The sequence below is a fragment of the Lutra lutra genome, chromosome 12 (assembly GCF_902655055.1).
Source record: "Lutra lutra chromosome 12, mLutLut1.2, whole genome shotgun sequence".
NCBI lineage: Eukaryota > Metazoa > Chordata > Mammalia > Carnivora > Mustelidae > Lutra > Lutra lutra.
In genome coordinates this window covers 68,319,885-68,391,973 of record NC_062289.1, presented here as the reverse complement: position 1 = coordinate 68,391,973, position 72,089 = coordinate 68,319,885, and the positions used below count along the sequence as shown (strand labels likewise).

At 38.9% G+C, this 72,089-nt stretch overlaps 1 protein-coding gene and 1 pseudogene across 1 annotated transcript; both read right to left on the bottom strand.

Moving 5' to 3' along the window:
* Nucleotides 1–31,072: 31,072 nt before the first annotated feature.
* On the bottom strand, nt 31,073–57,881 carry LOC125082609 (zinc finger protein 280B-like). The gene is made up of 3 exons (XM_047698401.1): nt 57,758–57,881; nt 56,888–56,948; nt 31,073–32,883 (listed from the first exon to the last, which is right to left on the bottom strand). Exon 3 carries the CDS (start codon nt 32,810–32,812, stop codon nt 31,142–31,144), a length of 1,671 nt encoding a protein of 556 aa, XP_047554357.1. The 5' UTR covers nt 32,813–32,883; nt 56,888–56,948; nt 57,758–57,881; the 3' UTR covers nt 31,073–31,141.
* A 5,157-nt stretch (nt 57,882–63,038) lies between these two features.
* On the bottom strand, nt 63,039–63,815 carry LOC125081776 (zinc finger protein 280A-like; annotated as a pseudogene).
* Between the last annotated feature and the right edge of the window lie 8,274 nt (nt 63,816–72,089).

The window sequence follows — 72,089 nt, the reverse complement described above, 5'->3', positions numbered from 1 at the left end:
ATGTCTATACTGCCCAGAGCAATCTATGCTTCCAATGCAATCCTGATCAAAATTCCACTGGCAATTTTCAAAGTGCTGGAACAAACAATCCTGAAATTGGTATGGAACCAGAAGAGACCCTGAATTGCTAGAAAATGTTGAAAAAGAAAAACAAAACTGGGGGCATCATGTTGCCTGATTTTAAGCTTTACTACAAAGCTGTGATCCACCAAGACAGTATGGTACTGGCACAAAAACCAAAACATAGACCAGTGGAACACAGTAGAGAGCCAAGATATGGACCTGCAACTCTATGGTCAAATGCTCTTCGACAAAGCAGGAAAAAATATCCAGTGGAAAAAAAAACAGTTTCTTCAATAAATGGTGCTAGGGAAATTGGACAGCTATATGTAGAAGAATGAAACTTGACCATTCTCTTACACCATACACAAAGATAGACTTGAAATGTATAAAAGACCTCAGTGTGAGGGAGGTATCTATCAAAATCCTAGAGGAGAACATAGGCAGTAACCTCTTCAACATCAGCCACAGCAACTTCATTCAAGACATGTCTCCAAAGTCAAAGGAAACAAAAATGGAAATGAACTTTTGGGACTTCATCAAGATCAATAGTTTCTGCACAGCAAAGGAAACAGTCAACAAATCATCAAGACAACACCAAGAATTGGAAAAGATATTTGCAAATGACACTAAAGACCAAGGGCTGATATCCAAGATCTGTAAAGAACTCCTCAAATTCAACACTCAAAAAACAGATAATCAGGTCAAAAAATGGGCAGAAGACATGAACACATACTTCTCCAAAGAAGACATACAAATGGCTAATAAACACATGAAAAATTGTTCATCATCACTAGCCATCAGGGAGATTCAAATCAAAACCACTTGAGATACCACCTTACACCAGTTAGAAGGGCCAAAATTAACATGACAGTAAACAACAAGTGTTGGAGAGGATGTGGAGAAAGGGGTACCCTCTTATACTGTTGTTGGGAATGCAAGGTGGCACAGCCACTTTGGAAAACAGTGTGGAGATTCCTTAAAAAATGAAAAATAGAGCTACCCTATGACCCTGAAATTGCACTACTGGGTATTACCTCAAAGATACAGATGTAGTTAAAAGAATGGACATATATAACCTAATGTTCATAGCAGCAACGGCCACAGTCATCAAACTGTGCCCTTCAACAGACAAATGGATAAAGAAGATATGGCACATATATACAATGGAATATTATGCCCCCACCAGAAAGGATGAATACCAAATTGTTGTATCAACATGGATAGGACAGGAGGAGATTATTCTGAGTGAGATAAGTCAAGCAGAGAGAGTCAATTATCATATGGTTTCACTTACTTGTGGCGAATAAGGAATAACATGGAGGACATTAGGAGAAAGAAAGGAAAAGTGAATTGGAAGAAATAGAAAGGGAGAGATGAACCATGAAAGACTGTGAACTCTGGGGCACCTGGGTGGCTCAGTGGGTTAAAGCCTCTGCCTTCGGCTCAGGTCATGGTCCCAGGGTCCTGGGATCAAACCCCACATCGGGCTCCCTGCTCTGTGGGGAGCCTGCTTCCCCCCACCCTCTCTCTGCCTGCCTCTCTGCCTACTTGTGATCTCTGTCTGTCAAATAAATAAATAAAATCTTAAAAAAAAAAAAAGACTGTGAACTCTGAGAAACAAACTGAGGGTTTTGGAGGGGAGGGGGGTGTGGAGTTAGGTGAGCCTGGTGGTGGGTATTAAGAAGGGCATGTATTGCATGGAGCGCTGGGTATGGTGCTTAAATAATGAATCTTGGAACACTGAAAAAATAAAATAAAAATTTTAAAAGTATATAAATAATAAATATGTTTTATTTGTTATTTTATTTATTTATTTGATAGAGACACAGCAAAAGATGGAACACAAGCAGGGGGAGTGGGAGAGTGAGAAGCAAGCTTCATGCTGAGCAAGGGCCAGACATGGGGCTCGATCCCAGGACTCTGGAATCAAAACCTGAGTCAAAGGCAGACACTTAACATCTGAGCCACCTATGCTCCCCCAAGATTTTATTCATTTATTTTAAGGATATACAGAGAAAGAGAGCACAGGCAGGGGGAGTGGCAGGCAGAAGGAGAGGGAGAAGAAGACCCTAGGATCATGACCTGAGCCAAAGGCAGATGCTTAACCAACTGAGTGACCCACATGGCCCCCTTGAAGCCTTTGACTTGAATTTGGGTTGGGACGCTGTGAGGAAGTTACCACTTGGCCAATAGAAAGGATAGTGATTCCCCCATTCCTGTCCCAAAGTGACCTCTATGTCATTAAAGGACCATACCTTGGAGAAGAGGAACTATAGAGATATTTTGAGCATTGAGGAACACATGATTCAAGTGACATTCTTACTCAGGAACCAAGAGCATCACCATGCCCTCCAGTACAGTGGGGATATCTGAATATCCCATCTACTAGAGATACAGCTTACACCAGATCTATAGGGGACATAGAATCACCCAGGGGCCATATTCCCATAACTGTCAGCAGAAACTGTCAGCAGTATGGAGATACTTGCTTATTGTTCTGGTGAAGCAGGCCAAGAAGTAAGAGTATGGGTAGTTGAAAAGGCCAACAGAAAGCCTCTGGAAGTATGTCTTATTCCATTTTTTCAAGATAGTAATTTATAAAATATTATTATTGTGGGAAAATAGTAGAGATTAGGGTTACACTTAATGATGTATTGGCATTAGTCCCCAACATGCCTGCCTTTATTTCTTCAATCTGGATTCTAAACAAAAACTACCAATAACAACAACCAAAGCACATGGATCCTGCCAGATGAACATGGACTATTACAAACTCAGACAAGTAGTATCTCAGTTGAAGCTGTTCTGCTTGAGTAGCATATTTTCTAGAGCACATTAATTACCATTATTTCAGTTAAACGCATAGAGCCATAAATCTGGTGAATGCACACTTTTCCATAATTATCAGCTGGCATATAGAGTATCAGATGCTGTTCACACTCACATAGAGTAAACAATAGTACATTTAAGGTGTTGCCCCAAAACTGTTTTTACTCTTCTTCATAGACAGCATTTCCTCAAGAAAACTGGACCATCCACGTATTGTACAGATCCTAACAATGATATATTATATTGCTGACATTGATTTATTTGAACAAGTTGAGCAAGAGGTGGAAGTACATCAAAGTCTTTAGTAAGACACGAAAGTTCCTGAGGATGGGGAACGCACCCTATAAAGAATCAGGGGCCCATCACACCAGTGCCCTAGGGATTCCCTAGTCTAGAACATTTTTGGATACCTCTAAAATATAAAATAAAGTATCAAATGTCACAACTTTCATCCTTAAAAATTAATCACAACACTTCACTAGGATTATTCTGGTTCTGGAAGCACATATTCTACAACTGGAGAAATTGCTGTGACCCATTTTCAGGTGACCAAGAAAGAGGCTAGGTTTGAAAAATCAGAGAGAAGTGAGTGTTCTACATACTCCATATGAGGCAAACACTTCAGCCTTCGGAGCATATGACCCTGGATTAGTAGAACTACCTGTCATGAGAAAAAGAATAATAAAAACATCAGGTGAAATATTTGGCAAGGCGGAATTGCTCCCAAGACTCGTAGGAAGCTTGGAGATCTGAGCATGGGCATGAGGTGGACTGTAATGGATGTAGTGGTACCCTCCGTAATGCGCTTCTCTAGGACCGAACCATGCCTCCTCCAGCCGCTGAGTGTAACTAGCCAAAAGGTCTCCCCTCAATCACGTTGAGACTAACCCTTTTTAATGGGTTATGGTTTATGGGTTCATCCAAGCCCACCAACTCTCCTAGGTGTAACTTGCATTCAGAGACTGAATGATGAATAGTTACCAGGTTCTACCCCTCTCATCCCACTTCAGGACCCTGAGGGATCTTGTCAACTCTCGAGCCCATCATGGGAGTGTCTGCCTTGTTGCAACTGCCTCACCTTCTGCCTCTGAGCAATCATGCCTCCTTCTACTCCTACTACCTGGTTGCCCTGGAAGAGTTCCCCATAATCTTTGTGGAAAAGCTTACCATCTCAGAGTCAGGAAATTACTGTGACAAAGTCTGATAGCCCAGAAAATTTAGACCAGAGAATGGCTCCCTCCATCTACTCTCCAGCTGAAGGGAGGTGGAGATGAGAGTCCTAATAGAGAGAATGGCATGTGCCATTCTGTGGATAGTAAATATTCAGCATATTTATGGGAGGGACGTGAATGCCTATGAAACATATCTGCAGCTAATAGAGGATAGTGGTAGAGGCATATCTTATTTTTCTGCACTTTGCTTTATTGCACTTCACAAATATTGCATTTTTATAAACTGAAGTTTTGTTGCAACCCTGCATTGAGCAAGTTTATTGGCACCATTTTTTCCAAACTTTGCTAACTTCATGTCTCTGTATCCCATTTTGTGTTTAATTCTCAGAATTTGTCAAACATGTTCATTATTATTATATTTGTTCTGGTGATCTGTGATCAGTGATGACTTATACTGCTATTGTAACTGTCCTGGTGCACCATAAACCCTGCCCATATAAGATGGAAAACTTAATCAAAAAATATGTGTTGATTGCTCCACCAACTAGACATTCCTCCATCTCTTTCCCTCGCCTCAGGCCTCCCCATTTCCTGATTCAGAACAAGATTAAAATCATGTCACTTAATAAACATACAATGGCCCCATGGTGCTCAAGTGAAATTAAAAACTGCACACCTCTGGGCACCTGGATGGCTCACTGGGTTAAAGCCTCTGCCTTCGGCTCAGGTCATGATCCCAGGGTCCTGGGATCGAGCCCCACATTGGGCTGCCTGCTCCTCAGGGAGCCTGCCTCCTCTTCTCTCTCTCTCTGCCTGCCTCTCTGCCTATTTGTGATCTCTATCTGTCAAATAAATAAATAAAATCTTAAAAAAAAAAACTGCACACCTCTCACTTTAAATCATAATCTAAAAATTATTAAACTTCATGAGGAAGACTTGCCGAAAGCCAACAGAGGCAAATAACTAGGTCTCTTTTGCCAGTTAGTGAAGTTATGAGGGGAAAACAGTTATGAAGGAAATTAACAGTGCTATATCATTGATACACAAATGATAAGAAAGCAAAAGAGCCTTATCACTGGAGAAAGTGAGAATGGTCTGGACAGAAGATTAAAACATCCACAACATTCCCTTAAGCTAAAGCCTAATCCAGAGCAAGGCCCTAACTCTCTTCAAATCTATGAAGGCTAAGAGAGGTGAAGAAGCTGTAGAATGAAAAGTTTGAATTTAGCAGAGGTTAGTTCATAAGCCATAAGGAAAGAACCCATTTCTATAATATAAAAGTGCAAGGTGAAGCATCAAGCTTTGACGTGGAAGCTACAACAACTTATCCAGAAGATATAGCTAAGTCATCAAGGTGGCTACACTAAACAATGATTTTTCAATGTAGATGAAACACTCTTCAGTTGGAAGAAGATGCCATCCAGCACTTCCATAGCTAGAGAGGTGAAGTGAATGCCAGGCTTCAAAGCTTCAAAGACCAGGCTGACTCTCTCCTTAGGGAAAATGCAACTGATGGCTTTAAATTGGAGCCAATGTTCATTAACCATTCCAAAAATCCTACGGCACTTAAGACTTATGCTAAATCTATTCTATCTGTGCTCTATAAATGGAACAACAAAAGCCTGGATGGCAGCACATCTGTTTACAATATGGTTTACTGAATATTTTAAACCCACTGTTGAGACCTACTGTGCAGAAGAACAGATCCCTTTCAGAATATTATTACTACTGCTCAATGACAATGAGCTTGGTCACCCAAGAGCTCCAACGGAGGTGTATAATGAGATTAATGTCATTTCATAACTGCTAGCACAACATCCATAGTAATTTTGACTTTCAAGTCTTGTTACTGAAGAAATATGTTCTGTAAGTCTATAGCTGCCATAGAGAGTAATTCCTCTGATGGATCTGGGCAACGTAAGTGGACAACTTTCAGAAAGGATTCACCATTCTAGATGCTACTGAAAACATTTATGATTCATGGGAAGATATCAAAAGAGCAAAATGAATAGGAGTTTGGAAGAAGTAGATTCCAACCTTCGATGGGCTCAAGGCTTCAGTGGAGGAAGTAATTGCAAATATAATAGCAATAGCAACAGAACTAGAATTATAAGTGGAGCATGAATATGTGACTGAATTGCTACAAACTTGTGATAGACTTGAATGGATGATGTGTTGCTTCTTATGAATGAGCAAAGAAATTGGCTTCTTGAGAGGGAAACTGCTCCTGGTGAAGATGCTATATTGCTTGTTGAGATGACAACAAAGGATTGAGAATATTACACAAACTTACTTATAAAGCAGTAGCAGGCTTTGAGAGCATTGACTCCAACTATGAAAGAAGTTCCACTGAGGGTACAATGCTAATGAACAGCACTGCATGCTATAGAGAAACCATTCATTTAAAAAAAAGTCAATTGAGGGGCGCCTGGGTGGCTCAGTGGGTTAAAGCCTCTGCCTTCGGCTCAGGTCGTGATCTCAGGGTCCTGGGATCGAGCCCCGCATCGGGCTCTCTGCTCAGTGGAGAGCCTGTTTCCCTCTCTCTCTCTGCCTGCCTCTCTGCCTACTTATGATCTCTGTCTGTCAAATAAATAAATAAAATCTTTTAAAAAAAAGTCAATTGAGATTATGCTGAGTGAAATAAGTCAAGCAGAGAAAGTCAATTATCATATGGTTTCACTTATTTGAGGAGCATAACAAATAGCATGGAGGACAAGGGGAAATGGAGAGAAGGGAGTTGAGGGAAATTGGAAGGGGAGGTGAACCATGAGAGACTATGGACTCTGAAAAACAATCTGAGGGTTTTGAAGGGGAGCGGGGTGGGAGGTTGGGGGATCCAGGTGGTGGGTATTGGAGAGGGCTCGGATTGCATGGAGCACTGGGTGTGGTGCAGAAATAATGAATACTGTTACGCTGAAAAAATAAAAAAATTTAAAAAATGAGTAATAACAATGTAAGCTCCGTGTTTAGATATGGAATATAAGTATTAAATATCAAAAAAAAAATACAGTGGAAGATTGGCCTTAAAAAGGTGACACATGGTGCAAGCTGGATGAACCTTGAAGACATGATGTTAATAAATCAGTTACAAAGGAAAAAAAAAAGTCAGTTGACAGGGCAAACTTCCTTATTGTCTTATTTTAAGAAATTGAGACACCCCAACCTTTAGCACCCACCACCCTTGTCAGTCACCAGCCATCAACACTGATGCAAGACCCTCCACCAGCAAAAAGATGACTCACCTAAAGCTCATATGGTGGTTAGCATTTTTTTTTAGCAACAATGTGTTTTTTAATTAGGGTAATTAAGAGATTTGGACTTGCCTTATGACAGATGACTCAGAATGATGTCACTGATGTGAGCCTGGATCCTGAAAAATCCAAGGTATCCCAAAACACCCTTGATTCTGACACAAATTGACACAGTCTCCAAGACCACCTCAGTCTTGAAATTCCCTAGGTAGACTCAGATAACTCACTGAAACCTGTTGCATCCATAGATATGGCTTATTACAAAAAAAGATAAAGATGAAAATCAGCCAAAGGATAAGGCAACATGGGCTGGGGCTAGGAGGATTCCAAGCAAAAGCTTCCAGTTGTCTTCTCCCAGTGGAGTCATAGGCACTGATAACTTCTCCTGGTACCAATGTTGGATACTATGAATGGGGCACTGCAAACCAAGAAAGCTCACCCAACCCAGTTATCCATTGTGGGGATGGTAGGGCAGTATGCTTAGTCTTATAGACTTGCTTGAAAATTTAGCTGACTAATCTCCCCAATTCACAATAAAAGCTTTAATCCTTAGTCTTTGGTGGTATTCTTTCTTAAAGTTCTCTAAAGTCAATTATTGAAATCTGACTTAAACTAGCTGTTAATTCAATGTAAGGCTCAAATTCCTAACTTCAGTAGAGTCACCTGGTCATGAAACAATTCCTTTAATCACTCAAAACACTCAGATAGGAAATTGAGACTATATAACACTACAATTGACACTAGGATGGCATCTCAACAACTGGAGAAAGAAGTACAAACAGGAATGAGCCAAGAAGAGACAAGCAATGAATGTAGAATGACCTGCCAAATACAGTTGCAATGACAAAAAGGTAATCAATAGTTATTTGTTAAATGAATGAGACTTCACACCCTCAGGACAAGGAGGCCAGCAGGGGCACTGTGGATCTTCTCAGAGGACTGGCAGGAACTCAAGTGGTTCCAATTTAATGGACACTGTGTAAAATTTCAGAGCAGCTGTTTCCTCCCAAGGAGGAAATCCACAGCACACAGCCACCCCTGGCCTGTCCCCTGCCCTCCCACTCATCCCTGACAGTGTAGCTGCTGTCAGAGTTGAGGAACTATGCAGTGGACCGGGAGATAGAGGGCTCAGATTTGCATAATGCAATATTCAAACACACCCCCTTCCCACAGAAGCCCAGGAGGAGATAAAGAGCCATCAGAGAGTCTACCTTCAGCTCTGGGGCAAAGGGTCCTTCCAACATCTAAACCATGACCTCGACTCTTCTCCTCCTCCTCCCTCTCCTCACCCAATTCCCAGGTTCATGGAGATTTCAGAGGCCACCCTTGGCGGGGGGATCCCTCTGCCTTTATTCTTCATTCCTAACATGTGTCTATTTTCATTTCAGGGACCGGTGCTGAGGCGGTGGTGACTCAGGAGCCCTCACTAACTGTGTACCCAGAAGGGACAGTCACTCTCACCTGGAGCACTGGAGCAGTCACCAATGCTCACTATCCATACTGGTTCCAGCAGAAGCCTGGCCAATCCCCTAGGACATTGATTTTTTTTTTTTCACTTTTTTTTTTTTAATTTTATTTTTTATAAACATATATTTTTATCCCCAGGGGTACAGGTCTGTGAATCGCCAGGTTTACACAATTCACAGCACTCACCATAACACATACCCTCCCCAATATCCATAACCCCACCCCCCCTCTCCCAACCCCCCTCCCCCCATCAACCCTCAGTTTGTTTTGTGAGATTAAGAGTCACTTATGGTTTGTCTCCCTCCCAATCCCATCTTGTTACATTATTCTTCTCCTACCCCCTTAACCCCCCATGTTGCATCTCCTCTCCCTCATATCAGGGAGATCATATGATAGTTGTCTTTCTCCCATTGACTTATTTCGCTAAGCATGATACCCTCCCGTTCCATCCACGTCGTCGCAAATGGCAAGATTTCATTTCTTTTGATGGCTGCATAGTATTCCATTGTGTATATATACCACATCTTCTTTATCCATTCGTCTGTTGATGCACATCTAGGTTCTTTCCATAGTTTGGCTATTGTAGACATTGCTGCTATAAACATTCGGTTGCACGTGCCCCTTTGGATCACTACGTTTGTATCTTTAGGGTAAATACCCAGCAGTGCAATTGCAGGGTCATAGGGTAGTTCTATTTTCAACATTTTGAGGAACCTCCATGCTGTTTTCCAGAGTGGTTGCACCAGCTTGCATTCCCACCAACAGTGTAGGAGGGTTCCCCTTTCTCCGCATCCGCGCCAGCATCTGTCATTTCCTGACTTGTTAATTTTAGCCATTCTGACTGGTGTGAGGTGATATCTCATGGTGGTTTTGATTTGTATTTCCCTAATGCCGAGTGATATGGAGCACTTTTTCATGTCTCTGTTGGCTATCTGGATGTCTTCTTTGCAGAAATATCTGTTCATGTCCTCTGCCCATTTCTTGATTGGATTATTTGTTCTTTGGGTGTTGAGTTTGCTAAGTTCTTTATAGATTTTGGACACTAGCCCTTTATCTGATATGTCATTTGCAAATATCTTCTCCCATTCTGTCAGTTGTCCTTTGGTTTTGTTCACTGTTTCCTTTGCTGTGCAAAAGATTTTGATCTTGATAAAATCCCAATAGTTCATTTTTGCCCTTGCTTCCCTTGCCTTTGGTGATGTCCCTAGGAAGATGTTGCTGCGGCTGACGTCGAAGAGGTTGCTGCCTGTGTTCTCCTCAAGGATTTTGATGGATTCCTTTCTCACATTGAGATCCTTCATCCATTTTGAGTCTATTTTCGTGTGTGGTGTAAGGAAATGATCCAATTTCATTTTTCTGCATGTGGCTGTCCAATTTTCCCAACACCATTTATTGAAGAGGCTGTCTTTGTTCCATTGGACATTCTTTCCTGCTTTGTCGAAGATGAGTTGACCATAGAGTTGAGGGTCTATTTCTGGACTCTCTATTCTGTTCCATTGATCTATGTGTCTGTTTTTGTGCCAGTACCAGGCTGTCTTGATGATGACAGCTTTGTAATAGAGCTTGAAGTCCGGAATTGTGATGCCACCAACTTTGGCTTTCTTTTTCAATATTCCTTTGGCTATTCGAGGTCTTTTCTGGTTCCATATGAATTTTAGGATTATTTGTTCCATTTCTTTGAAAAAAATGGATGGTACTTTGATAGGAATTGCATTAAATGTGTAGATTGCTTTAGGTAGCATAGACATTTTCACAATATTTATTCTTCCAATCCAGGAGCATGGAACATTTTTCTATTTCTTTGTGTCTTCCTCAATTTCTTTCATGAGTACTTTATAGTTTTCTGTGTATAGGTCCTTGATGAACACAGATGCAAAAATTCTCGCCAAAATACTAGCCAATAGGATTCAACAGTACATTAAAAGGATTATTCACCACGCCCAAGTGGGATTTATTCCAGGGCTGCAAGGTTGGTTCAACATCCGCAAATCAATCAATGTGATACAACACATTAATAAAAGAAAGAACAAGAACCATATGATACTCTCCATAGATGCTGAAAAAGCATTTGACAAAGTACAGCATCCCTTCCTGATCAAAACTCTCAAAGTGTAGGGATAGAGGGCACATACCTCAATATTATCAAAGCCATCTATGAAAAACCCACCGCAAATATCATTCTCAATGGAGAAAAACTGAAAGCTTTTCCACTAAGGTCAGGAACATGGCAGGGATGTCCGTTATCACCACTGCTATTCAACATAGTACTAGAAATCCTAGCCTCAGCAATCAGACAACAAAAGGAAATTAAAGGCATCCAAATCGGCAAAGAAGAAGTCAAACTATCACTCTTCGCAGATGATATGATACTATATGTGGAAAACCCAAAGACTCCACTCCAAAACTGCTAGAACTTGTACAGGAATTCAGTAAAGTGTCAGGATATAAAATCAATGCACAGAAATCAGTTGCATTTCTCTATACCAACAGCAAGACAGAAGAAAGAGAAATTAAGGAGTCCATCCCATTTACAATTGCACCCAAAGCTATAAGATACCTAGGAATAAACCTAACCAAAGAGACTAAGGACATTGATTTTCAACACAAACAGCAAACACTCCTGGATCCCTGCCCGATTTTCAGGCTCCATCCTTAGGGGCAAAGCTGCCCTGACCCTCACAGGGGCCCAGCCTGAGGATGAGGCTGAGTACCACTGCTGGCTGGTACATGATGGTGTTAGGCACAGTGGTAGATTCAGATGAGAAATCAGGACAAAAACGTGTTCTAGTCCTTGTGGTAAAGAGATTGCATGATCAGACACACCAACTCTCAAGCAGCCTAAATGCGGACCATGTATCAAAGGTGAAGGGAAGGGTCTGGATTGACTCCTCTAACTACCTTAGCTGAAGTGGAAGAAATACATGAATGATTTGGAAGGAACTGATTCAGGAAAAGCAAAATCCAGTTATCTCATAACCCAAAAGGAATAGTGACAACTGGATCATATCTAAGGGTTGAGATCAAACACATTTCCTCCTAAAAAGAGCACCCTCCATGATGTACTTTGCTGGTTAATTGCAGAGAGAAAAAACACTCTGTATTTATTTATAAATAAATATAAAAATAAGTAACATTTATTTAATTGGGTTGCATTTAATGTAGCATAAAATAAAAAGTATTAAAAATTATGAAAATTTTCAAAAAGGTCCTTTATGCTAAAACTTTACTAATATTAATGTAACTACAATCAATCATTTTAAACTATACTTCTGAATTTGAATGCATTCTTTAATTTTTGTTCTCAATGTTTCCACAATTGTTATCAAAATTTACACTCGTATTTCTGTATTTTATACACAGGTCCTGCCATATAAGATTAATGTAGTAGCTTCCCACTTATTAAAAAATATACAAGGGGTACCTGAGTGGCTCAGTCAGTGGATTATGGGTCTGACTCTTGATTTTAGCACAGATCATGAGCTGAGAGTCCTGGGATGGAGCCCTGTGTTGGGCTCCTCACTCAGCGGGGAGTCTGCTAGAGATTCCCTCTCTCTCCTTCTCCCTTTGCCCTGCTGCCCTTTAAAATAAATAAATCTTTGAAACATGTATATAAATATTTGAAAGACTGTTTAATATTATTTTGATTTCAGCACTAATGCAATATTATAGCACTTAGGTAATTCCAAATGTTTACTAGCCAAATAAAGGAGTGATGTTATATAATTAATCTTATTATTAATAAAACATTCCTGGTCATTTCTATAGATTTTGTGAAATCAGAGGGACATGCCTGCCATTGTCAATGGGAAGCCTCAAGTCATTACTCCTGACTATACAATGCACCAAATAGGAAAACAGGAAGTTAGTTGCTGCATATGTTTATTGGAAGCAGAATAGTGTGACACATTTGGGACAGTGCATAGCCAAAACCACACCATTGTCTTTAAGCCTGTATTAGACCAGTATTTCTCAAACTTTAATGTATTAGTCACCTGAGGACTTTATAAAATGTGGATTCTGGTTCAAAGGGCCTGGAGTGAGGGCAGAGAATCCACATTTCTAAAAGCTTCCTGCCCCATAAATCCACGTGTATGTTTTAATAATAGGAAATCTGCATGAATAGTATAAATAAGGAGAATCATTGGCAGACAAGAACCTAAGAGAACTCTGACATAAAGAACAAATGAGTTTACATTATAGAAGCATTATCCCACCCCTACCCCAGCCCTCCATGCATGGATCCTGCCAGGATAAAAGAGGCTCCTCTTTCTTTAAGAACAAAAAACAAAAGCAAAAAAAAATAAAAAACAAACAAACAAACAAAACCCTGTATTCCCTGGAGATCCTGCCCAATCTCCCTATTGGCTTCTCCTCCAGTCCCATTTTGAAGTGCAGACTATTCCCTATCTCTGATACAGACAGACTGCTCTTCTAAGTTCATGGCTCCCTCTCCCTTTCCCGCCAACCTTCTCATATCTTCCTCTGCAGTTAATCACCAAGGCCTTTGTATCAGGAAAGCCACTGCCATTTGTCCAGATCTTTGCTACTTGGAAGTGGACACTTAACATTCTTTCCTCCTTGAACATCTCTATTCCTGCACTTAGACCCCTAAGTGTGCTTATTCTCTTTTGTTCACCTCAGCCAGTATTTTCTCTTTCTAGTTCCCCCAGGACCCCCCTCATTTTCTAGTGAATTCAGTGAACCACACAAACATGTTAATTTATCCTCCCAAATACTCAACACGCTGACCTATGAGGAATCAGGTAAGAAGAAAAACTTCGATATGAACAACCTGGGAGGGTCTGTCTAATGGTTGAACTCTCAGCTGGGAAACCAGACACCTGTGACCCTGCCTCTGTTTTGTTCTTAGGGGCCCAGCGGCTGTGTCTTCCCAGAGTCACTAAGGAGTCACTGACCATACCCTCCCCATCTCCAACCAGCTCCACCTCAAGATGAATGTCTGAGCTCCATGCCCCATGTGAGGAGGCATAACCAGGGATAGCAGAATATATTTACAGAATCCTCTTCCTCTGCAGGGGTTGGGAAGGGAATAAGAGAGACTGGAGGCTGTTTGCCCTATTGTATGACAAGAGACAGATTTCTGGGGCATCTTCACTGTGGCTTGGATCCTTTTGTTCTTCACTTTAATCATTACCCTGATAGTTGGAGAATGGACATCAGGAGCTAGCACTGGGAGGGCCTCGGGCTCTGTATCACTCTCTTGGTCCACTGACCTGGCTCATTCACCTTCTGTCACTCTCCCATCTGAACATTCACATTTACTGAACATGTGACATGCCAGGCTCAGGCCCATAGTTCCAGATACAGCATAGACAAGATAGACAGGGTCCCTATCCTCATAGGGCTGACACCTTGTGCAGCTGACAAAGGGATTCATCACTTTCCTTCATTCCTATTCACTGACATTTATTTGAAAAGTCACTTTTCATATGGCGAGAAAGAGCTGGTTACTCACTATTGAGTGAAAGCTCTGAGAGGGTCCCAGACAGAGTATTCTACAGAGCACACAGAATGCTTTTGGGATGTACTTGCACACTCAAGAAGCTATGCGTAAGAAGAACTCAGTAACACCTTCTTTGTCCCACAAACCTTTGGCTGCTTGTCCCATTCTCCCTAGCTCTTGGTGGACATTTGACAAAGTCCAAGCAAATGAAGTACAATTTAACTGCTCTGTAGGACTACTGGAAGTCTTCTTTTAAAAGACAGATTAGCTCTGCTTTTGGTATATCTATATAAGCTCCAACTGTACAGAACCTTAGCAGATACCAACTATGCTTTCTGGAAAAATAAATTTTAAAACAATTGTCTGGGGGCACCTGGGTGGCACATTCAGTTATGCATCCAGCTCTAGGTTTTGGCTTAGGTCATGATCTCGGTGTCATGAGATTGAGCCCAGCATCAGGCTCAGCACTTGGCGTGGAGTCTGCTTAAGATTCCCTTTCTCTCTGCCCTTCCCCCTCCTCTCTCAAATAAATAAATCTTAAAAAAAATAATAAAAAAAAAAACAATAAAGCAACTATCGGAACACTTGACAGTGAAGAAAATGCAGGAAGTCCTGGATAGAAATTTATATTTTTTAACAGGTATAGTAAAACAGAGTTCCCAATTTTTATGGCTTTTAGGCTGGAGTTACTATGGATTGACATGGCTAAAACTCTTAAAGTAAACCCAAGGTCTATCTGTCTTAAAAAAGCAATCAATCAACAGACTTCAGGGAAAACACAGCCACTGAAAAAGATGCAGGGAGTTCTATAAAGAGAGCTACAGAGGGGGAAACTAACATTTGTGTATAATTTTTGCCTAACTCTCTAGCTCATCTCTGAACGAGGCATGTGGTTAGGCAGTTCCCAAGAAGCCTAAATAAGGACAAAAGGATTGACTGACATTTGAGTTACCTACCATCCAAGAGATAGGCTCTTCAGTGTGAACCAAACTTTTGCCTGTTATAAAAAATCAAAATTACTGGGGCACCTCCTGGGTGGCCCAGTCGGTTAAGCATCTGCCTTTGGCTCAGGTCATGATCCTGGTGTCCTGGGATCAAGTCCTGCATCGGGCTTCTTGCTCAGGAGGGAGTCTGCTTCTCCCTCTGTCTGATGTTCCCCCTCCTTGTGTTCTCTCTATACTGGACAGAAAAAAAAAAATATATATATATATATATATATATATATTCTCTAAAAAACATCAAAATTACTTAGAGGACTATAATGGATCTGACATCAATGCAATCCATCATTCATAAAGTTCCAAATACAATCTCAAATTATTCAACATCAAAGAAACATGGTTAGTGAGTTTGAGGATCTAACATTGATGGAAGAAAAGGGCAATAAGTGCTGTGACAAGAGGACAGTAACACACAAAAGCTTTGTTTGGGCAGCACTTAGAAAGGTCAGGTGAGCAGAGAGGTCCCTCACAGCTGTAAACCTTCCAGAAAGAGTGACACTGGGCCAACACCCAAAAAAAGAAGGAAAAGAATTCCCAGGTAGGAAGAGAATCAGAGAAGGGCTTACAAGTCTCAGAGAGGCCTTTCAGCAGCACAGCCTCTGGGTCAGACAGCTACAAAGCAGTTTGGGGTCTTTAAGAGGGCAAGGATTTTTCTCATCAAGGCTAGCAGATGTCAAGTGCAGTTTCATGGGGCATGCAAAGCAGACAGGCTCTAAATGGTGAGATACATGCTCATTTGGTCTATATTTAAAGCAATTGGATGTGTAAAAAATTTATTTTGGTGCAGGCTGGGTAATGGCCATAGTCTGCACCTGAAGGGAAAAAAAAAAAAAAAAAAAGCATGGGGGCCAATATACAGAGCCCATCCTTAATCTATCTGTATAAAACTGGATTCTAACAAGTAGAACGCAAAAGTAATAGGATGTGAACACTGATACTAGGTTACAAAAAGCTAGTGCCTTGTCTTTGTTGCTCTCTCTTGCTTTCTCTTGGATCACTTGTCTTGTGGGAAGTAAAATACTGTGCCCAACACAACCTCATGGAGAAGCCCACATGGGAAGCTACCAATACCTGCCAATAGCCACGAGAGAAAGAAGATCCTAGTGCTCCAGCCAAGCCTTCAGCTATCCATGGCTCCTACTGATAGCTCACCTACAACTAAACACTAAGCACTTTAGCAACCTCTCAATTCTTATTGGTTCCACTCCCAGTGCCCAACTCACATCATCTTCACATCACAGATATCATTTCTTATTTTAGGTCCAGGTTGATATATATTCATTTATTCGTCCTTTCTTCCCTCCCTTCCTTCTTCCCTTCCTCTCTCTCCCCCTTTCTTTCTTCCTTTCTTCCTTTTTACCTTTTACCCTTGCTTTATTAGATAATAAATTCATAAATTAACTTGTTATGCTTTATTCTTATGTCTTTTACACTTCTTTACTTACTGATCTGTTCAACAAGTATTTATGAGTACCCACTATGAGTTGGGCTACATTCTAGCCACTAAGGACACAGATCAATAACCTTATGGAGAATATGTTTCAGGGAGAGCAGAAAGATAAATTGTGTAGCATGTTAGAAAGTGATAAGCGCTATGGATAAAAATAAAACAGAAAATGGGAATAAAGAATGACATGGGGATATAATTTTAAATAATCTGATCAATAGGCCACACTAAGATGATATTTGGCAAAATTTTTAGGAGGTTAGGGAGGAAACTATGCAGGGCATGGAGAACCATTGTAAGTCTTTTGGTGCAACAAATTATTTCAATCCTTTGTTTCCATTATTTTTCCTTATTTTATATTTGATAGCATTACACTTGTTTTAAATCTTTATGTTCTAGGGGCACCTAGCTGGTTCAGTCAGTAGAGCATGCAACTCTTGATCTCTGGGCCTTGAGTTCAAGCCCCATGTGGGGCATGGAGCCTACTTAAAATTTAAATTTAAAAAAATTGAAAAAAATTCTAACTCATGTTGTTAAAATGTTGAGTTGATGCCTCTTTTCATAGTGTATATGTTTCTACGTGTCTTTTTATTTTTGTGACCATTCTACAAGGATATCAGTTATTTAGGTTAGAAAGGTGTAAGGAGAAGGCACTGAAGTGCCACTTCTATGAAATTAAGTAAGGGAGAGTGATCTAATCAGGAACCGAGCCCAGGGCTTATAGTGCAGTAGAGTCCATCCACTATCTTCCACTGGTTTTGTCCCATCTACCTGTTAGATTCTACCATTCCCTATGTCCCTTTCTCTCCTGCTAACATTGTTTATTACAACCTGCTCATCTTTTTTCCTTACAAATTTAGGGCCTAGAGAAGGATGAGTAATGGAAGAAATACTCAAACACTGCCTGCTGTGCTGCTAATATCAGCTGCCCCATTTTTAGGCTGCAAATCCAGCTTGGCCTGAGCTGGGTTTTTTGTTTTGTTATTTGTCTCTCAGTGGTGAAGTACAAGCAGCAATCCAACTAGAACATAAAGGGGGGAGAGAAAGAAGCCAAACTTAAAAGCTGTTTTGCCAACTCTTGCTCTCTAAGTCCTCTCTCTTTAAGTCCTATGCCCCAAGATGATGCTTTCTAGATGTAAACAAGATCTCTATGCCCGGATTCCCAGTCCCTCTTCCCTTTTATTTTTTTTTTAAAGATTTTATTTATTTGACAGATAGAGATCACAAGTAGGCAGAGAGGCAGACAGAGGGTGAGGGGAAGCAGGCTACCTGCTGAGCAGAGAGCCAGATGCAGAGCCCGATACCCTGGGATCATGACCTGAGCCGAAGGCAGCAGCCCACCCACTGAGCCACCCAGAGGCCCCCCTCTTCCCTTTTAAACAAAAACAAAACCATTATTTCCACAGATTTGTGCTTGCTCCTCCTTCTGAGCTCTTTCAATAGAGGAGTGGGGGTTGTGGCTTGCTACTCTGAAAGTATGCACGCGTGTGTGCGCGCGCACACACACACATACACACCCCCCATTCATTTTTCAGATATCTGCAGAAGGACTTCCCTGGCTGTTACCTCCTCAAGTGCTCTGGTTAATGATGTCAGGAAGTAGCTTCTAAGTGACAACTTCACGGGTACATTTTACTTTTCATCTAACTTGCCCCCTTACTATCCACTAAAAGTACTGACATCTTCCTTCTTGAAAACATCTTCTTCTTCAGTGTTTTCCTAAACTACAAGTATGCTCCACACACTTCTCCCTTCAAAAGTCACATACACAATCTAAGACATCAAGTCCAAAAGCCTAACTGAAATATTCTCAGCCCTTTTTAGCATTTGTGACCCAAAATCTCAGCCCCATCAGTCAAACTACTTCCAGTTTTGGATAACACATTTCTTTCTTTTCCCTAATACTTTATGTAGAATGATCTCCCATCCGGAATGCATCATCTGACCAACCCCACCCCTCTGCCTAGCGTTCCCATTATGTCTATCTCCATGCTGGTCTTTCTCAAAGGTCAAATTTCATTCAGAATTTTACCTCCTCTGGAAAGTGTCCCTTGACTTCTCCAGACAGATTTACCCCACTTATTCAAGTGTTGTGATAACATATTTCTGAGCTATATATTTTCCCAGTCTTTTCTCAAATAGACTATAAACCCAAGAGGGTGGAATTTGTTCCCAAATAATTTTCTGTTTGTAATAAAAATTTTATGAAGTTGAATGAATGAATGAATGAATGAATATTTAAATCCTTTAGATTCCAAAGACCCTATCACATCAGCACCTCCATGACTGGAATCATCTTGATGGACCCCAGGAAAATCCAAGCAATCATAACCTCTAATATTAGAGATGGTCCAGAAGTGGTTGTGCTGCAAGACTGTAAACTCCTTCATGACAGGATCTGTTGCCATTCTGCTTTCTGATATATTCTTCCTGGTACCTAGAAGAATGTCTCCAATATAGGAGCTGATGAGTTTTCATCCAGTGAGTGAACTCAGGCATGAATGTATTCTTGAATGGAAGGTTCCCCCCAAAGAAATATCCATCAATGTTTTCAGCGGAAAACTCTGCCTACAAGGGTGAAGAAAGAGTTCAGGACTAGGTGTGTGAATCCTTGGCCTAGGAAAAAATCTTTTCTTTTGTGCCACCCTCAAAATATCTTAACATCCAAATCTTAAAAAGGCTTCATCAAAAACGACAATAGTCAGGGCCTGAGTGGTTCCAAGTGTTTATTTAATTCCTCTAATCTTTATGTATTTCCATCACTGCCAGCAATTAACATGTATTTCTTCCATGATAAAAAAAAAATGACAAAACTACAGAGATGGACAGACTGCATTAAGGTTGCCAGGGAACAAAGATGGGAGAGGTATGCAAATGTAAAGGGGTAGCATGAGGTGATTCCTTTGTCATGCTGGAATAATTCTGTATTTTGACTGTGGTAATGGTTACACAAATGTAAACTAAAGATAAAATTATGTAGAACTAACTACACACACATCCCACACACACACAAAAGAATGCATGTAAAATATGGTGAGAACTAGACAAGGGCTGTAGTCTAGTTAACAGTACTATACCAATATCAAGTTCTGTATTTGAAATTGTTTCATGTATATAAGATATCACCAATGTGGGAAGCTGAATGAAGGGTACTTGGGACTCCATGTACTATTTTTGCAACTTCTTGTGACCATAAGATTATTTTAAAATAACTTTTTATAGGAAGATTTTTTTTAATTAGTGTTTTGTGAGAAAATATAATCCAAAATGTGGAAATCCAACAAAAAGGTAATTGTATGACTCTGGAATATCACACTAGAGATTTTTTTAAATGGTTCCATCCGACCTTAAAAACTTGTTTAATTTTATTTGTCTAAGAATGGGTAAGGATCCAGATATTTTATAACTGGTACATTTACATTAGCATATAGAAAACAGATTGGAAAAATCTAGAGAGCACCTAGATGGCTCAGTCGGTTGAGCATCTGCCTTCAGCTCCTGTTGAGTCCCGCATTGGGCTACCTGCTTGACAGGGAGCCTGCTTCTCCCTCTCCCTTTTCCTGCTGCTCCTCCTGCTTAAGCTCACTTGCTCTCTCTCTCACTTTCTGCCAAATAAATAAATTAATTTAAAAAAAAGAAAAAGAAAAAGTAGAAAAGATAATACCAAGGGTTATAGTTTTAGGATTTCTAACCAGCTTTGTATTTAATTTAGCAGATCTACTTTAGCTATCTTATTTCAACATTTTCCCTGCTGACTATATAAATGTTACTCTGAAAATAAATTAAATAAATACATACATACATAAATACATACATAAATGTTACTCTGTCCTTGTTGAATGAGCTTTGCCATTCTGGTTGCTCATTAATGGGATAGTTAAATTAGGCATGTGCTTACTGTTTATATGATAACTGTGTTTTCAGTAATATGAAAATTATGCTTTCACAGTACTTGAATGTACCACTGAAATGCATTAACCTCATGAAAAATCCCTGGGATAACCCCTATGTCAAAGAACAACATGACAAGCATGCTTTCAAGATCTTTAACGTTTCCCTGAACTTTGTGATTCATGAAGGTTTAATTGATACATGGAAAATCTTACTCATTTTCAGAGCTTGTACATGCCAAAGCCTGATGATCTAACACATGCCTACTGTTCATGCAGAATTATATGCATCCTCTCCCAGAAAGTGCCAATTTGTGTGTTATATTTTAATGATGTATTATTAAATAAAAAGTAAAATATATGTTACTGGAAACTTTCTTCTTAAAAAGGTGTTAAAATATTACCAACAAAAGTCTGTGAAATATTTTTGTGGAAGGGACAAATCTCCCCTAATGTTCTTCATCGACGTCAATCCTGAATTAAATCAGAAATTTTATTCTGGTTCAAAAAAAAAAAAACAGTGAGGAAGACGTAAATTTGGAAAGAAAGAAGGGAAAACTGTCTCAATATTTTTAAGATATTAAATATCTCCAAATTGAAAGACATTCAAACCGATTTCAAAATTTCAATGGGTTGGCAGAAATTATTAAATGATTTTAAAGTTACACAAAAATCTAAAGGACCTAGAATAGTTCTAGTAATCTTGAAACTTTCTATAAAACTATAATAATCAAGACCATGTGGTATGGGTGTTTCAAAAATAAACCAACACTTTATATTATATTGTATACTTTAAATTAGCTAAGACAATGTATCTTAAGTATTCTCACTACATACACACAAAAAGTTAATTATGTGAGATGATAGAATCATTAAAGTACTTAATCATGGACATCTTTTCACAATGTATACATATACCAAATCATCACATTGTACACTTTAAATATATACAATTTTAGGGGCGCCTGGGTGGCTCAGTGGGTTAAGCCTCTGCCTTCGGCTCAGGTCATGATCTCAGGGTCCTGGGATTGAGCCTCACATTGGGCTCTCTACTTGGCGGAGAGCCTGCTTCCCCCTCTCTCTCTGTCTGCCTCTCTGCCTACTTGTGATCTCTCTCTCTGTCAAATAAATACATAAAATCTTTAAAAAAATAAAAAAATAAATATATACAATTTTATTTGTCAATTATACCTCAATAAAGTTGGAGAAATTAAAAAAAACAACATATTTACAAGTGTTACAAGTTACAAGTGTGACTACTTGATTTTTCAACAAAGCTACCAATGAAAATCAAAGGAAAAAAGTGCTTTTAATAAATATACTAGAACAACTGGATATTTGTGTCAGAATAGGAAAAAAAAGGAATTCTGACTCCCTAACTCACACCAAATACAAAATTAATTCAATATGGATTATGGAACCAAATGTGAAAGCCAAAACAATAAAGACTGAGGTAGAAGAGAGAGAGAGAGAGAGAGAGAATATTTTTATAAGCTTGCCATCGACAAGGCACAAAGATACCAAGAATACAAGAAAAAAAATGATATATTGGACTTCATAAAAAGTAAAGCTTCTGGGGCACCTGGCTGGCTCCATCAGTAGATGTGACTCTTAATCTCAGGGTCATGAGTTGGAGTCCCATGTTGGGCATAAAACTTACTTTAAAAAAAAAAAAAAGTTTACACACTTCACAACACTCACCATAGCACATACCCTCCCCAATATCCATAACCCCACCCCCTCTCCAAGGGGAGGTGAACCATGAGAGACTATGGACTCTGAAAAACGATCTGAGAATTTTGAAGGGGTGGGGGGTGGGAGGTTGGGGGCACCAGGTGGTGGGTATTGTAGAGGGCACAGATTGCATGGAGCACTGGGTGTGGTGCAAAAATAATGAATACTGTTATGCTGAAAAAATAAAAAATTTAAAAAAAAAAAAGTAAAAGCTCTGATCATCCAAAGATACTAAGAAGAAAGTGAAAGGCAAGCTACAATTGTAGGGGAAAAATTAAAAGAATTTTAAAAATATTTGTTAGTTGAATGAATGAACAGATGACCTTTCATTCTCCCTATCTCCCATCACCTCACCATTTACATTCTCTTGAAGAAGCCCTCATGAAGCTCTCATGTGGCACTGTGCATTCCCTCAGAAGTTTAAGCACAGTCTGAAAGAAACTCAGAGCTCCAAATTGAAAGGGTTCTGGACTCAGTGGCCCAATAAAAGGTTGTTTCATCAGGTAAATTAGTCTTCTGGCAAGGGAGCTGCTTTTTGAGCTGAGGACACAGTCAAGGGGCTAGTAAAAGGAATCTATTGAGTATTTTGCATTTTTTTTTATTAAGTAGCTATATTTCTTCTTTATGAAATAGCCACATTTTTTTTTTCTTTACAATAATCTCATGTTAGTACATTAGAGATTGCTTTTAGTAATCTTTAGAAACACCGGAGTGGTTCAGTGGGCTGAACACCCACCTCTTCATTTTGGCTGAGGTCATGATCTCAGGGTCCTGAAATTAAGCCCGCATCTAGCCCCATTCTGAGCCTTGCATAAGGCTCTGCACTCAGTGTGGAGTCTGCTTGTCCCTCTCCCTCTATTCCTCCCCCACTCACACACTTTCTCTCTAATAAATAAATAAAATCTTTAAAAAGAAACACTCCAGAAAAAAAGTTTTTAATTAGTCTTTTCATGATTTTAGGTAATCATTTTGTCAACTTATATGCCATAAGACATTGTGAAATTGTTACATTTTCAAAAACAAAAAAGCAAGGTGAGGAAAACTGTATCATATAAATCCACTATCTTAAAAAAAGTAGAAAAAATAAATTATCTAGAAGGCTAAAAAGGAATCTGAGAATTGTTAAACTTTTTGATATTTGAAGAATGTGAATTAATTACATATTCAAAGTTTTTAAACTAATGTACTTACCCCTAAAAAAATCTCATCTCAGGCTGCCAGTGTCAGCCAAAACAGCAAACTGGAGAGTGAGAAGGTAACACTGTGACCATTAACAGTTTTATCTGCATTTCCTGTGGAATATCACAAAAAAGTCTAGCATTCCCTTCTCCCTGAAGTACCCCCAAGATTGCCCCCAAGGATTCCCTACCCCCTGGTATTCCTGCCTACATGTGGTCAACTTCCATATTATATCAAGATTGGTCTTTGTAACCAACAGTATACAACAGAAGTAATGTTATTCATCTCCCAGGTAGGTTGCAGCTTCCTCCTTGCTCTCCTTGCTCTTCCTTGCACTCACTCTGCTAGAAGCCAGCTGATATCACACAAGGAACATATGACAAGGAACTGAGGCCTCCTGCCAATAGCCATGTAAGTTTAGAGGTTGATTGCTTAGTCCATCCAAGCTACTGTAACAAAATATACAGATGGGTAGCTTATAAACAAGAGAAATTTGCTGCTCATAGTTCTGGAGGCTAGAAGTCCAAGAGCAGGGTATCACCATGGTCAGGTGAGGTGAGGCTTCTTGTATCTTTGCATGGTGGAAAGGGCTAGGGAGTCTGCAAGATCTTTTATAAAAACACTAATCCCTCTCAAGAGGGCTGCACCCTCATGACCTAATCACTTCCCAAAGGCCCCATCTACTAATACCAACACTTTGGGGGCTTAGGATTTCAATATGAACGTTGGGGAACAAAAACATTCAGACCATATCATTGATCCTCCAGCCCCAGTTAAGCCTTCAGATGCTGGAGCTCCAGCCAACACCTTAACTGCAACTTCAGAAAAGAAGATGAGCCAGAACTAATCAGCTAAGCAGTTCCAAATTTTTGACTCTTGAAAGTTGTTTTTTTTTTTTTAAAGATTTATTTATTTATTTATTTATTTATTTGACAGTCAGAGATCACAAGTAGGCAGAGAGGCAGGCAGAGAGAGAGGAGAAGCAGGCTCCCCGCTGAGCAGAGAGCCTGATGCGGGGCTCGATCCCAGAACCCCGGGACCACGACCCGAGCTGAAGGCAGAGGCTTTAACCCACTGAGCCACCCAGGCGCCCCTTGAAAGTTGTTTTAAACTGGTAAGTTTGCCCTGATATTTTATACAGTCATAGATAACTAATACAGATTTTGGCACCTGGAAGGGGAATGCTGCTATAATAAATACCTAAAATATGGCTTTGGAACTGGGCAGTGGGCAAAACCTGGGAGGACTCTGAGGAGAATGTTAGTGCCAGACTGAGTAAAAACCAAACAAAATTGAATTTCGAGAACACTCCGGTATGACTTAAAAATGAGGAACATGCTATTAGAAAATTGAGAAAGGGGTTATGTAGTGGCAGAAAGTTTGGTAACACTAACACCTTCAGTTATATGAAAAGTAGAAAATGTACCTAAGTAATCAAGTCATCTAGCTAAGGAGATTTCCAGCCAGAGAGCTGAAAGCACAACCTGGCTTCTTCTTATTGGTGCTTATAGTGCAATATGAAGGGGGGATAAAAATGTTAAGGGTGGGACTGTTAAATAAAACAAGAGCCAGAATTTGCGGGTTTTGAAAAATTTCCAGTCTCTTCAGATGGCAAAAGATGCTCAAATTAATGGCTACCAAGCAAAGAGCATACCCAGGGCACTGAAGAAATGAGGTGTAAAGATGGGAATATGACTGTAAAATTCTTTAAGGCTCAGAAAGATGAACGGTGATACACCAGAGCACCACACAGTCAGGCCAAGTTCCTCTGATGATAACCTCAATCACACAATAGGGTTTCTACTAAGCTTAAGGGTGTTGTCCCTCAGCTGTTTCAGCACAAAAAACATCTTAAGTTGTATGGTTGCGGCTCTGGAGTAGACTTTTTTGGCATGAACACCAGTAAGATTAACAGGAGACACAAATAGTTTTTAAGAGAATATACTTGAAGAAATGTCTCTAGCTTGCACTGAAAGGGCCAGAGAGTACAAAATGAAAAGAGAACTTTGGTCTTCTACCTGCTATGAGCAGGAAACAGGCTAAGCAAACAATTCAGCTATAATCATGTACTCTTTCATAAAAAAAGGAAGTATGTCATAGGGCAGAATCAAGAGTCCTGAGATCGAAGCCAAGAGAATTCCCAGACCTTGAGTGCTAATCAATGAATGCCAACATGTACCTAGTGGGATTTCAGAATTGCTACTGATAAATTACTGCCATCTCCCTTTCCCCTTTTTGAACAGCCATGTGTATAAAGGTTGTCCTATGCTTGCCCGACCTTTGTACTGGGTGGGAATGTAGGTGGGCAGATAACTCATCTCTTTTGTTCACAGTTCTTAAGATCTAGAGCAACTGTACTTGAGATACTTCATGTAAGGAATACCACCCTAGAACCTGATCCACATCTAGACCTGATTTAGAAGGTAAGATTCAGGAGATGAATGTATTTTGCACACTAGGAGGCATGTAATAAATAATGTGACCCAGGTATGAAATCTTGTAGTTTAAAGTTATGCCCATATTGTTTTTTCCCTTAAAAGGTGGAGGCTAATTACCTTCCCCTTGGTATGTGGGCTGGACTTGGGGCTTACTTCTAATGAATAGAATATTGTAGAAAGAACAGACTAAAATGCCTGAGCCTAGGTCATAAAAGATGGTGTACAGTGCACTTCCTTGCTCACTCCCTTAGAATATTGTTCTAGAAGCCAGCTAGGCATGTCCTGAGAACAGTTAGGTAACCCAGTAGAGAGGCTCATATGGAGGAACTGAGGTTTTCTCCCAACAGTGAGCAAGGAACTGGAATTTCCTGTCAATAGCCATGTGAGTAACCCATCTTGGAAGCAACTCCTCCAGGCTCAGTCAGGCCTTTAGGTGACTGTACCTCCTGGAACTCTGAGCCACAATAACCCAACTAAGATGCTCCTGGATTCCCAATTCTCAGAAACAGTGGGAGATGATAATTTTTTTAAGCTGTTAGTTTTGTGATAATTTGTGGTAATTTTTTATAAAGCAATAGATAATATATTCCCACCTTCGTCTCTGCCTTTAGGCCAGTTTTAGCAAGAATCCTGCTAGGTTAATTTGGGGAAAACTCCCCAATATTGATATCTGACCACCCTTGATATTTGATCAAATTCTTTATTCTACAACCTAGATGTCATGAATAATTTTTAACATTTCCATGTTTTGTTATTAGATATTTCTTTCAAATGAGTATTTTCATACTTCTACCTTTTATACGATATTCATTGTGAGGGGACAGATTTCTAGAATTAAAACAGCTCATATTTTTATCAAATATTTTTTAATAACCCATGTAGTAATTTGAAAAGAATGTGTGTATATAAAGTCATTTAGTGTTTACCCCCAGTGCATACCCTCAAAGCTCCACGGAAAATTCAATTCACAGTAAACTGTAAATTCAGTCTAAAACATTCAGCCTGCAAACCTTTGGAATCGACTTACTCAAAAAAGTATGTAGAATGAAGACTTCAATAAAAATGAAAATATTTGGGATTCAAAGCTGTAAACAAAGGTAGAAAAGTTTAAATCCTTTATTAAAGAAAAAAAAAAGCTTTTAAAAAGTTCTTTACAAAAAATAAAAAGAACAATGCTAACAATGCTAAAGAAAGTAGAGGTGTATAATGAATCAAGACAAAAATAGAGAAAACAAAATTAGTTGGGATAATAAATCAAGGGTTGCTCCTTAGAAAAAGGAAATAAAAAACACTGATAAAACTGCGGCAAATTTAATGAAGGGAAAAGTAAATACATTTAAAAATTAGAAATGCGAAAAGGAATGAGATTCTGAGAAGATAATATTCAACCACAAGTAGAAATATTACTTCAGGAGAGGAAGGTTTCAGGACATCTGGATGGCTAAGTTGGTTAACCATATGCCTTCGGGTCAGGTCATGATCTCAGGGTCCTGGAATCAAGCCCTGTGCCTAGCTCCCTGCTCAGTGGTAAATCTGCCAGTCCCTCTGCCTCTCCCCCCTCAACGCTTGGGTTCTCTCCCTTGCTCACTCTCTCAAATAAATAAAATGTTTAAAAGAGAGAGAGACACACACACACACACACTAAGGTTTCTAATAGGTTGTGAATCAGGCTCAGCATAACTTTAGGATAGTAAAGAAAATGTAAATGATTGTCTCAATAGAGGTTATAAATTATCCAATAAAACTAAGCAATTTTCTTTAAAAAATATAAAGGCAGAAATTCATTAAGTAATATGAGCATTACCTTTAATGGTAAAGCATTTCTCACTAAAACCAAAAACAGAAAACTTCATTTACATCTCACTGTTTTGAAGTTCTGGCCAATGCAATATGATTAAAAATAAATACAACTGGCAAGAAGGCAAAGAGTGTGCATAATGGTACCAAACAAAAATTAACTTAAACTTTACTGGTGAAAAGATAATAAAATGAAACTTTTTTTTTCAAAAAATTTTATTACTACAATTGCTATTTTACTTACAATTTTTGGCAACATTAACAAAATAATAAATTTCATCTGAAAGAACAAGCAAGCAAAATAGACATGGAAATTCACAAGGGGTAATAACAAAATAGTAATCTTGACAGATATTCAATATATTTGTAACAGAACAAAGTGACATCGCCTTAAAAAAATAGAGAGGTATCAATAGAAAAACAGAGAAAGCTCCTGAAAGAACTGAACTCACTGTATTCAGTTTCTTTTGATTACAGGCACAGAAATTGACTCAAGCTAGCTCAATTCTAAGAGAAGCAAAGCTTTTGGTGATTATCTCTTCCTAGCTTTTTGTGAAAACCTAGGAAATTTAACCAGATTGGAGAGGGAAAGGGAGCGGGGAGGCTTAAAGTGCCTTTAAAAGGAGGAGTAAGAAGGTGGAGGGAGATTTCATTGTCAGTATCTTTTAAGAACATTGGTGAAGCTCAATAAACCAAAGGAAGTATCAAACAATTAAGCGAGGTAGCAAGCCATGCAGGCCTAGGAGAAAAGCATTCTAAGAGAAGAGCAGTTGCAAAGTCTTTGGAACAGGAAAAAATGTGATTTGCTTAAAAAAAGCAAGGCCAGTGTGTCAAAAATAGTGCACCAGTGGGAAAAATGGTTGAGTAGCATGGCAGAGAATGGAAAAGCAAGAGGAGGTAGACAGGGGCCATAACACCAAAACTGTAGTTGGCAATAAATAACAATTTGTACTCCTTAGGGTCATACTTTAGGTAAATAGCAAACAATAGTTAACAGTGTTGATAATACCAAGCAACCACAAAAAGACAGAACTAAAATATTTCATATTTTCACTGTTTTTAAGACAGAATTTCTGTTATAGGAACAGAATAGGGAAATAAGTATGCAAAAGTCTGCATATCTATTTATACACAAGTTTCCACCTGAGACTAAAACAATGAGCACGCACACACACACACACACACACACACACACTCTCTCTCTCTCTCTCTCTCTCTCTCTCTCTCTCTCATTCACTCACACATACACACTCTCTCTGTCCACCTAAAGAAATAGGTTCAGGCTAAAATATTAACAAAGTGCCTTGGCCCAAGCAAACTAATAAAAAGGCCTAGTAAAATGTTCAAAGTGCAAATCAATCCAATCAAGCATTGAGCAAATAAATACAAGAGAATCTACACTCGGGAAATACTTTAAAACATAGACAATAAACTCACAACTACTTGTTTGTTATCTGTCCTCCTTCCCAATTCTAGAAGGGATCTAAGCTTCTGACGACTATCACTTCCCAGCTTTCTGTGAAAGAAAGCTTAGGTAATTTAACAAGATTGAGGAGGAAGAAAGAAATGGGGAGAGACAATGTACCATTAAAAAAGAGGAGAAAGCAAGGGGAAAAAAATGGAATTTCTCCTTGCTCAGGTATATGGACAACATCCTGGGTTCCTTAAGTCATGTACAGAGGCTTCTCAGTACATGAGTCAAGGTGGAGAAAGAAAGGATGGCACTAGCTACCCGGGAGACTCAGTCCTGGGAACCCACAGAAACAGCCAAGGGTGATGTTCAGGAACCAATCCTCAGAGAGCACTCTAGTTATGTGAAAGTCCTTGGAAGTACCAAGGGGAAAATGTTCTCCCCCACAGTATAGTCAAGGATTAGACAGCTGGATAGATTAGTTGAAGAGCAATAACTCGAAGACCTAATACCTAATGAAATAACTGGACATTTCTTATACACCAGATTGTGTCAAGGACAACTTTAAATTCAACTAGGTTGATAAGGGAAATTATACACACAACATAAAATAGCTGTTAACTGTAATACATTCATGTCTAAGGCAAGAAACAAAATTGCAGATTTCACATGTTCAACTGGCCTAAGATAAATGTACATGGGAAAAATATAAGGAAAAGCCCTATAATGGGCTTAATTTTACTCAGTCACCATGGGCTGCTTTTACCCACTGTACCTACGATTCTTGGACAACCGCCATTCCAGCTTAATAGTAAGAAAACTAAATTTAGCCTAGTCCTTGAACTAGATAGATACCATTTGTTTGGCCCTTTTCAGTTCAAATTATGGGTCCAGTGCAGTTCAAACTATGGATGTCAGGGCTTCTTTCCCTTGAGAAATTTTACTTGCTTTACTGTTCTGACTAAGAGGTATAAAGTCAGGTATAAAGGTATAAAGGTATAAAGTCCCTCTCCCAGAAGGGAGAGGGAAGGGAACAAACTGAATTCCCTTTTGGATCACTAAACAGGAGGTTCACTGGCACCAGACCCCATTCTATTCATTACCCCTGTTTTTCCATCTGAAGCCAGCTGATACAGTGATTGTTTCATGTCTGCAGAGATTCCTTGCCAAGTTCCTTGCCAAAATGCGAAGCATTTTAATAGTTTTGTTTCCTTGGATGTTCTTGTGGTAAAAAAAAGACACTCTGAGACAGTATTCCTACTGCCTTGGCTCCAAGACTAGAGTGAACGTGTGTGTGTGTGTGCGCGCGCACCCACACTCATGTGTGCGTGCATGTGTGAGCACATGCCCTCAACCAGAATAAGAAGCCACTGGAAGCCACTGCTCTCCAGTGACTAAACTCTCAGTTCAGTTTCTGGTTCCCATTCATGCCACACCTTGTTCCTCAACTTCCCCACACTCAGGTCTCAGAGTCAGATTACTTTAGATCAGCTCAAGACAGACACTTCTGGGAGCTCAGCAGCAAATGGGACCATGACGTACCAAAGTCATTCAAGTCTGACTAGAGTTAATATTGAAATCTTCAAGGCATGGAAAAAGTTGAAGATAAAATTAAGTACTTAAGAAAAAACTCTATAGGTTCTATATACAGAAATTAGAGATTTTCAAACTTACAAGTAACATGAAATATCAAAATAATAAATAGGTATCCACTTTCTTCTCTCTCACACACACATACACAAAAAATCTTCTATGTGTTAAGCCAGATACAGTACATGAAAACCAGGTAACAAATTTTTAAATAACATCTCAAAATTCAGATCAGACAATACTGTATTTCATGAATTTAAAAAGAAACTCACCAATGACTCATTGGTTTCACTATTTTTGATGTTACTAAGTAATGTATGGTTTGTATATTTTTTTAAATTTTATGGCGTGTTTTTTTTTTTTTTTACCTTGATTGAAATACCTGCTTTAGGTTTACTAAAACTAGAATTAACGAGGTTTTTTTGAAATTCTACTTTTAAACTTGGGGGCTGATGGTTCAGAATCAGATGTGCTCACAGTAACAGATGCTACTTCCACAGATCCTGGTTGAAGAGGTCCCAGTGACACCTGAATAACAACCTTTGTTTCAGGGGGCAATCCTTCTAGTTGCTTAGGCTTTTTAAACATTTGATGACACTGGGTCTTGTGCTCCATTTTCTCCTTGAAAGTTAAAAACTGTAGCCGGCATTTGGAACACTGGTGAACACTCTTTTCCCAGTGTCCCCTATAATGACACATGTACGGTGTTGCAGTTTTGAAAATTTTGAGACAGAATGGACAGAGCAAATTCTTAGTGTTTTCATGGCATTTTCTGAAATGTGTTTCCACATCAGCAAAGGCTGATGATCTGTAATTGCAAACCTGGCACACATAGGGCATTTCGCCAGGCTTATGATTGTCCTTCATGTGCTGTAAGAGAACCTGATCTGTTTTGAATGACAATTCACAAATTTTACAGACAGCCGAAGGCTCCTGGGTAGTGTGTACACTTTCAATGTGACATTGCAGCTCGAAGGGAGTGGGAAACTGTCGGTGGCAGTGCTGGCAGGTGGTGTGGCTTTCCCAGCTGTCACCCCTCTGCTTCTCAAGTTCCAGATGGTGCTTCATGTGATTCATAAACTTGACATTTTTTAGAATTTTCAAGCAGCTGAGGCATTTAAAGGTTGTGTGAGTCTTCTGTTCTGGCTGACCATCTCCTTTATGTTGCCCATAATAAAAGTCACGAAGTAATATGACCAGACTTCCTTTCTTGGGATCAACAACCTGGTTTTGACTTGCTAGACTCAAGTCTGTTTTTGCTGGTCTATTTTCCTTTACAGGATTTATAGGCTTAAAATGGACACAGTCCTTTGGAAAAGGTGTTGCAAAAGGTGTTCCATTCTGAACCATGGCTCCATGGCTCCATTCTAAGTCATGTCCATTCTGAACATGGCTTAATGAGGTATGAACACTGTTTGAGTCTGTGCTTTGCTGTGAAGTCACTGTATGAAAGTTACCTGAAGGGGACAAAGCTGAAGCATGTCCCTCTATGATTCCGTCGCTGAGTTTAGGCCTTTTGGGATTTATATCATTTACTTCAGCAGTGGAAAGTTGCTTTGATATGCAAGGACTTTTATTCATATCTCCTACAGAAAGTGCTTCTCCTACTGGATGCTGTAATGAATTTGTGAATGTAATCAAAGGAGGACATAACTCCAAACAGCTATTAGGCACAATTTGTGAATTATTTTTAAAATCAGGTTTAGACAATGGCTCAATAATAATGGGACTATCTGTTGATCTTGATTCAGATTCAGAAACTGGCAAGGCAGTGACTGCTTCTGATACAGAGGTCACATGACTTATAGGCGGTAATTTGTGAGTAATACCTTTTCTGAGGTGACCATATTTTTTTCTCCTTGAACATGAACCTGGGGTGACTCTGTTCAAAATGTTTGAAACAACTGGTTTTGAATTTGAAGTCACCCCAACAAAGATCAGCTCAGCATCATCATTTACATGTTCCACCCCAACAAAGATGAGCTCAGCATCTTCATCATCTACTTTTTTGGTTTCTTCTATGTTCTGCTGTGGGTCTGGCTCTTGCTCTTCCTCACATAACATACATGGCTGTTCCATTTTCTATTTTTTTTTTTTTATTCTTGAAGGTGTGGCCACAGTCCCAGTGCTTTCTTTATATAAACTGCCACCTAAGTACAAACACACTACACATCAGTAAGTACAGAAAAATGCATTATCTTATTTAATTCTCTCCAAAACTTTTTTAAGACTACTAGAATTCACAGAGGATAAATGACAGCTTAAAGCCTACTATTATAAGTCTGTACAACTCTAGAATCATGCCTTTGCCTTAAGCTGATTACTATTTCTTCTATTAAAAAAAGAGGAAAAAACTATTGACTAATCACTAGGTGAAATCATATGTAAAGGATATATTATTTTACAAAGGCACCATTGTTCAGTGTTTAGACACATGGGCTTTGGGGTCAGAGAAGATTAAGCTGGAATTCTAAGTCAGCCACAAACCAGCTGCATCTTCTTTGGCAAGTTCAAAACTTCTAAATGTGTTTTATCCTAAAGGCGAAACCTCTTACTTCGTAGACTTAAGGTAACAGCTCTTTTTCAAAAACCACCAAGAATTCAACAGTACCTTATTTTGTAGCTGAATTAAAGAAAATTTTATAGTAAATGTACATATCTCAATTGATTCATAATTTCATAAATATTAATATAGAAAAGAAGAGTCAAATTCAAAGAACAGAATAAGAGTACCTAACAACTGTCAACAAACAGCATACTTCAATGTCAAGTGCTTAGCACATGCCTAGCAAATTGAGAACAAACTCTCTTGATAAGCTCACACCAACTCAAGGCCTTCATTATAGTCCACTGTCTCCTAAATTTCTCCTTCTAATCCTGACTTTCCCACTTAAATCCAACAGAACTGCCTCCCTCAGCCCACCTCCATCTCATTTCCACATGGCAGGCAAAGTAATTCTGTCAAATCACATATCACTGCTCAGCTCAAAACCCTCCAATGGCTTTCTCATTCACTCAGCAAAAGGCCAAGTGCTTCTAATATCTTCAGTGCCTGTTAGACCATGCTTCCAAGCCTACATACTGCCTTGCAGCATGTCCTGCTCCTCCCCCCTATCCACTTCATTCTAACCAAACTGTCTTACAATTCCTTGAACACATTAATCACTTTACTCGCTTAGAGCCCTGTATTTGCTGTCCTTCTAATATGAATGCTCACCATCCAGATACCTGCAGAGGTGAATCCTCACCATCTTCAGACTTCTGTTGCAAGTATTCTCAAAGAGGTTCTCAAATACTCCAAACAACTGCTAATTCACATTGCCAATCTCTCTTAGCTTCCCCTCAACCTTCAAGTCCTTATCACCACCTAACACATTATAAACTTTATCTACTTGATTATTTTCTACTGTCTATCCAGTAAAATGTAAACTTCAAAGGACAGAGATTATCTTTTGTTGACTGCTGTATCCCCAGCACAAAGAGTGCCTGGCACAATATGGGAGCTCAACAAATAAAGAATCTGTTAATAGTATGAATTAACAGTAACTTTCATTAATAAGAATATGTATTTGTAGAATAGACTATACTCCTTTAATTCTGTATTTTCTATGATTTACTTAGAACCTTGTCCATATCAGATATTCTGTAGGCCTATGAAGGACTAAAAGCTTCTAGCTTTTTAAAACATTTTTATCACAACCATAGTAAAAACAACAACAACATATAATATGGAATCTCACTATATAAACATATAAATAACAATTGCTTCACTACATGGATACTTATTCTAATCAATTATGACTCATCAATGGCTCACTACTAAAGGTTTGAAAAACATTTGTTTTAGGCTAGCAAGATGTAGGTACTTTAAATTATGGATCATAACTCACCAGTTTCTGAAAACCTAACATCAGAATTCATTGTAACCCCATATAGACCCTTCAAACCCCATCTATAAAAATTAAAGTGGCATCAAATACATGCCATGTACCGCAAATTAGTTTAATTAGCATATCAGCATATAATTTGGGAACATATAGATATTTAATCCTGAGATGTATACCAACTTCAAAGTAAGTCAAAAAAGAAATTTTTTGAAAATAAGAAAAGTTGGGGCCCCTGGGTAGCTTAGTGGGTTAAAGCCTCTGCCTTCAGCTCAGGTCATGATCTCAGAGTCCTGGGATCCAGCCCCATATCGGGTTCTATGCTCAGTAGGGAGCCTGCTTCCCTTCCTCTCTCTGTCTGCCTTTCTCACTGCTTGTGATCTCTCTCTGTCAAATAAACAAAATCTTTAAAAAAAAAAAAAAGAAAATTTATTTCTTATTTTCATCACTTGTTTCACAACTATAATTTGCTTGGCCAACAATGGTATGATACTACCAAGCACTAAGTAGAAAGTGGTGAATGCATGAAGTTTACAGTCTAGTGTGCCATGAAGAGTGATTTACAACTTTCTTAAAACTAAGATCAAGTACATAATTAGGAGATATGTAATGCAAGAAAACATACAAGGCATATCTGAAAACACTGGTCTTTAAGAGTCACAGAAATTGGTTCGGTCTGTCTATATACAATTTCATCATCTAACTCCAGGATGATGTCACCTAGTCCACTGTTTCCCAACATAAGCACCACAGACATGTCTGGACCAGATAATTCTTTGTTGTAGGGGGGTGGTGCTGGGTGCATTTAGGATTTATAGCAGTATCCCTGACCTCTACTTAGGAGATGCTAGTAGAAATCCCCTACATGTGCTATCAAAAAATGTTCTATGGGAGAACTTCTATCCTAATCTAATCTCCTGAGTATCAACTTCCACATTTCTAGTAACTGTCTTCTAGGTAATTCTACATGATGCTCTAATACCCCTCTCAAGAAATAATTCTAAATTGACATTATTAATATTCTGGGGCACCTGGATAGCTCAGTGGGTTAAGCCTCTGCCTTAGGCTCAGGTCATGATCTCAGGGTCCAGGATTGAGCCACACATTGGGCTCCCTGCTCAGCAGGGAGCCTGCTCCCCCCTTTTTCTCTCTGCCCGCTTCTCTGCCTACTTGTGATCTCTCTTAAATAAATAAACAAAATATTTTTTTAAAAAGAAATTATAAATATTCTCCCTGATATAATAAAAATCAGAATAAAATTTAAAATGTAGGAGTTAAAAAGTAAAAAATTTAAATAAAAAATAGAATAAGATCTAATTTGACAATTAATATGACTATCAGAATTATCTGAGGATAGACTTTTAAAGCCTAGAAAAATGTATGATTCACCTAAAGTTACATGTAAGGTCTGGAGACAGAGTTTGCACTAAAATTCATGATTCCTGAATTCTAGTTCTGTATTTTTCCCACTATTCTGACTTAATGAAAGTCTAAATTTCTGGTGATGGTGCTATTAAGTTCTTAGTCTCAAAGGATCGGAGTCATACTGGACTCAATTTTAATCTCCTCGTATTTTATAAAAACTGTTCAAACCTCCCCCAACCTCTATCAAATTATTCACAGAAACTTATTAGTGGTTCTAAATAACTTTTTAGAGCATTAGTCATTCTAACTACCTTACATTTCCATTCCTATTAAAGCTCCTCTCTCCAATTTCTAGGTTTGAGTCCACCTGTTACTTCATGTTTGTACATCTGTACTAGGCTTCAAATTATCTCATCTCTGTCCTTCAAATTATCACCAACTGCATACCACCACTAGATGAATCTTTTTTTTTTTCACTAGATGAATCTTAAAACACCTCTGTAATTATATCATTCCACTATTCCTACATGTTAAATGACTCCCCCAATTTTAAAGAATACATTTTAAGTTATGCTATGGACCAAACTGTGTCCCTTCAAAATACATATGTTGAAGCCCTAACTCCCAGTATGATAGTATTTGGAGATGAAACTTTGGGAAACTTTGGGTTCCCATCTAGTTAGATTTAGATAAATTCATGAGAGTGGAACCCTCATGATGGGATTAGTACCAAAAAGAGATATCAGAGAGCTTGCTTCTTCTCTGTCTCCCACCTACTATGTGAAGACACAGTGAGAATGTGGCAGTCTACAGGTCTGAAGGAAGCAAGGCAAATCAGCTAGCACCTTGATCTTGAATTTTCCAGCCTCCAAAACTATGGGAACAAATTCTGTTGTTAAAAAAGAATAAAAATAAACTGGGCCCCAGGAACACTGTAGGATTTTTTACCCACCTGATCTTGGTGGGTAAAAAGGCACAAGCAGGAGAAGTGAGAGGTAGGGGAGAAGCAGACTCGCGGCTGAGCAAGGAGGCCGATGTGGGGCTGGATCCCAAAGGCAGAAGCTTAACCCTCTGAGCCACCCAGGTGCTCCGGATCATGGGAATTTTCTTATCACTTCTCTTTTGGTACCTTTATTTTCTACAATTTACCAGAATCTTAAGATACCTGGGGTCATGAGGTTGGACATGTCAAAGACTTAGTAGATCTAAGGAGTTAATCCTCAATACCACTTCATATCCCCTATCAATGAAACTGCCAAGGGCTGTGGAAGAGTTAATGAGATTTCATGCCAAAGATAGCTAAGATGGCAGAGGATGATAATTCATCTCCCAGGTTATTCCTATGCATTTAAACAGCCTTCTTCATAGGGCTTTTTTTTTTTTTTTAATAAACATATAATGTATTTTTATCCCCAGGGGTACAAGTCTGTGAATCGCCAGGTTTACACACATCACAGCACTCACCATAGCACATACCCTCCCCAGTATCCATAACCCCATCCCCCGCTCTCAACCCCCCTCCCCCCAGCAACCCTCAGTTTGTTTTGTGAGATTAAGAGTTACTTATGGTTTGTCTCCCTCCCGATCCCATCTTGTTTCATTTATTCTTCTCCTATCCCCCTAACCCCTTCATGGGGCTTTTTTATAGCTACACACCAGCTTTTTTTCAGGCATCAGTCCTTCTTGAGTAGCTTCCTGAAAGCAGGCTAACCGGACTCCTTTGATATCTATCCTCACAATCTTCCCTTGCCTTTGACTCTTTTCACCCCCTATACCACTCCTGCAAATTCTTATCCCTATCCCTTCACTCCTTCCCCATCCATAGCACTCAAGTCTCTTTCCCACTACTCTCCTTCCCTTCTCTGCCATTAACCCCACACATTTGCTACCTTAGGATTTAATGCCCATTAAACACATCCTTGGGAGAAATGAGAGCTTCACAGGATCCTTAAAAACTGCGTTAGACATTTATATTCACCTTAGGACAACTAAGAAAAACAAAATGTTTTCATAAATTTTTAATAAATATTTGCTCATAAATAAGCTCAAGATGGTAGAGGAACATAAAAATGGAGTTTAATCTAGCCTAGGAGTCTAAAATGGGAAAAACTATTAAACCGAGGTTGTTCTTTCAAAAGATAGGATTATTTCTGTAGACTGGACTAAGGAAAAGCAATTTATAGAACCTCATTACTATTTTCACTTTTTCTACCTCTCTGACTTCTTTTTCCATTATTCTAACACTCATTCCCTGCAATCCAGCCACAGTGTCTTCCCTGTTGTTCCCTTTAGGCTCTGCATGAAATTCTTTTCTCCCAGATGTCTCCATGGCTAACACTTCTATCTCCCTTTTTTTTTTAATTTATTTTTTTTTTACTTCTATCTCCTTTAATGCCATATCTGAACTTACCTTTACCAAAAGACTTGCCCTGATCATCCAATCTAAAATTACAACATTCCTACCCACCCCAACATTCGATCCTATGACCCTGCTCTATTAGATTCTTCCTAATTTCATAACATCACCTTCTGTATCACCGAAAAATGTATTATACTTACATTATTATTACACAATTATATATGTATTATATATTATGTGTGTGTGTGTGTGTGTGTGTGTGTGTGTGTATATACACATATAATTTTATAGACCTTTCTTTCTCCACTGGACTTTCAGTTCTTTCCACTGGAGAAGTTCTGTTTCATTTTTTAGCTTGTTTTGTTTGTTTTTGTCTGTTTTGTTCATTGATTTCTCCCAAATTCCTAGAGTAGTCATAGCACACAAGTCTTAAATATTTGTGAAAAGAAAATGATTATCTAGGAGTTAGAAATAAATTTAACAAAGGAAAGCAGGCTGAGGGAAGAAGCAGGAAACGTTCAAACCTGGGGAACACACAATTTTCTTTAAGTCAGGGAGCCACTAACGTGTACTATTACAGCAAATATGAGAACCCTATAATCCTAGGACTCAGGAGGACTACTGTCAGTCACTTTCAACCATTTTCTCTTGTCCTTTGCTCCCAAGAGCAGGATCGTAGAAGAATTCACAAAGTAGAGATGAGCAGGATGGCAGTTCAACCTAAAAGTGGCCTGTTAGTTCAGAAGCAAGTTCTTTCTCTAAGACTGAGGATTTAGAAAGGTGGAAGTATCAGGTGAATGGTGAATGATTTAAACAGGGGCTGCAGAGAACCACAAAAAAGATGACTGGAAAAAAAAAAAGGAAAAAAGGACAATGTTAATTTTTTAGATGCCAACAAGGTAAGGTCATAGGGAATGGTAAAATAAGAAACTACAAATATTCCCTCCTTCATAAAACCAAAGAGAACAACAGCAGAAATAGTCAAAATCGAGCTTTTTTCATCCCAGAAATTAACCAAAAGGCTTAATCAGGGGATTAAAAAATCAGAGGAAAATCAGAGGATTTCTTTGGAAAACACTATGGCAGTTCCTCAAAAACTTAAACACTAAATTATCATTATGACCCAGGAGTCCACTTATAAGTATTGCCTGATAGAACTGAAAACAGGTACTCAGACAACTACATGTAATGTACATACATGTTTAGAGTAACAGGATTCACAAGAACTTAATGGTAAAAATAATACAAATATCCATCAATGGATAAGTAAACAAACTGTGGTATATACAAACAGTGGAATATTATTCAACCACAAAGGGGATAAAGGTGCCTCCATGTTCACTGCTGCAATATTTACAGTAGCCAAGATATCAAAATAACCTAAGTGTCCACTGATTGATGGATAAAGAAAATCTGGAATATAGAAATAATGGAATATCATTCAGCCATAAAAAATATGAAATCATTCCATCTGCGACATGATGGACCTGAGGGCATTATGTTAAGTGAAATAAGTCAAACACAGAAACACAAATATTATATGATCTCACTGATATGTGAAATCATAAATAACAATAAGCTCATAGATAAAGAGAACAGATTGGTGATTGCCAGAGGCAAGGTAGAAGGGTAAAATGGATAAAGGGGATCAAAAGGTACAAACTTCCAGTTATAAAATAAATGTCATGGAGACATAATGCACAACATGATGACTCTTGTTAATAATACTGCAGTGTATATTTGAAAGTTGCTAGGAGAGTAGATCTTAAAAGTTCTTATCTCAAGACAAAAAAAAAATTATGTATGGTGACAGATGTTGACTATACTTATTGTGGGCATTTCACAATTTAAACAAACACCAAATCATACTATATACCTGAAACTAACGTTTTATGTCAATTATACATACCTGAGACCACACCGTCCCTGCGAGGGCTCCACCCCCACTTAGCCTTCATTGTTATAGTCATATTTTAATCCCTCCATTATATTTAACCTTATTTTTTGTATACATATAGGTTTTTTTATTTTCATTAAAAATTTGGGATACAATTTCTTCCAACAGATCAAAATAAACCCTAAATCTAGCGCATGGCTTTGTTCTAGTCTCCAGCCTGAGCACATTCTTTTTTTTTTTTCCCTTTTCCAACCAACTTATCATTCCTTTTTTATAATTTTTTTTAAAAATTTTCATCTTTACAGTCATATTCTATCCCTTCATCGTGTTTACTATTATTTTTGTGTATATATATGTTTTTCTTTCTTTAAAATTTTGGGAGGTAGTTTCTTCTAAAAGACCAGAATAGACCCAAGTGGATGGCTCTGTTCTTTTTACCAGTCTGAGATCATATATATATATATATGTATATATATATATATATATATACACATATATATGTATTTTTTTTTCTTTTTCCCCCTTTCTTCTCCCCCCAGTTTTGGGTCTCTTCTGATTTGGTTAGCATACATTTTTCTAGGGTCTTTGCCACCCTTTTAGTGTATTATTCTATCGTTCATATATTATTATCTGGATAAAATGACAAGGTGGAGAAACTCACCACAAAAAAAAGAACAAGATGCAGTACCAACGGCTAAGGACCTAATCAATAAGGACATTGGTAATATGTCAGAACTAGAGTTCAGAATGACGATTTTCAAGGTGCTAGCTAGGTTCGAAAAAGGCAGGAAAGAGATTAGAGAAACCCTTTCTGAAGAAATACAATCCCTTTCTAAAGAAATAAAAGAACTAAAATCTAACCAAATTGAAATTTTAAAAAGCTATTAATGAGGTGCAATAAAAAACGGAAGCTCTTACTGCTAGGATAAATGAAGCAGAAGAGAGAATTAGTGATGTAGAACACCAAATGACAGAGAATAAAGAAACTGAGCAAAAGAAAGACAAACAACTACTGGACCACAAGGGGAGAATTCAAGAGATAAGTGAAACCATAAGAGGAAACAATACTAGAATAGTTGGGATTCCAGAAAAAGAAAGAGAGGGGCAGAAGGTATATTGGATCTAATTACAGTAGAGAATTTCCCTAATATGACAAAGGGAATGAGCATGAAAATTCAGGGGTTCAGGCACAGAGAACCCCCCTCAAAATCAATAAAAATAGGTCGACACGCTGTCATATATTAGTAAAACCTACAAGTCTTAGGGACAAAGAGAAAATCCTGAAAGCAGTTAGGGACAAGAAGTAACATACAATGGTAGGAATATTAGATTGGCAGCAGACTTATCCACAGAGACCTGTTAGGCCAGAAAGAACTGGCATGATATATTCAGAGCACTAAATGAGAAAAACATGCAGCCAAGAATACTATATCCATAGGGTGAGTGGGTGGCTCAATGGGTTAAAGCCTCTGCCTTTGGCTCAAGTCATGATCCCACGGTCCTGGGATCGAGTTCCGCATGGGCTCTCTGCTTGGCGGGAAGTCTGCTTCCTCCTCTCTCTCTGCCTGCCTCTCTGCCTACTTGTGATCTCTGTCTGTCAAATAAATAAATAAAATCTTTCAAAAAAGAAAGAATACTATATCCAGCTAGGCTACCATTGAAAATAGAAGAAGAGATAAAAAGCTTCCAGGACAAACAAAAATTAAAAGAATTTGCAAACACCAAACCAGCCCTACAGGAAATATTGAGAGGGGTCCTCTAAGAAAAGAGAGAGCCTAATAGTAGTAGACAAGGAAGGTACAGAGACAACATACAGTTAACAGTCACCTTACAGGCAATACAGTGGCACTAAATTCATATTTTTCAGTAGTTACCATGAATGTAAATGGGCTAAGTGCCCCAATAAAAAAACACAGGGTATGAGAATGGATTTAAAACAAAAACAAAAACAAGACCCATCAATATGCGTTCTGTAAGAAACTCTTTCAGACCCAAAGACACCTCCAGATTTAAACTGAGGGGGTGGAAAACAATTTACCATGCTAATGGACATCAAAAGAAAGCTGGGGTGGCAATCCTTACATCAGATAGTTTAGATTTTAAGCCAAAGACTATAATAAGAGATGAGGAAGGACTCTATACCATACTCAAAGGGTCTATTCAACAGGAAGATCTAACAATTTTCTATATCTATGCCCCTAACATGGGAGCAGCCAACTATATAAACCAATTAATAATAAAATCAAAGAAACACATCAACAATAATACAATAATAGTAGGGGACTTTAAACCCCCCCTCACTGAAATGGACACATAATCCAAGCAAAAGATCACTAAGAAAATAAAGGCCTTAAATGACACATTGGACCAGATGGACACCACAGATATATTCAGGACATTCCATCCCAAAGCAACAGAATATACGTTCTTCTCTAGTGCACATGGAACATTCTCCAGAATATATCACATCCTGGGTCACAAATCAGGTCTCAACTGGTACCAAAAGAGAGGGGTCATTCCCTGCATATTTCAGACCAAATGTTCTGAAGCTAGAACTCAATCACAAGAGGAAACTTGGAAAGAACCCAAATACATGGAGGCTAAAGAGCATCCTACTAAAGAATGAATGGGTCAACCAGGAAATTAAAGAAGAATTGAAAAAATTCATGGAAACAAGTGAAAATGAAAACACAACTGTTGAATAACTGTGGGACACAGCAAAGGCAGTCCTGAAAGGAAAGTATACAGGGATACAAGCCTTTCTCAAGAAACAAGAAAGGTCTCAAAAACACAACCTAACCAAACACCTAAAGGAGCTGGAGAAAGAACAGCAAAGAAAGCCTAAACCCCGCAGAAGAAGAGAAATCATAAAGATCAGAGAAGAAATCAATGAAATAGAAACCAAAAGAACAGTAGAACAAATCAACAAAACTAGGAGCCGGTTCTTTGAAAGAATTAATAAGACTGATAAACCCCTGGCCAGACTTATCAAAAAGAAAAGAGAAAGGACCCCAATCAATAAAATCATGAATAAAAGAGGAGAGATCACAACCAACACCAAAGAAATACAAACAATTATAAGAACATATTATGAGCAACTATATGCCAGCAAATTTGACAATCTGGAAGAAATGTACTAGAGATGTATGAACTACCAAAACCGAACCAGGAAGAAATAGAAAACCTGAACAGACCCATAACCAGTAAGGAGATTGAACAGTCATAAAAAATCTCCCAACAAACAAGAAACCAGGGCCAAATGGCTTCCCAGGGGAATTCTACCAAACATTTAAAGAAGAATTAATACCTATTCTCCTGAAACTGTTCCAAAAAATAGAAATGGAAGGAAAACTTCCAAACTCATCTTATGAGGCCAGCATTACCTCGATCCCGAAAACAGACAAAGACGCCATCAAAAAGGAGAATTACAGACCAATATCCTTGATGAACACAGATGCAAAAATTCCCACCAAAATACTAGCCATTAGGATCCAAGAGTACATAAAAAGTACATTATTCACCATGACTAACTGGGATTTATTCCTCGGCTGCAAGGTTGGTTCAACATCTACAAATCAATCAATGTGACAAAGTACATTAATAAATGAAAGAACAAGAACTATCTGGTAATCTCAATAGATGCTGAAAAAGCATTTGACAAAGTACAGCATCCTTTCTTGATCAAAACTCTTCAAAGTATAGGGGGGCGCCTGGGTGGCTCAGTGGGTTAGAGCCTCTGCCTTCGGCTCAGGTCATGGTCTCAGGGTCCTGGGATCAAGCCCTGCATCGGGCTCTCTGCTCGGTGGGGAGCCTACTTCCTCCTCTCTCCCTGCCTGCCTCTCTGACTACCTGTAATCTCTATCAAATAAATAAATAAAATCTAAAAAAAAAAAAAAAAAAAAAAAAAAACTCTTCAAAGTGTAGGGATAGAGGGTACATACCTCAAAATCATAAAAGCCATCTATTAAAAACCCACAGCAAATATCATTCACTCTCGGGAAAAACTGAGAGCTTTTTCCCCAAGGTCAGGAACATGTCAAGGCTATCCAATATCACTACTGCTATTCAACATAGTACTAGAATTCCTAGACTCAACAATTAGACAACAAAAAGAAATACAAGGCATCTAAATCAGCAAAGAAGAAGTCAAACTCTCACTCTTTGCAGATGATGATACTTTATGTGGAAAATCCAAAAGACTCCACTCCAAAACTGCTAAAACTCATACAGGAATTCAGTAAAGTGTCAGGATGTAAAATCAATGCAGAGAAATAAGTTGCATGTCTATACACCAACAACAAGACAAAAGAAAGAGAAATTAAGGAGTCAATCCCATTTACAATTGCATCCAAAACCGTAAGATACCTAGGAATAAATCAAACCAAAGAGGCAAAAAGTCTGTACTCAGAAAACTATGAATGGGGCACCTGGGTGGTTCAGTGGGTTAAAGTCTCTGCCTTTAGCTCAGGTCGTGATCCCAGGGTCCTGGGATTGAGCCCCACATAGGGCTCTCTGCTCAGCAGAGAGCCTACTTCGCTTGCTCCTCTCTCTGCCTGCCTCTCTGCCTACTTGTGTTCTCTGTCTCTGAAATAAATAAATAAAATCTTAAAAGAAAAAAAAAAAAAGAAAGAAAGAAACTGTGAATTACTCACAAAAGAAATTGAGGAAGACACAAAGAAATGGAAAAATGTCCCATGCTCATGGACTGGAAGAACAAATATTATGAAATGTCTATGTTATCTAAACCAATCTACACATTTCATGCAATTCCTATCAAAATACCATCCTTTTTTTTTCAAAGAAATGGAACAAATAACCCTAAATTTATATGGAACCAGAAAAGACTCCAAATAGCCAGCAGAATGTTGAAAAAGAAAGCCAAAGTTGGTGGCATCACAATTCCAGACTTTAATTTCTATTAAAAAGCTGTAATCATTAAAACAGTATGGTACTGGCACAAAAACAGACACATAGATCAATGGAACAGAATAGAGAGCCCAAAAATAGACCCTCAACTCTATGGTCAACTAATCTTCGGCAAACAGGAAGGAATGTCCAATGGAAAAAAGACAGTCTCTTCAACAAATGGTGTCAACAAATTAGACAGCCATATGCAGAAGAATGAAACTGGACCATTTCCTTAGACCACACACAAAAATAGACTCAAAATGGATGAAAGACCTCAGTGTGAGACAGGAATCCATTAAAGTCCTTGAGGAGACCACAGGAAGCAACCTCTTTGACCTCAGCCACAGCAACTTCTTCCTAGAAACATTGCCAAAGGCAAAGGAAGCAAGGGCAAAAATGAACTATTGGGACTTCATCAAGATCAAAAGCTTTTGCACAGCAAAGGAAACAGTCAACAAAACCAAAAGACAACTGACAGAATGGAAGATATTTGCAAATGACATATCAGATAAAGGGCTAGTATCCGGAATCTATAAAGAACTTACCAAACTCAACACCAAAAGAACAAATAATCCAATCAAGAAATGGGCAAAGGACATGAACAGATATTTCTTCAAAGAAGACATCCAGATGGCCAACAGACACATGAAAAAGTACTCCACATAATTCGGCATCAGGGAAATACAAATCAAAACCACAATGAGATACCACCTCACACCAGTCAGAATGGCTAAAGTTAACAAGTCAGGAAATGACAGATGTCGGTGAGGATGCATAGAAAGGAGAACCCTCCTACGTTCCTGGTGGGATGCAGGTTGAACCGCCGCCACTCTGGAAAACAGCATGGAGGTTCCTCAAAAAGTTGAAAATATAGCTACCCTACAACCCAGTAATTGCACTACTGGGTATATACCCTAACGATACAAATGTACTAATCCGAAGGGGCACATGCACCTGAATGTTCATAGCAGCAATGTCCATAATAGCCACACACACACACACACACACACACACACACACACATATACATATAATGGAATACTATGCAGCCATCAAAAGAAATGAAATCTTGCCATTTGCAATGACGTGGATGAAACTCGAGGGTATTAAGCTGAGTAAAATATGTCAATCAGAGAAAGACAATTATCATATGATCTCCCTGATATGAGGAAACTGAGAGGCAGGGTGGGGGGCTTGAGGGGTAGGGAAGGAAAAAAATGAAACAAGATGGGATTGGGAGGGAGAAAAAACATAAGAGACTCTTTATATCACAAAACAAACTGAGGGCTGCTGGGGGCAGGGAGGGTATGCAGAGGGTGGCTGGGTTATGGACATTGGGGAGGGTATGTGATATGGTGAGTGCTATGAAATGTGTAAGCCTGAAGATTCACAGACTTGTACCCCTGGGGAAATTAATACATTATATGTTAATAAAAATTAAAAAATTAAAAAATAATTCCCAAAAGAGAAATCCAAGATCAGATTATCCTTGTAAATTTTATCAAAACAATTCAAGAAGAATTAGCACTAAACTTTCAGTAACTCTCTAAAAATCAGATGAGGAGAGACAACTTTCCAGCTCATTCTATGAGACCAGTACTATTTATATCAAAATTAAACAAACGTATCACACACAAAACTAACAAAAACATAAAAAAAACCCAGAAACCAATATCTTTTATGAATAAGGGCAAAAATCCTTAACAAAATACTAGGAAACACAATTTAAAAACCTATAAGAGGGGCGCCTGGGTGGCTCAGTGGGTTGAGCCTCTGCCTTCAGCTCAGGTCATGATCTCAGGCTTCTGGGATCGAGCACCACATCGGGCTCTCTGCTTGGCAGGGAGCCTGCTTCCCTCTCTCCCTGCCTGCCTCTCTGCCTACTGGTGATCTCTCCATCAAATAAATAATAAAAAAAGAAAAATCTTAAAAACCTGTAAGAAGGGCTATACACTATGACCAAGTGAGATTTATGTAAGAAATGTAAAGTTGGTTCATTATATGAAAATCAATCAACATTATACCATTTCAATAGAATGAAGGACCAAAAAACCCACATCTGTCCACAAAAAAAGTAGTGGACAAAACTGAGCACCATTTTGGGGTGGGGGGATAAAAACCACACTCAATAATTGGAAGAAGGAAACTTTCTCTGACAAGGGATATCTGTAAAAGACCCATAGCTAGCATTACAATTCATGGCAAAAAGACTGAAAGCTTCTCCTCTAAGATCAGGAATAAGACAAGGATGTCCACTTCTACCCTTCTGATTCAACATTATCCTGAAGGTGGTTTAACTGGGTAATCATGCAAGTTAAAAAAAAAAAAAAAAAGTAAAATAGCATTCAGAATGGGAAAAAAAGAAGTAAAACTGTATTGGAGGGGAAATGATTTTGTATAGAGAAAATCCTGAGGAATTATATTTGTTTATATATGATAACTATTATAATAAACAATATAAGATCAATATAAAACATCAATTAGGGGTGCCTGGGTGGCTCAGTGGGTTAAAGCCTCTGCCTTCAGCTCAGGTCATGATCCCAGAGTGCTGGGATAGAGACCCGCATCGGGCCCTCTGCTCCGTGAGGAGCCTGCTTCCTCCTCTCTCTCTGCCTGCCTCTCTGCCTACTTGTGATCTCTGCCTGTCAAATAAATAAATAAAATCTTAAAAAAAAAAATCAATCACATTTCTATACACTAGCAATAAACACTCTGAAAATGAAATAAGCAATTCTATGTACACTAACATTAAAAAGGATGAAATACTTAGGAATAAATTTCCAGAAAAAAATGCAAGACTTTCATACTGAAAACACTGAATTATACTGAATACATTGCTGAAGCAATTAAAAAAGACCTAAGTAAATATATACATCCCATGTTTATGGATAAGATTTAATATTACTAAGATGACAAGATTCCTGATACTAATTTAGCAAAATCCCAGCTGGCTTTTTCACAAATTAAAATTCATAGGGAAATGCAAAAGACTCAGAAGAGCCAAAACAATCTTGAAAAAGAAGAAATGAAAATGTCACACTGATTTCAAAACTTACTGCAAAGCTACAGTAATCAAGAGTGTGGTACTTTCGTAAAGACAGAACTACAGATCAATAGAATACAATTCAGAGTCCAAAAATAAACCCATACATTAATGGCCAATTGGTTTTCAGGAAGAATAGCAAAATAATTAAGTGGGAAGCAGGTATGTCTTTTCAACAAATGTTGGAACAACTGAACATCCACATCAAAAAACTGAGGTTGGACCCCTGCTCACAGCATATTAAAAAAAAAAAAAAAAAACTCAAAATAGATTGTAGAACTAAATGTAAGAGCTAACTGTAAGTCTTCTTTAAAAAAAAAAAAAAAACAGAAATAAAGGTTTTTGAGACAACATACCAAAAGGAATAATGACAAAAGAAAAATGAACAGGATTTCAGCAAAGGGAAACCCCTTACACTGTTAGTTGAATGCAGGCTGGTACAGCAACTCTAGAAAAAAGTATGGAGTTTCCTCAAAAGGTTGAAAATAGAGCTACCCTAAGACTCAGCAATTGCATTACTAGGGATTTATCCCAAAGATCCAAATCTGGTGATCTAAAGGGGCATCTGCACCCCAATATTTATAGCAGCAATCTCCACAATAGCAAAACTATGGAAAGAGCCCAGATATCATCAACAGATGAATGGATAAAGAAGATGTGGTGTGGAATATTACTAAGCCATCAAAAATTAAATCTTGACATTTGCAATGACCTGGATAGAACTAGAGGGTATTTATGTTAATCAAAATGCTAATCAATGACAATTATCATATGATTTCACTCATATGTGGAATTTAAGAAACAACAGAAGAGCATGGGGGCAGGGAAATAAAACAAAACTAAATCAAAGAGGAAGACAAACCATAAGAGACTCTTTTTTTTATAATTTTTTTTTAAAGATTTTTACTTATTTATTTGACAGACAGAGATCACAAGCAGGCAGAGAAGCAGGCAGAGAGAGAGGAAGAAGCAGGCTCCCCGCTGAACAGAGAGTCCGATATGGGACTCGATCCCAGGACCCTGGGATCATGACCTGAGCCGAAGGGAGAGGCTTTAACCCACTGAGCCATCCAGGCACCCCCATAAGAGACTCTTAATCACAGGAAACGAAGGGATGCTGGAAGGGAGGGGAGTAGGGGGATGGAATAACTGGGTGATGGACATTAAGGAGGGCACGGGATGTAATGAGCACTGGGTGTTATAGAAGACTGATGAATCACTGAACTCTACCACTGAAATTAATACACACTATATGTTAATTAATAGAATTTAACAACATTTAATTACAACAGGATTTCATCAAATTAAAAACTTTGTCCTTCAAAGGATACCATCAGGAAAGTAAATGGACAAGCCACGTAATGGGAGAAAATAGTTTTAAATCATATATGTAATAAGGGACTTGTATCCACAATACATAAAGACCTCTTATATCAGAAGAATAAAAAGACAACTCTATTTAAAACTGGGCAAAGGGGGTGCCTGACTGGCTCAGACTGAAGAGCATGTGACTATCTCACAGATGTGAGTTCGAGCCCCACATTGGGTGGAGAGATTACTTAAATAAAAACTTTTAAAAAATGGGCAAGAAAATTAAACAGAAATTTCTCTAAAAATGATATACAGGGGCACCTGGGTGGCTCAGTGGATTAAGCCACGGCCTTCATCTCAGGTCATGATATGAAGGGTCCTGGGATGGAGCCCCACATCTGGCTCAGCATACTTGCTGAGCAGAGAGCCTGTTTCCCCCTCTCTCTCTGCCTGACTCTCTGCCTACTTGTGATCTCTCTGTCAAATAAATAAATAAAATCTTTAAAAATAAATAAATAAATAAATAAAAAATAAAAATGATATACAAATGTCCAAGTATACGAAAAGATGTTCAACATGATAGTAATGAGAAAACTGTGAATCAAAACTACAATGATGTATCACTCACACCCCTAAGGATGGCTACTATCAAAATATATAAAAACAAATAATTACACCAGAAAATAACAACTGCTGGTAAGGATGTGAAGAAATTAAAATTCTCATGTGCTGTGGTTGGAATGTAAAATGGTGCAAAGCACCAGAGCAAAGCAACAGAGGTTCCCTAAAATATTATAAATCAAACTATTATATGATCCAGCAATCCTACTTCTGGATATATATCCAAAAGAAATGAAAACAGGATTATGAAGAAATATTTGTACACCCATGTTCACAGCAGTACTGTTCTGATAACTAAAAGGTAGATGCAGTCCAAATGTTCACTAACTAATGAAAGAATTTTAAAAAATGTGTATATACATACAACGGGATAATATCCAGCTATAAGAAGGAAGTCCTGCCACACACTACAACACTGATGAATCTCTGAGGACACGTTAGCTAAATTTAAAAAAGCCAGTCACAAAAAAAACAAATATTATATTAATTCCACTTATCTGAAGTATCTAAAGTAGTCAAAACAACAGTAAAGAAACAAAAAGTAGAATGGTGGATACCCCGGTCTAGGGAGAGAGGGAAAAGGGACTTTGTTGTTTATTTTATTTTTTTTTTTTTTAAGATTTTATTTATTTATTTGACAGAGAGAGATCACAAGTAGAGAGAGAGGCAGGCGGAGGGAGGGGAGCAGGCTCCCCGCTGAGCAGAGAGCCCGATGCGGGACTCGATCCCAGGACCCTGAGATCATGACCCGAGCCGAAGGCAGCGGCTTAACCCACTGAGCCACCCAGGCGCCCGACTTTGTTGTTTAATGAGATGGATACGGAGTTTCAATTTTACAGAATGAGAAGTTCTAGAGATCTGTTTTAAAACAATGTTAATATATTTAGCACTTAAATGATTAAGATGGTAAAATTTATGTTATCTGCTTTTTACAATAAAAAATGAGCAAAAAATTTGAATAGACAACTCTTCAAAGAAGATATACAAATAATGCAATACAATAAGCACAAGAAATGCTGCACAACACAATTAATTATTAGGAAAATGTAAATCAAAATCAGAATAAGATACCACTTCACATCTACTGGCTTGACGATAATCAAAAACAGAAACAGTAAAAAGTGTTACAGAGAATATGGAGAAATTAGAATCCTCATATATTGTTAGTGCAACTGCTGTAAAATGGTCAGCCACTTAGGAAAACAGTTTGGCAGCATCTCAAAAATTAAATACAGCAGTATATGATCCAGCAATTTCTCTCCTAGGTATATATCTAGAAGAGTTGAAAACATAAATCCATACAAAAATTTGCTCAACAATGTTCATAGCAGCACTATTCATAATTGCAACAAAGTGCAAACTATCCAAAGGTCCATTAACTGATAAATGGATAAACTGCAGTATAGCCATAAAATGGAATGTATTCAGCTATGAAAACAAATAACAGTACTGCTATACATGTATGACATGGATGAACCTTGAAAAGATGCTAAGCGAATAAAGCTAGGCACAAAAAGGCCACATATTGTATGATTCCTCCCATATAAAATGTCTACACTGGGCAAATGTACAGAGACAGAAATAAATTGGTGGTTGCCATGGGCTGGAGTGGGGGAAAGAATGAGGAAAGGTAGTCGGTTGAATAACGACCTCAAAAATATTAGATCCTGATCCCTGAAACGTATCTACGTTATCTTTTTTGGGGAAAGGGGTCTTTGCAGATGTGATTAAGAATCTTGAGATGGGAAGATTATCCTGGATTATACAAATGTGCCCAAAATACCATCATAAGTATCCTCAGTATGAAAGGCAGATTTCACGCACACAGTAGGAGAAAGCATTGTAACAAGACTGGAATAACATGGACTCAGCCAAAGAATGCGTGCCGGAAGAGGCAAACAATGGATTCTCCCTAAGAGTCTCTGGGATAGGGTGGCCCTACCAACACCCTGATTTAGGTCAGGTGATGATTTCTAACTTTTGGCCTCCAGAATTGAGAGGGAATAAATTTTTGTTGTTTTAATCCACCAAGACTGTGGTAATTTGTTATAGTAGCCACAGGAAGCTGTATAATACAAGGTTTTAGGGTTGATGAAATGTTCCAGAATTAGATAGTGGTAAAGACTGTACAATTTTGTGAACTATACTAAAAATCATTCAATTCTGCATTCTACAGAGTGAACTGTATAGTATGTGAATTATATCTCAATTAAAGAAAAAAAATGCCTAGTGATAGGCTGGTGTGACCTCCCCCGCCCCCAACATCCTAACAACTGATAACTAAATCTTCAAAGCCCCTAAACAGACTCCATTCATGTAACAAGAGTTAGGTAATTAGAATTACAGTAACAATGCAAACTAATCTAGCCCACAAAGAGAGTTAAACTAGTATCATGTAGTCAATTTACAAATTTGTAGTGGGAGACATATGTTCCTAGGGATGGATGGGTATCTTCTTGTAGAGTGGACACTACTCTGATACTAGGTTGAAACATCAACTTAATTTTTATTAGGACTGCTAAAAATCCTGATTTGACCAGGACAATCCAGTTTGACCTGTTGCCCCTGTGTATTTTTTAACAGTATCACTTTTCACTCTTAATAATACCTTGATTTCAGGGCATCCGGGTGGCTCAGTCAGTTAAGCATCTGAACCTTGATTTCAACTCAGGTTATGATCTCAGGGTTGTGAGATCAAGCCCCATGTTGGTCTCCACTCAGCAGGGAGTGTGCTTATTTTCTCTCTCTTCTTCCGCCATTAAAAAAATGATTTTGGTGGTAAATGAGTCAATATACTTGTAAGGAATCTTGAAGTTGTGAAAGTGGTGAGAGCATAGGCTATGCATGCTAGATGTTCCCTGTCATGAATCTCTAGGTAACAAATATCTCCCTGCTATTGGAAAGCTCCCAAAGAAAAAAAATCCTACTAAGACTTCCACAAAGCAACCATATTTTGTTTTCAAAAATATACAATATTAATGCTTAAGCTGAACTCTCAGATCTCTACTATTCAGTGTTACTCAAGTGACCAATTTATACATTTAAAGGAATGAATAAGGAATGCACCTAAGAATTCTTGTGGTTGACAAGTATAAGGAACTTACAAAGGACAGCTTAAAATAACTTGTACACATTTTTTAAAATTTTATTTTATTATTTCAGTGGTAGCCAATTTTTTTAAGTGTTATGAAATCAAAAGCTGAAAGTAACTTTTTTTTTGTTTTCATATCAAATTGACCCTAACATAATAATGCTGTGTTAAAACTCCTGAGTGCAAAAAAAGGAAAAGAGGGGAATCTCTCTCCTTCTCTTTCTTTCTTTATTCTTTCTTTCTCTCATCTTTCTTTCTTTTAAGAAATTAGGGAAAAATTGTTACTCTATGGAAAGATCATCATAAGAAGTTCTATGGGTAGTCAGACATATAATGTTGGTAATGTTCTGATGTTCACTATTTTGGATGAACTACAACTATAAAACATATTAAATTAGTAAAATTAGAACATATCCCTGTCCAAAAAAGACTGAGAAACAAATAAATGACACAGGAGCATAATGGTAAGGAACTGTATAGTTCTGACAGTCTCCTAACCCTAACCCCTAACAAAGAAAAGGGGAGGAAGAAGTATCAAGATGGCGTTTATAAGGAATTTGAGTATTAGGAAGTATTTGGTGAGTCTACCATATGCCAAGTACTGATCTAGGTACCAGAGATACAGTAGTGATTGAAACAAAGACCCCTTCTTCAGGGAGCTGAAACTGCAATAGAGGTAACTGAAAAATACATTAAAAAAATATACACCATAATGTTACTGCATGCAATATTATAGTATCACACAGCACATATTTCAAATATGTACTAATGTAATATAAGTCATATAAAATATTTTATATTATTATATGTGTGTATGTGTGTGTGTATATATATATATATATATATATATGCATATATATAATTTCAAATGGTCATAAATGCTATAGAGAAAATAAAGGAGGCAATGGCCAGGTAGTATGGAGGCAGGCTGATATTTGTATGGCATGGTTATGGAGATCTGGGGAAGAATTCTCCAGCTGAAGGAAGAACAAATACAAAGCTCTGAGACTTACCAAAGTTAAGGACTGGTCAAGAGGTTAATGTATGCAAACCAGTGGACAGGGAGAGAAACTGGAGAAGAATCAAAGAATGAGTTTGCTGTAGTACATTAATGTAGTCCATTCTAAGTTCTTTGGTTTTACTCTGGGTATGATAGTTCACTGGGAATTTTGAGTGAGGGGTTACATGATCTTTCATGTCAAAAGGACCACTCTGGCTACTATGAGAAGAAAGAAAACTTTAGAATAATAACTGGAAGCAAGAAGGCAAGTTTAGATTATTATAATTACTAAGATTATTACTAACTTAATCATAATAATTTCATTAATAATGATTTTATAATAAAAGATTATACTAATACAAGACTGGGATGCTGAGAAGGGGTCAAAGTCTTTTTTTTTTTAAGATTTTATTTATTTATTTGGTAGACAGAGATTACAAGTAGTCAAAGAGGCAGGCAGGGAGAGAGGAGTAAGCAGACTTCCCGCTGAGCAGAGAGCCTGATGTGGGGCTCAATCCCAGGACCCTGAGACCATGACCTGAGCTAAAGGCAGAGGCTTTAACCCACTGAGCCACCCAGGTCCCCCGGGGGTCAAATTCTATATTAAAACCTTGAAGGTCCACAAGATTTGTTAATAGATAGGAATTGGGATGTGAGGAAGAGGATGACACATAGAACGGGTGATGCTGAGCAAGTAAACATGAAACCAGAACTCAGGGAAAGACCTGGGTTAAGAACACAAATTTTGGAGTCTTCGGCATGTAATGTTATTTAAAACACAAGACTGCCTGAGGGCATCTAGGGAAAGAGGTTTGATATCCAAGTCCTGGGGCATTGCATTGGTCAGAGGTCAGAAACATGAGAAGAAACCAGAAAAGGATAGAAAGAAGGAAGAGTTACTTAGAACCAGCTGGGGTCGGGGGTAGGAGAGTAGTAAAAGAACAGAGAAAAAGCACGTTGTAATCCAAATGAAAAATTATTTTCAGGGAAGAGGAAATTAATGACTCTGATAAATACTGCAATAGATCACATAAATTAATAACTAACAATTCAGGATGCCTGGGTGGCTCAGTCGGTTAAGCATCTGCCTTCGGCTCAGGTCATTATCTTGAGGTCCTGGGATCGAGTCCTGCAATGGGCTCCCTGCTCAAAGGGGATTCTTCTTCTCTCTCTCCTGTGATCTCTCTCACTCTAACTCAAATAAATAAATAAAATCTTAAAAAAAAATAACAATTGACCATTTCATTAAGTACTGTGAAATTCACTGGAGTTCTTGACAAGAGTGGATTTAAAGGAGAATGGAAGAACTTGAGGAAGCAAACATGGACAACTCTGAAGAAATTTTCCTCTAATGAGAAGAAGACATGAAATAAAATAAGCAGAAGGGGGATGTGCAATTAAAAGATGGCTTTTTAACAAAAGGTAACATTACAATCAGTCTGTTTGCTGATTAGAATGATCCAGAGAAACTGAAAACTTAATCCAGGACGAAAAGGAGACTTGCTGGAACAACATTCCTGAATAAACAAAAGCTATTTGGAATTAATATACCAGGGGAGGCTTTGCCCTTAGCCTGGAGCCAAATAATTCACTCATAATAACAGAACAATATGGAGAAGAGTTGGAATGGTGGATTAACGGGTGTGGTTGCTAGCCTCCAACATGGCCCCAAATGAATCTTGCCTCCTGGTATTCACACTCTTGTGTAGTCCTCTCCCACAATATCACAGGGTTAGCCTATCTGATGAAGCAAATACAGAAGTAATGGTATGTAACTTCTGAAAAAGACTCTGCACTTCATCCTGGGACCAAGCTCTCTCTTTAATCACTCGCTCTGAGGGAAGCCAGCTACAGTGACGGGAGCAGCCCCATGGAGAGGGCCACAGAGTGAAGAACTGAGGACTGTGCTAACAGTCAAGTGAGCAAGCTCAGACACTGTTCATCCAATAAAACCCAAGTCTTCAGTAACTGCCAATCCTGTCAAAAGCTTCACTATAAACTCATAAGCTACCCTGAGCCAGAGTCAGCCAGCTAGAGTAGGACAGTGAAATAAATATTTCTTAGGTCATTACGTTTGAGACAATGTGTTACACAGCAATAGATAACTAACTATATAATGTGTCTTACCATGCTATATACACAAGTTATTGGGCATATAACTTACTTATTGTTTTGCCTCCTGGCATGAAATGAATTCATATGGCTTCCCCTACCCAATCACATTCAATTACTTCATGAAATAAAGCCCTTAAAAGGTTGTAGAAATGAACAACTAACCCTATGTGAGCATTTTTAACCAACACACATTTACCCTGAATGAACCACTTTAATACTTTAATACATGAGCTTAAATCTTAGGTATGTGTATCTGCCCATTTTAGCCTCCTACTGCCATTGTAAAAGAAGTCAGTTTTACATAGCTTAAAATGTATGATCCTCTCATGTTCTTTAGAGAGCAGGTGAAAGAATGCCACCCTCCCTGTTTTTAAGGAAGCAATATAGAGAGGTCCAGAATTTCCTAAATCAGTGATTGTCTTGAATTTATCAGACATATTCAGGTCATACACACTTCAGGAAACACTGTCTAAATACTAGTATTTTAACACGGGAGAAAATAAGAAAAAACTAAAGAAAAATGATACAGTCTTGATCCTTATAAAGACCTCTCATCTTACCTCAGGTGTGCAGTGAAACTTCTAAGAACTTAAGATTTTCCAGGCAGGAGAAGGTCACATCCTTGAGGCAACCATAGAGGAGGATTAGGGTTACTTACACGTTACAGGAATGTTTTATATCCCACTGCCTACCTGTTATTGCCATCTGCATGTTCATCAAGCTTCTCACTTAACCAGAAGAGAACTGGAGTCCCTTCCCCCACACCTGTTCCTCCCATCTACCCTCCCTCAGTAAAGAAAACACTATGCCTGCCAACTGCCCAGTTCCAAAGCCTGGAAACCACCCCGGGGCCTGGCTGTCAGGAGGACTTCATTAGGGTGTAAGAGTCTGAAATAGAGCCCAGGCAGAGATACTGCAAACGAGAAAAATTAACAAGGCCCTGAGGTAGGGGAGAGGGAGCAATAAATGAATTTACAAATGCTTAAATCGCCTTAAAGGATCTGGGCCAACAGACGTCCCGAACAGGGAGTAGGAGGCTGGCTGGGGACGTTTAAATGCCTTAAGTTCCACAAGAGACCCCAGTGGGCAGGGGGAGGGGAAGGTATTAAGAGCCTGGGCAGGCCCCTCCTCCAGGAGGCCCAGGCTGGGCCCAGGCTTGGGGGATGGGGACGGCCAGCCTAGGGTGGGGGAGGAGATGCTGCCCGAAAGGCGCCTGCTGAGACCGGGGAAGGGAGTGTGCGTGAAGGGAGTCTCAGGACCCGCCAAGAACCGCTTACCCGACACACTTCGGAGGCCGCAGCAACAGGCACAGGCCGCTCGGGCAGAACCAGACCGGGAGCCGTGTGGCCCGCGGGACTACTGCCGCGGAACCCCTCCCATCTCTCCTCTGGGAACACTACGGCCGCGCCGCACCACGCCCCCGTCCTTACCGTCCTCCCCGCGGTCGGCACCAGGTCCTGAGCTGCACCGCCCCAAGGCGCTCCCCAGGCAAAGCCCGAGGGGACGACGCCTCCTCAGGCCCCAGGCGCCGCCGACGCCGCCGCCTCTCCACGCGCGCCCGCTGCGATCTGTGATTGGCTGCCACGTGCGGGCCCAAGGCCGGCGCGGCTCGGGGCGCTGTAATCTGATTGGCGGCGAGGCGGGTCCGGCGTCTGCGCGCGCTCTGGCGCCCCTGGTGGCTATCCCTGGGCCCGGGATCACGCTGAGAGGGGTGAGAGCAGCAGCGATGACCCTCAGTTCCTGGAAGAGTCTTGGGAGGTCAAGGTTGCAGAGCAGACCAGGGTTCAAGGATAAAGACAGGCTCCCAATCCATCAGGGGATAAATTTGTCCACCTGGAGTTTAACTTTCATAATCCTCAAGTGTGTCCCTTTTTCATAAAAGCACTAGCTGCCGGCCCCATGTTTAAGGGAACATGACCATGCAACTTGGTCTTGACGCCCATACTTTTGACGTTACATCTGGTCAAGCCATACAAAAATAGCCTGGCACCCATTTGTTTTTATAGCTTGCAGCGACTTAAGAATGAACTTTACATTTGTTAATGCCTGGAGAAAAACACAAAGAGACTATTATTTTGTAACGTGAAAATTATATAAAAGTTAATTTCAGTGTTCATAAATATTTATTGAACACAGACATACCCATTCCTTTAGGTATTGTCTATGGCTGCTTTCCTCTTAAAACAACCATTGATTAATTGTCATAAATCATATTCAAAACCCTAAAATATTTATTATCTGGCCCTCTACAGATTTTTTTTAACAGATTTTTTTTTTTTAATTGACATTTCTGCCGGAAGTCTGCCTACTTTAGCAGTGTTTTGAAAAGGGAAAAAAAAAGACAGCTTTTGGGCTTTTTAATCTGTAATGTGATTTTCATCTCTAGCCTATTTATATTTTCTACTCTTTACTTTCTTATTAACTCTATAGGTTCTGTTGTTCCTCTTTACAATATTTTATAAAGTGTTCTTTTTTCTTAATTGTAGTGTAGTTGACAAACAATGTTATATTAGTTTCAGGTGTACAATGTAGCAATATGACATTCTATACCTTAAGCAGTAATCACCATGATACATGTAGTTACTATCTGTCCTATCTGTCGCCATATAAAGTTAACTGCTTTACAATGCTTTGAGATGAATGTCTAGGTGGTTTATTTGTAAACTTCCAGTTATTTCTCTTGTATATGATGCTATAAATTTACCTTCGTTTACTTAAGTATCAATTTAACTGTATCCTACAGATTTTGTTTCATAGTATGCTCATTATCATTCAATTTCAAGTATGTCTTAATTTCCCTAGTAATTCTCTTTTTAACACAAGGGTTACATAGTAATATGGTATTTATTTTCCAAATCTGTGGGATTTTAAAAAGCAATTCGTTTATGAATTTCTCATCTTGTTGCATTATGGTCAGATCACACAGTCTAAATATTATTGCTCCTTTGCATTTGAGGATTTCTGTTCAGTTAAGTATACCATAGACAAAGTGAAGAGGATGTAGATAGAAAGTATTTTCTATGTCTAAAATGTGTATTTAGGAAATGACCCCCCCCCTTAAGATCTCAAAATTACTTCAATATCCTTCATTAAGTCACTATGAACTATGCTTTAGGCTTTATTCAAATCTCACTAGATTTTCTACTAAAGTCTTTTTTCTGTTCCAGATTCCCATACAGGATACTGCACTGCACTAGTCATAGTGTCTCCTTAGCCTACTCAGGTCTGTGACAGTTTGTTACTTGTTTATCATACAGTTTACTTGTTTATCATGACCTTGACAATTTTAAGGAGTCCTTGGGGTCAGATATTTTGGAGAATGTCTCAATATGGGTTCAATGTTTTCCTCACAGTTACACTGGGGATATAGGTTTTTAGAATTATAACACAGAGGTGATATGTTCTTATCACTTCCCATCAGGAATACATGCTATCACTATGACTTAATCACTAATTTCTCCACTGTAAAGTTAATTTTTTCTCCTTTCCATATTCTACTCTTTGGAGGCAAGTCCCTAAATCTAGCCCACCCTCAGGAAAGGACATGTAGTCTCATTGAGGGGAGAGTGTCTATGGAATACACAAATTATTAGGACTACGGAAATTATTTGGACTTCATGTATAAGGAAGATTTGTTTACCCTACCTTTAAATTTAGTGTTAAATTAATCTAAATTAAATAAATTAAAAATCCAGTACATCAGTCATATTACCTACTTTTCAATGACTCAGCAGTCACATGTAGCATATTGGACAGAGCAGATATAGAACATTTTCATCACTACAAAAATTTCTATTGACAGTACTGATTTATTTTTTCAAGATTTTATTTATTTATTTGACAGAGGGAGAGAGCAGCAGAGGGAAAGGAGAAGCAGACTCCCTGCTGAGCAGGGAGTCCAGTGTAACACTTGATCTCAGGACCCCAGGGTCATGACCTGAGCTGAAGGCAGACATTTAACCAACTGAGCCACCCAGGCAGCCTCGACACCACTGATTTAGATCATTATTTTGTTGACCTTTCTTCTCCTTCTCTTCCCTCCTCTTCTTCATTGAGGAACAACTAACATAGTCCTTAGATTAGTTTCAGGTGTAATACATAAATTATTCAATATTTGAATATTTGTATATATTGTGAAATGATCACAATAAGTCTGGTGAACATCCATCTATCACCAAACATATTTACAAATTATTTTTTCTTGTGATGAGAACGTTTAAGATTTATTCTCTTAGCAACTTTCAAATATACAATATGGTATTATTAACTATAGTTACCATGGTGTACATTACCTCCCAATGACGTATTTTATAACTGGAAGTTTGAACCTCTGGATCCCCTTCACCCATTTTGCCCACCCCAACCCTTCTTCTAATCAAATACATGAACTTTAAATATGAATTCCTTCTAACTACTATAGGTCCATCTTATAATGAGCATAAGAGCAGTATGCAAGAGGTTTGTGAAAGTGCAAGAATGGACATTTACCCTTTAGGCTCCTGGTTTCCTACACCCTAGTTCCAGGCCTGTTCTTAATTATATTGCTTAATTTCTAGACTTTGGGTTTTTTTCTGAATTATCTTTCTGTTACTGATTTCTAGCTCAATTCCCCCAAAGTCATTGGATAGTTACAAACAGCCTTACAACTAACACCATGATTAATGATGAACTATTGTATGTGAGTCTAAGAACAAGACAAAGATGACCATTATAATCACTACAATTCAACAAAGCACCTGAATACCCACGACAACTTTGAACAACAATGCTGTAGAGCTTAAATTCCCAGGTATTTGTATTAGTCAGTGTTCTCCAGAAAGAATCAACAGGATAAAAAAACAGAGATACAGGGTTTATGCAATTTTGGAGACTAAGATGTCCCCCAGGAATGCTAGTGGCATAGTTCAGTCTTAGTCTGCAGCCTCAAGAACCAGGAGCTCTGATGTCCAAAGGCAGGAGAGATGGATGTCCCATCTCAAGAAAGGAGAGGGAAAATTTTCTTTTCCATAGCTTTTGTTTTCTTAGGGCTGTCAATGGATTGTATTGGATAAGGCTCACCCATGTTCCTGAGGGTTTATCTTGCTCATTCAGTCTGCTGATTCAAATGCTAATCCCTAAATGCAAAAGGCAAACAGTTAAACTTCTAGAAGAAAATTTACAAGGAATATGTTTACATCCTTGGTAGACAATAATTTCTTAAATATGATGCACCATGAAGCACCAACCCTAATGCACATATATACACCCATGAAACCACCATCCAGATCAAGATGTGGGACATTTCCAGTGCCCCAGGAGTTCCCTCAGGCACTTCTCAATTGATAGTCTAATTAAAAAAAAAAAAAAAGATGGACACAAGGTGATATAGTCAGTTGGGCATCTGACTCTTCGTTTCAGCTCAGGTCATGATCTTAGGGTCCTGGGATTGAGCCTGGAGTCTGGCTTCATGTTCGATGCAGAATCTGCTTGAGATTCTCTATCTGCCCCTCCCACTCCTGCTCTCTTTTTCTCACTCTAAAATAAGAAGTAAATAAATAAATAAATAAGACAAGACTTGAATATGCACTTAATAAAAGAGGGTGTTATTCAAGTGGCCAATGATCATATGACCAAAAAAAAAAAAGGGGCGCCTGGGTGGCTCAGTGGGTTAAGCCGCTGCCTTCGGCTCAGGTCATGATCCCAGGTCCTGGGTTCAAGCCCCACATCGGGCTCTCTGCTCAGCAGGGAGCCTGCTTCCTCCTCTCTCTCTGCCTGCCTCTCTGCCTACTTGTGATTTCTCTCTGTCAAATAAATAAATAAAATCTTTAAAAAAAAAAAAATTCTCCAGATCATTACTCATCAGGGAAATGTAGATGAAAACAACAATATCATAACACTACAACTTCAAGAAAAAGGGACTAATGGAAACAATTGACAATACCAAGTACTGTATCTGCAGCACTGAAATTCTCAATATTGTTGGTGGAAATGAAGATTATTTTAATTTATAATAATTTTTTTAATTATTATAATTTATAATAATTATTTAAAATAATTTCAAATTATTTCAATCACTCTGAAAAGGTGTTTAGCACCTTAGCTAAATCAATGTAGTTCTGGAACTTCTCATTAGTATATATATATTCTAGAGAAATGACTACATATGTCTACCAAAAGACATGCACCAACTCATGGCAGCTTTATTCTGAAGAACAAAAGATGATCCTCAAAGTCCATCAGGAGTAAAATGGACATACACAGCTCTACCATATGCATTCAATGGGATTCTACCCAGCAATGAAAAAGAATGTCCTATGCCTGCATACAGCAAGAATGCATGCATTCCACTTATTTAAAGAAAGACAAAGACAAAAATCTGTTGTGTGATCCCATTTACTTATAGCTTAAAAACAGAAAAAAAAAATGAATCTTTGGAAGTAGAGGTCAGGATAGTGGTTACTTTACAGGGAGAGTTTGGCTGGGAAGCAACATAAGGAAGCTTTCTAAGTTGCCTCTTGACAGTAGGGATCTGAAGAATTGTCACCATAAAACCTGACTCTCACTGACTATTATCATCCACAGCCATGATGTACAAATGCCCTAGCCTCAATTCTGCCTTTCAGCATCCCTGGAGGTGGGCAAAACAGAAGTTGAGCTATAATGCTAGCTGTGGTAACATCTGGAATACCTAGAGTTCATGGCAATCCTCTTTTCAGATTTTACAGGTGACAGCTAGAGGTAAGTGTTGCTCAAAACAATGGAGGCTGCATTTGAACTTAGTTGAACTGAAGTTTGAATCATAACCTCTGTTTCAGGAGATAATGCTTCCAATTGCTTTGGCTTTTTAAAAGCTCAATGATTCTTGGTTTGATGCTATGTTTTCTCCTTTGAGGTCAAACACCGTACCCGGCATTTGGAACACTGAAAGACTCTTTTTCTAGTGCTCTGACAATAATTCATGTAAAGTATGAGGGCTCTGACAATGTTGAGATCGAAAGGACAAAGCAAATTCTTAGTGTTTTCGTGGCATGTTCTAGAACGTGTTTCCATATCAGCAAAGGCTGACAATCTATAATTGCAAACCTGGCACACATAGGGCATTTTGCCAGGCTTACTATTGTCCTTCATTTGATGTAAGAAAGCCTGGTCTGTTTTGAATGACAATTTGTAAACATTACAGACAGTGGAAGGCTCCTGGATAGTGTGTTACACTTTCAATGTGACATTGCAGCTTGAAGGGAGTAGGAAATCATGGGTGGCAGTGCTGGCAGGTGGTGTAGATTTCCCAGCTGTCACCCTTATGCTTCTCAGGTTCCAAATGGCTCCACACATGCCTCATAAACTTGACATTCTTTAGAACTTTCAAACAGCTGAGGCATTTAAAAGTTGTGTGAGTCTTCTGTTTTGGCTGCTGGTCTCCTTTTGCTGCCCATAGTAAAAGTCATGAAGTAACATGATCGAATTTTCTTTCTTAAGATCAACAGTCTGGTTTTGACTTGCTAGACTCAAAAAGTCTGGTTTTTCCAGCCTTTTCAAATAATTTTTTGTGAAAAATCCATGAGATTGAAATGTGTCCTATCATTTACATAAGCCCAAGAAAATAATGCTCATTCTGAGCACGACTTAATGAAAATAGGACACCTTTTGAGGCTGTGCTCATACTCACTGTAGGAGAGAAATGGTCACAGCTGAGGAATGTCCTTCTGGGATTCCATCACTGAGTTTAGGTCTTTTAGAATTTCCACTGTTTAAACTGGAAGCAGGAAGTTCCTTCAAACTGAAGGCTTCCACTCTTGCCTCCTACAGAAAGTACAGCTCCAAGTAGACAGTGAGATAGGGAGAGAGCAAATCTGAAGGACTGTGAGGTATGACTTGTGGTGAGCTCATTTTATAATCAGATTTAGATGAGGGCTCAAAAATAATAAGACTATCTATTACTCTCCATTCAGATTGGGGTGGCCACTATGAGTACCAATGGGTCATGAGGTCTGCAGGCTGCAATGCACGAGCAGTATCTTGACTCCGGTAGACTTTCTTTCTTTTGGAATATCATTCCAGGGTCATCTGTTCAAAATGTTTGAAATGACTGATTTTGAATTTGAAATTGCTACGATAAAGAGAATTTCTGCATCTTCGTTTACATGTTCCACTCCTACTAATAATCAGCTCAGCATCTTCATTTTCCCTGTCCCTGTGTTGGATTCTATGTTCTTTACTGGCGGTCCTGGCACTTGTTTTTTCTCACATGACAAGGAAAGACCTGCCATTTTACAACTGATTTTTGCTTGAAGAGGTCCCTTCGACTTCTAGTGCTTTCTTTTTATAAAATACTGTCTGGGGCACCTGGGTGGCTCAGTTGGTTAAGCAACTGCCTTCGGCTCAGGTCATGATCCTGGAGTCCCAGGATGGAGTCCCACATCGGGCTCCCAGCTTGGCAGGGAGTCTGCTTCTCCAGCTGATCTCTCTCTTCTCATGCTCTCTCTCTCTCATTTAAAAAAAAAATACAGTCAATATAACCAAGAGTAATTATTTCAAAAACCAAAATCATTGCTTTATTAATATTTCCCTGAAATGCTGAGATAACTATTAGCATCCTTATTTTACACCTAAGGAACAGCCTCCAACTAGTTAGGTGACAAGATAGTCCTAGAGTTCTCTCTCCAGCTCCCCAGGTCTCTATCAATTGCAAGCTCAACATGCCCTCTTGCAGGGCCATGACTAGGTTGAGGCAAGTGAGGAATTAGGGCACAATATTTAATGGCAAGAGTTAAAGAGATCCAAGGTCAGCATCTCAGAGCACCCGCCTCCTGCATTTAGCACCCTAGGCATTGCACTAGCCTTTTCCTACTCCCAGGTGTACCCTCTGGATATCTAAGTTCTCTTGCCAATCTTACCAAAATTTAGATCTTTTCAGTCCCCTAAAAAAAATAAATTTAAAAATTAAAAAAAAAAAAAAAATCTTGTTCCCCCTGCAGTGTTCCTTTTCTGAGTAAACACTCCTAATCACTCAGTTGACAAATTTTGGAGACATCCTTTGCCAATCTTTCCCCCATACCCCACAGCCAATTAATTAGCAAACACTGCCTGCTCTGTTTTCCAAAGATATCCAGGACCCAACCACTCTCTTCTACCCCTACTGCCCTCTCCCTGATCCAAGACACCACGGTTCTCTCCCTGGATCATGACTACAGGCATCTTATTCTCTTCCTGGATCCTGTTTGAAGGTACCGTGTTCTGTCCCTGGATCATTGCAGACGTTTCCAGCCTCATACCTCTTTTGCCATATCTCCCCATAGTGTCCCCAGTACTCCTGTTAAAATATGTAAAAGAGCTGCTTCTGCTTATAGAACTCCAATGACTTCCCTACTCACTCAGAAGAAAGTCCAATGAACATGAAATGTCAAAAAGAGCCCTAGGCCTTTGGCCCATACCCGCCAGTCCTTGTTTTTCCTGCCTCTCCCTCCCTCCACTGCAGCTACTCCATTAGTCTTGAAGGCACCACACCCTGTATTTCCTTAGGAATTTTGTGGTTCCCCCTGCCTTGAATGCTCAGATATCCCCATCCTGTCTCCTGGGCTGCTTCAAGTCCACAGGTTCTTAGCAAGGCTTCCCTGACCATGATATCAAAAATCACCACCTCTCCCAACTCACATGCCCTACTCACCCCCAACACTATTTCTTAACATATTATTTATCACCTGTCTAACACCCTTGACCCTGAACAATAGGGGTTTGAACTGCACAGGTCTACTTAAGTGCACATTTTTTCAATAAATACAGCACAGTGCTATAAATGTATTTTCTCTTATGACTTTTTTAGAGATTTTATATTTAAGTAATCTATACACCCAATATAGGGCTGGAACTCATAACCCTGAATTCAAGAGTTGCATGCTCTACTGACTCAAACTGGTCGCCCTCTTTATGATTTTCTTAATAACATTTTCTTTTTTCTGGCTTACTATATTAGGAGCATATAATATACAATACATGCAAATACAAAATATGTGTGAGTTGACTGTTTATACTATCAGCAAGACATCCATCAATGGTAAGCTAGAAGATTTTGGAGGAGTCAAAAGTTTACACAGATTTTTCTACTGCGCAGGGAGTTGGTGCTTCTAGCCCCTTCCATGCTGGTCAAGGGTCAACTCTATATAAATGCATCTTGCTTTTGTTTTCTATCTCCACCCACTAGACTGTAAACTGAGGGAGGAAAAGGGACTTGTGTGTCCTAAGTTCCTAGAGCAATGCCTGGCATACTGTCATTGTTAAATCTTTGCTACACAAATAATTAGCAGCTGTTATCAATATGATCACTTACGTGTACAACAGACCCACACTCACTAAGTCCAGGCTCTCCAAGCCTTTAGTGAAATACAAACCCAAATGATTTAACAGTATCATGGGAGAGAAACATTCTAGCCAGTATGTAGGCGTGGGTATGTGTGATTGAAACAAAAGTTCTGTGAAAGAATACCCTCCCTACAATGGATGTACAACCTTCTATGGCAGGTTTCAAATTTCACTGATGCTAAGGAACAGTTAGTGTTTATATTTTCCCATTTGTGAAATAAGACCGCATCTCATCAGTAACATTTAATAGTTTGTTTGACAGCATATATTCTTTGTATTGTATGGTGATAGATAGGAGAAATAATGTTATGTCTTATAGGTGATGGGATCTTAGAATGAATGAAAAATTCTAACTTTTTCCCCATAAGCTGATTATGGCCCATTAAATTTATTTTGCAATTCACTAGGAGGATGCTAGCTGCATTTTTGCAACTGGTTTAAGACAGGGATTGGCCCGCTTCCTGTTTTTGCACAGCCAGGGAGCAAAAAGGTTTTTATATTAAGTGTTTTTTTGTTTTGTTTTGTTACTTAGTGTGTATATATATTTTTTACATATGTATAAATGATATATCATGTCATGTATATAATATACCTAATACACTTATTATGTACCTATTACATTTTTTTAAATTTGTGTTGAGAAAACCAAAGGAATATTTGTGACATGTGAAAATTATTACATTCAAATTTCAATGTCCACAAATAAAGTTTTAATGGGACACATCAGTGATCACTGATTTAAGGCTTCTATTGGTGGCTGCTTTGCATTACTATGCCAGAGTGCAGCCCTACAACAGAGGCTGCATGTCTCCTGATGGCTAAAATATTTACCATTTTACAGAAAATGTTTGTCCACCAAGGTTTAAGAGAAACAAAATGAAAGATACCAAATATATTAGTTCACCACTCCCAGGAGTGTTCCAGACGATTTGGTGGGCCTCCATATTTTCCCACTCTGGGCCACAAGGGAGGCAAAAGCTGAAGCGTCCTTGTTTCTGCTATATTGAGAAATTTCTCTCGCTTTCAGCTACACCAAGTCCTGCTCCAGTGGAGCGCTCACCTTGTTCTCCAAAGACCTTTCTGAGTGAAGTCTGATCAGGAGATCCCACCCCTTTTATAAGACCATTAAAATCCAGTCTATAACATCCAAAGGCAGCTCAGGTTCAGGTTTCTGAACAGCCTATTTGAATTTTTGGCTGTTAACCAGAGTGATTGCCAAATCTTCCATGCAAATCACTCCCAACAAGGAAAGAATGTGGGTGGAACTTCAGGGCCAGGTCCAGGGACTGCCTGTCAGGTTGGGGTGGTGGTGAGAGTGCCCCCTCCTCTCTCTGTCCTCCACCACCTTATCTCCAATTTAGCTGGGTCTTGAGCTATCTGGGGTCAACAAGGGCAAGGGAAAGGGTCCACACAGCTATTCCAGCAGAGCTCAAGCTAAAGGAACCTAAAAGGGCACATGTCTTCTTCCAGGTGCTAGAAAGTTCTCACATATCACTGCAACTATGGAGAACAAAAACCTGTCTTCTCTCTGTCCCCACAAACAGTGAGAGGAGCTGGTCTCACTCCCCAATTGCCCAGGTGGTCTGAACTGGAAGAATCAGCTCCCAGGGGATGCCCAGGTTTCCCCACTTTAATCCCCATTTCATGGACATGAGCCCACTGCTTTCTGAGTCTGCTTCCAAGGATCAAAGGTCATATGCTGGTTCATATGCAAAAGTTCACTCTGGTTACCTCTCACCCCCTTCACTCTCCCTTCCCTTAGCATCTTCTAAATTGAATCTCAGGCTATCCCTTCCTATCCCTTATAGCCCTCTTTGCCTATGGATTTCTTTGGGAGAAAGGAGGGCTTCAAGCTCCCCTGACAGCCAAAAAATATTTCTATTCCCACTCCTTCCATGCATCCAAGTCACAGAATTAGAACAGAAATCCAGTTTGCTAATTAAAATGTTCTAAAGTGGGGTGCCTGGGTGGCTCAGTGGGTTAAAGCCTCTGCCTTCGGCTCGGGTCGTGATCCCAGGGTCCTGGGATCGAGCCCCGCATCGGGCTCTCTCCTCAGCGGGAAGCCTGCTTCTCCCTCTCTCTCTCTGCCTGCCTCTCTGCCTACTTGTGATTTCTGTCTGTCAAATAAATAAAAAAAAAAAAAAAAAAAAAAAAAAAAAAAAAAAAAAAAATGTTCTAAAGTACCACAACCTGATATGACTTTAAAAATTCCTTTCTTTTTTTTTTTTTAATTTTTTTATTTTTTTCAGCATAACAGTATTCATTATTTTTGCACCACACCCAGTGCTCCATGCAATCCGTGCCCTCTACAATACCCACCACCTGGTGCCCCCAACCTCCCACCCCCCACCCCTTCAAAATTCTCAGATCGTTTTTCAGAGTCCATAGTCTCTCATGGTTCACCTCCCCTTCCAATTTCCCTCAACTCCCTTCTCCTCTCCATCTCCCCTTTTCCTCCATGCTATTGGTTATGCTCCACAAATAAGTGAAACCATATGATAATTGACTCTCTCTGCTTGACTTATTTCACTCAGCATAATCTCTTCCAGTCCCGTCCATGTTGCTACAAAACTTGGGGATTCATCCTTTCTTTCTTTCTTTTTTTTTTTTTTTTTTTACAGCTTTATAAACATATATTTTTATCCCCAGGGGTAGTGTTGTGAAGTGTGTAAACCTGGCGATTCGCAGACCTGTAAAAATTCCTTTCTTACCAAACCAACATGTTGTACACCTTAAAGTTATACAATATTATATGTCAATAAAGTGGGATAAATTGAAAAGTAGATAAATAAAATGTCATTCTGTGTAAATGTGACAAATGAAACTCAAAGTGGTATTGTAACAGAGGGTCCTTAATCTTGCCTGGGAGTTATGGAAGAACTGCCTTTTGGGCCTTTGAAGTAGCTCTGGGAGTTTCCAATAAGAAAGCAGGGTTAAATAAATGATGGGTTTCCACAGTAGAAAGTTCCAATAGTGAGAAAATCTTCCTGTACCCCTATAAGTTCCTAGTACTTTACCCTGTCCCACTCTGTTCCAGCCATACTGCCCTTCTTACATTAGGACCTTTGCACTTGTTCCTTATTTCTGGGATATTTTTCATGCAGACATCCTCTTGGTTCTTGTCCCATAACCAAATCTTTGTGGCAGAACTGCTTCTCAATGGAGTCCACCTCAACCACCCTATATAAAATGCTCTCTTTCCCTCCCCCTACAATCCCCTGCTCCATTGCCCTGCTAAAGATGCCCTGTGCATCTTTCCATGGCTCTCATCCCCTTCTAATAGACCATGTGATTACTAATTTGTTGTGCTTATTGCCTACCGCCCTTGCTAGAATTTGAGTCCCATGAGGAGCGTGACTTTTGTCTGTTTCATTCACTGACTTATATCAAAGACCTGGACCACAGTAGACATTCAAGAATTTTTGTTGAATAAATGTACATGGATGGATTTAGAAATAGATTTAGCCATTCTAAAGAATTAGTTGGTACTCAGTTTTAGATGATTTCTGCCTGGTGGCAATGCTGGTGGTTGCCAATCTGTTTTCCAAGCACAGTACTGAAATTTAAAAATTTATGTGGTCTCCTTATTTCTAAAATGCTTGAAAGTAACGTTTAAAGTTGTAAAATGTGATGATGCCAAATAAAGCACATGTGTGTGGTTATTTGGCCTATGAATGATCAGTTAAGCACTTCAAATTTATTTATTTATTTATTTATTTATTTATTTATTTATTTATTTATTTTTATTTGACAGAGAGAGAGAGAGAGAGATCACAAGTAGGCAGAGCGGCAGGCAGAGAGAGAGGAGGAAGCAGGCTCCCGCTGAGCAGAGAGCCCGATGCGGGGCTCGATCCCAGGACCTGGGATCATGACCTGAGCTGAAGGCAGAGGCCTTAACCCACTGAGCCACCCAGGCGCCCCAGCACTTCAAATTTAAAGATGTGTTAATTTAGATACCTGGATGTCTCAGTTGGTTAAGCATCTGCCTTTGGGCAAGGTCATGATCCCAGGGTCCAGGGATCAAGCCCTGTATCTGACTCCATGCTCTGAGGGGAGTCTGCTTCTCCCTCCCCCTCCTCTCGTGCTCTGTCTCTTGCTTTCTCTTTTTCAAATAAATAAATATATAATCTAAAAAATATGTTAATTGAATTTGATTTTTTTCATTTTTTAAAAAGATTTTATTTGTAAGTCACTTCTATAGCCAATGTGTGGCTCAAACCTGCGGGCCCAAGATCAACAGTCGTTTCACCAGCTGAATCAGCTTGGTGATTTTAATTTAATAATTTAAGAGATTTTAATTTTATAATTCACTAGTTAATAACATAGTCAGTGGTACCATGTATGATGTGATGACATGGAATAATAGGGTTCAAAACTCTCCACAGAGATCCTTCTGGTGATTTTAGCAGTAGCTCACTCTCTGAATCGCTGAATCAGCCCAAATCCTACCTCCCATCTCCCTAAAAGTGATATGTTAGTTCATCACTTTTATAAGCCATTTAATCTATGAGGCTTAAGCCTATGGTTTTCATCCTGTCACACATATAGCCCAGAAGACATTCAAAGGAGTAAGTGAAGCTGCTATAAGAAAACCCCTTCTATTCTCATGGAGTTACTTATTACATATTTTTTCAACATTTCCATCCTGAAAAACTAAAAATAGAATCCATGTTGAAGCCTGTCTCATTCTAGTGTGCTAATTCTCAGCAAGGGGTAATTTTGCTCCTTAAGGGGCCCTTGATAATATCTGGACTCGTTTTGTTTTGTTTTTAAGATTTCATGTATTTATTTAGAGAAAGAAAGCATGCACTGGGGGGAGGGACAGAGGGAAAGGAGAGAGAGAATCTCAAGCAGACTCTCCACTGAGCACAGAGCCCAACTCAGGGCTTTATCTCATGACCCTGAGATCATGACCTGAGCTGAAACCAAGAGTCGAATGCTTGGCCAACTTGGCCACCCAGGTGTTCCTGGCAATGTTTTTTGACTGTCCTGGTATTTTGATTATCATTATTAGCCTCTAGAGGGTAAACATCAAGGATATTGTTAAAACATCCTATAATATTCAGAATTCCCTCCCTGCTGAAAATCCCCCACCCCCACCACAACAAGTTATCCAGCTCAAAATGTCAGTAGTGCCTGGGCTGAGATATCCTGGTCCAGACTGAAAGAAACTTCCCACTCCTTCTCTGCATGATGTCCTTGGCAACCTCTTTATAACAAGGAGTCAACATTCCTGACCAAGAGCTAAGACAGTTGTCTGATAAACTTTAACAGGACCAAATATATTTTTGAAAATTAGTCATCCTTTCCCTGAGATTACTGCCAGTGAAGTTATTGACATTTAATCTTTTCCTTTTAGATTTTGTGTTAATGATGGTGATGACTAACTATTCTATTTTCCTACAAAATGTTCCTAACAAGAGTAAA

What these genes read in the sequence shown, in the direction of transcription:
- LOC125082609 (XM_047698401.1), bottom strand. Translation starts at nt 32,812, where the DNA reads ATGGAACAGCCATGTATGTTATGTGAGGAAGAGCAAGAGCCAGACCCA.